General features: G+C 34.0%; 1 protein-coding gene across 1 annotated transcript; it reads right to left on the bottom strand.

Annotated features, from left to right (window-relative positions):
- Positions 1–34,458: 34,458 nt before the first annotated feature.
- Positions 34,459–35,784, bottom strand: LOC145112622 (uncharacterized). Its single transcript, XM_079048763.1, has 2 exons — positions 35,285–35,784; positions 34,459–35,185 (listed from the first exon to the last, which is right to left on the bottom strand). The coding sequence occupies exons 1-2, from the start codon at positions 35,782–35,784 to the stop codon at positions 34,459–34,461; spliced, it is 1,227 nt and encodes a 408-aa protein (XP_078904889.1).
- Positions 35,785–72,089: the final 36,305 nt, after the last annotated feature.

The raw sequence follows: 72,089 nt of genomic DNA on the forward strand, positions 1-72,089 counted from the left end.
CTTTTTCTTTATTTTACATTTATTGGCAAAATGACCAATTCGACCACATTTATAACAAGTTGGTGGATTATCTTTCTTCTTTTTATTATGTTTTTCTTTTCTAAAAGACTTTCTTTTAGATCTATATTGTTTTTGGTTTTCACTATATTTTTTAAATTTTTTAGGGATATATTCCCTTTTTGATCTCTTTTTATTTTTTAAAGTATCAATACCAAATTGTTCACAAAAATGGCCTAATTGTTGTCTCTCAGTGAGGCGTTGTTTTTTTATCTGTTGATTCAATTTTATTTCATTACACAAGGCTAGGCCTTCTTGTGTACATATTCCAATTAGTTTTCCATATGAATATTTTTCATAAGGAATCTGAGGATGATTTCCCTGTAGTTGTTTCCTAACTCTTTCAGCAAAAAGGTTTGGAAGACTATCAATGAATTTTTGTTTCCAATAACTAGAATTACAATCATCTAATTCTAATACTCTGCTCATAAAAGTATCTTTATACCATCTAAATGAAGTTAAGGTTTTACATTTCATACCATTTAGTAAAGTTCTAGTATTACCAGAATTATTTGACCATTTACCCGAAAAATGTTCAATTATACTTAAAAGGAGTGTATAAACTACATCTTGAACTATTGTTTGTGCAGAAGTTGAAGTGCCATCTTCATTTTTAATTTGATTAGTAACTATTTTGGTAGCATTATAAATTTGAATCTTATCTGATTCGTGTAAATAATTATCCCACCAGCCTTTTAATTGGCCAGTAAACCCTGCTATTATCATTTGGGCAACTGTTAAATCAGTATTTCCTAATTGTTTTGCACTAGTAGCATATAAAGTCATTCTTTGAGTTAACAAATATATTTGTCTCTCTGTAAAACCATCTAAATTCCATTCATAGACGTTCTTACCATTGTAACTGTTATCTTGAATAAACTCTTGTTCTTCAAATAAAACATCTTGAGGAGTAGGTCTATTATAATAATATTTAGATTGGACGGGTTTTCTAGCAAATTTACCATCATAACTTTCATATTTTATTTTATTAATACGTTTATCTTGTTCGGATTCAGACCCAGAATTATAATTTGATTCTTTAATTCTGTTTAAAGTGTTTACACTTAAATTTTCAGGTTTTTTTAATTTTTCTAAAATTTGATCTAGTTTTGTTTCATTTTTAAATTTAAAATCTTTTATTTCCGGAGGAGGTTGGAAAGTTGCTATTATTTTTTCTTTATTCGGCTTTGTTTTCTCCATTTGAGATTGTTCGATAATTTTATATATGCTTTCTACCTTTTCTTCTATAGAAAGAATTTTTTCTCCAAGAATTATAGAATATAAATTTGTAAAATTATTTTGTTGTATTAATTGGTTAATATGTTCTACGGTCACCTGTAAAGTATTACTTTCAACTAATTTTTTATAAGCCGAAAACTTTAAACTTATATTTTCCCTGGAAATTTGAAAACTTTGTTGTGGTGGAAAAATCGATTTTTGTATATTTCCATTTGTAAGAGTATATTCTCTTTCTATCATGTTTAAATAATTAATTATATACTTATGGAAAAACCATGGAACAAAATATATAATTTTGTTAATTTTTGATAAATAAGAATAAAACTCATCTTGTATAATTGTTAATTCTTCTTTTGAAAATTCTTGGAATAACCAAGTTTTAAAAGGCTTCCAATTTTCTGTATTAAATTCATTATAAATTATTGATCTTGCCGGTGATCCCGGACTAAAATTTATTATCTCTTCTTTATCCATTAAATTGGAAAATTCATTTCTGAGGCAGTAGGATCCTCTTCATAGACACCTTGGACTATATTTTCTTTTATATTTAATTGATTTATTTTTTTGTCTAATTGAGACGTAGAACACCGGGAAGGAGTTTCTACCTTATATTCTAAAGGTGATATATGAGAATATAGTGATCTAGTTGATCTACATCTTCTTAATAGAGGTATTTCTCCATCATCATTATCGAATTCTATTTGAATTCTTCCTTCCGATGTTTGTATAATTTCTGTAATTTTATTATTTATTTTTAGTTGAGGAGGAACCGCTCCCTCCAAGACCCAATTTTTTGGGAAATCTATTTCATCCCACTTAATAGCTTTTCTAGTGGTTATTTTAGACATATCAAAATTACTTTCTATTAAAATAGTTTCATTATTAGGTTTGTTAGTTTTTTTACACCTAGGGTTCATTGTTTTTAAAGGCCTGTAGTATATTCTATAGCATATACATATTAATTCAGATCCTGGCATATAATTGTATCCATTTGTTTTAACATTTAAAGTTAAAGCATCTAATATATTAACATCAGATAATGATAACTGTAAATTAGGATAAACATTAAAATATACTGGACCATTGGTCAGACTGGACTGTATTATACCCATTAAAGATTGTTTCCAATTCATATTACGACCATCACGTAATACAGCTAAAAAACTTTCTGGTAAACCTTGTAAAGTTAAAGGTTTAAAAGCAATTTGCACTAATCCTATATGTAAATAATTATGAGTATATTGATACCTATGAATATCTTCATATGTTAATAATTTAACCACCATATCATCTTGATTCATTGTTAAATTTTCTTCAGTAGTTTTAACTGATTGTATAAAACCTAATTCTTCAAAAGTGCCTAGCTCATATAAAACTTTTGGTTGTATTTTAGGAATTGTCCATTTGTTTAACAAATCTAATTGTTTTGGTATTTCATATTCTTCATTTATCTGATTTTTAACATTATTTCTATTATTCCTTTTGAACATGTGAAAATTCATTTGGAAAATGAGTGTTAAATAATCTTATGAAACACATGGCTCTGATACCATAAGGAACAGAGAAGGCCCAGGGGTACCATATAGTTATGCCTAAATACAGTCATAGGATTATTTACAATAACAAATAATTTGATTTGAAACGAAAAGGTATACCGAGTCAATGACAAACAGCCCTAACAACGCCAAACTTTGGCTAAAAAAGGAATATTATCCTTCTGTTGCTTTATGGTACCCCTGTTATAATAATATTTAGATTGCCAAAAAGGATATTGCCAAAAAGCCATAATTTCATGAGATTACTTTAAGGATGATCTCCAATAGTTATGTGGTACCATAACTATATGGTACCCCTGGGCCTTCTCTGATACCATAAGGAACAGAGAAGGCCCAGGGGTACCATATAGTTATGCCTAAATACAGTCATAGGATTTCCTCTTTCTTGTTCTGAATGTTTATTAACATAAAAAGCAGTGCAAGACCAAGCTGATTTAGAAGGTCTAATTAAATTTTTGCTTAGTAAAGAAGATATTTCTTTTTTACAAAGATCCAAATAGTCGTGATTCATTTGACAAGGACGAGCCTTGGTTGGAATATTTCTTTCATCAAAATTGTCTTCATATGGAAGAGGAATTATATGTTTCTTTCTTTCCCAAAAGGCATTAGGATGATCGGAACATATTTTTAAAATAAATTTATTTCTTAAACTATTAATTTTTTCTTGTAACTTTGGATTTTGTAACTTTTCATCTATGTTAATTATTAAAATTTCTTCTTTTAAAAAATTTATTTGTTTCGTTTTCAAATCTATAAGATCTATCCAACGAGTAAAAGGCTTTGTAATGAATTCAAAAAATACTTCGTAATTTTGAAAATTGCCTAGGATTCCCTTTTCATTAACTCCAAACGGCAATATTTTTTGTAAAAATGGAGTGCCTAAAATAATTTCATTGTGGGACATATTCTTAATTATTGTAAAGTTTAGTGGAATACAAACTTTATTATTACAAATCTTTGCATTAGACAATTTATAACTGATATCCAATTTTTCTCCACTGACTGTGCGAATCACATGGGTGGATTTTTCAAAATATTTGACAGGAATTAAACCTTCCTGTATACAGTTTATATCCGCCCCGCTGTCAACAAGAGCAATAAATTCTTTTCGATAGTATTCTCCAATTATTAATTTTATTTTGACATACCATTTTTGGGATGTAATTAATTCCATAGCACTTAAGAATTCATTCGACTCATTATTTGAAGTTGATGCTTTACTATTATGGGATTCTTTTTCAAGAGTAATGACTCTATTTTCTAACTTATTATGATTGTTTTTTAGAAAAATAATTTCATTTTTTAAATTATTGATTTCTTGTGTGTAATCCATGATGGTAGTATTTAATGAAATATTATTTTTCATTTTTAATCTTTGATCTATCTCTTTCATAGAATAAATTGGTTCATTAACCTGAGTATTTCTTTGATTATTTATGATTTGATCAATGATTTGTGATCTTAATTCGGAATCATCTATATTTTTTAAAATAGATAAAATATCTTTATCTAAAACGTTTATTTGTAGATTATCCTGAAATTGTGATTGAATATTATATATTTCATCATCACATGAGCAATTATTTTTATCTATACAAGAGCAATTATTTTCTTCTTCTTCATTAGAACTACTTGATGTATAAATTTCTTCGTCAGACTTTATATTATTTATTTCATCATCAGATGAGGATTCTTCCGAGTTATTTAAAAGAATTTCTTTTAATTTCTCTTTCATATTATCATCTAAATTTAAGTTATTTATCTTTTTCTTTATTTTACATTTATTGGCAAAATGACCAATTCGACCACATTTATAACAAGTTGGTGGATTATCTTTCTTCTTTTTATTATGTTTTTCTTTTCTAAAAGACTTTCTTTTAGATCTATATTGTTTTTGGTTTTCACTATATTTTTTAAATTTTTTAGGGATATATTCCCTTTTTGATCTCTTTTTATTTTTTAAAGTATCAATACCAAATTGTTCACAAAAATGGCCTAATTGTTGTCTCTCAGTGAGGCGTTGTTTTTTTATCTGTTGATTCAATTTTATTTCATTACACAAGGCTAGGCCTTCTTGTGTACATATTCCAATTAGTTTTCCATATGAATAATTTTCATAAGGAATCTGAGGATGATTTCCCTGTAGTTGTTTCCTAACTCTTTCAGCAAAAAGGTTTGGAAGACTATCAATGAATTTTTGTTTCCAATAACTAGAATTACAATCATCTAATTCTAATACTCTGCTCATAAAAGTATCTTTATACCATCTAAATGAAGTTAAGGTTTTACATTTCATACCATTTAGTAAAGTTCTAGTATTACCAGAATTATTTGACCATTTACCCGAAAAATGTTCAATTATACTTAAAAGGAGTGTATAAACTACATCTTGAACTATTGTTTGTGCAGAAGTTGAAGTGCCATCTTCATTTTTAATTTGATTAGTAACTATTTTGGTAGCATTATAAATTTGAATCTTATCTGATTCGTGTAAATAATTATCCCACCAGCCTTTTAATTGGCCAGTAAACCCTGCTATTATCATTTGGGCAACTGTTAAATCAGTATTTCCTAATTGTTTTGCACTAGTAGCATATAAAGTCATTCTTTGAGTTAACAAATATATTTGTCTCTCTGTAAAACCATCTAAATTCCATTCATAGACGTTCTTACCATTGTAACTGTTATCTTGAATAAACTCTTGTTCTTCAAATAAAACATCTTGAGGAGTAGGTCTATTATAATAATATTTAGATTGGACGGGTTTTCTAGCAAATTTACCATCATAACTTTCATATTTTATTTTATTAATACGTTTATCTTGTTCGGATTCAGACCCAGAATTATAATTTGATTCTTTAATTCTGTTTAAAGTGTTTACACTTAAATTTTCAGGTTTTTTTAATTTTTCTAAAATTTGATCTAGTTTTGTTTCATTTTTAAATTTAAAATCTTTTATTTCCGGAGGAGGTTGGAAAGTTGCTATTATTTTTTCTTTATTCGGCTTTGTTTTCTCCATTTGAGATTGTTCGATAATTTTATATATGCTTTCTACCTTTTCTTCTATAGAAAGAATTTTTTCTCCAAGAATTATAGAATATAAATTTGTAAAATTATTTTGTTGTATTAATTGGTTAATATGTTCTACGGTCACCTGTAAAGTATTACTTTCAACTAATTTTTTATAAGCCGAAAACTTTAAACTTATATTTTCCCTGGAAATTTGAAAACTTTGTTGTGGTGGAAAAATCGATTTTTGTATATTTCCATTTGTAAGAGTATATTCTCTTTCTATCATGTTTAAATAATTAATTATATACTTATGGAAAAACCATGGAACAAAATATATAATTTTGTTAATTTTTGATAAATAAGAATAAAACTCATCTTGTATAATTGTTAATTCTTCTTTTGAAAATTCTTGGAATAACCAAGTTTTAAAAGGCTTCCAATTTTCTGTATTAAATTCATTATAAATTATTGATCTTGCCGGTGATCCCGGACTAAAATTTATTATCTCTTCTTTATCCATTAAATTGGAAAATTCATTTCTAAAGCAGTAGGATCCTCTTCATAGACACCTTGGACTATATTTTCTTTTATATTTAATTGATTTATTTTTTTGTCTAATTGAGACGTAGAACACCGGGAAGGAGTTTCTACCTTATATTCTAAAGGTGATATATGAGAATATAGTGATCTAGTTGATCTACATCTTCTTAATAGAGGTATTTCTCCATCATCATTATCGAATTCTATTTGAATTCTTCCTTCCGATGTTTGTATAATTTCTGTAATTTTATTATTTATTTTTGGTTGAGGAGGAACCGCTCCCTCCAAGACCCAATTTTTTGGGAAATCTATTTCATCCCACTTAATAGCTTTTCTAGTGGTTATTTTAGACATATCAAAATTACTTTCTATTAAAATAGTTTCATTATTAGGTTTGTTAGTTTTTTTACACCTAGGGTTCATTGTTTTTAAAGGCCTGTAGTATATTCTATAGCATATACATATTAATTCAGATCCTGGCATATAATTGTATCCATTTGTTTTAACATTTAAAGTTAAAGCATCTAATATATTAACATCAGATAATGATAACTGTAAATTAGGATAAACATTAAAATATACTGGACCATTGGTCAGACTGGACTGTATTATACCCATTAAAGATTGTTTCCAATTCATATTACGACCATCACGTAATACAGCTAAAAAACTTTCTGGTAAACCTTGTAAAGTTAAAGGTTTAAAAGCAATTTGCACTAATCCTATATGTAAATAATTATGAGTATATTGATACCTATGAATATCTTCATATGTTAATAATTTAACCACCATATCATCTTGATTCATTGTTAAATTTTCTTCAGTAGTTTTAACTGATTGTATAAAACCTAATTCTTCAAAAGTGCCTAGCTCATATAAAACTTTTGGTTGTATTTTAGGAATTGTCCATTTGTTTAACAAATCTAATTGTTTTGGTATTTCATATTCTTCATTTATCTGATTTTTAACATTATTTCTATTATTCCTTTTGAACATGTGAAAATTCATTTGGAAAATAAGTGTTAAATAATCTTATGAAACACATGGCTCTGATACCATAAGGAACAGAGAAGGCCCAGGGGTACCATATAGTTATGCCTAAATACAGTCATAGGATTATTTACAATAACAAATAATTTGATTTGAAACGAAAAGGTATACCGAGTCAATGACAAATAGCCCTAACAACGCCAAACTTTGGCTAAAAAAGCGGGCAACATCACGACTAATGGTAAAACATTTCAAATTAAATTACATGTTATCAACCTAGACTTTTGTATTACAAATAACTATATGATACCCGAAGGTTTCTACTAGATTAGTAAAGCCATAATTTCATGAGATTACTTTAACACTTAAAAGGGTTTAGCCTATCATTAGGCTGGTACAAACAATAATAAAGTATGAATAATGAAAACTTACAAGAATTAGGGGAAAACACAATCAGCGTAAGATGGATGCACCAGTAGTACTTTAAAACTTATTTTATTGCTTCAGAATATTTTTACAAGAGAGAGTAAGCAAAGGATAGGAAGAACTCTTCCAAGATACCCAGTATGTAAACATAATAGCCTGTATATATAGGCCCGGACTTCAAACAAAAATTAAAAACTATAAAATGTTACAGAATAATAATTGAGTGCACTATCGAGTGCATTGTGACAACTGGCTGATAAGATGCCTCTATTATTGTTGCTTTATAAAAGCAAATAACAGGTGTAGGAGTTTTCACCGTAAACTTATTAAGTTTTTGTCTTCTTCTTTTGTAGCTTTTCCAATATTATATCTTCAATAGTGGCAAAAGCATCTTCGACCGTAAATTCATCCATGATGTCATTGTTATCATCAATTGGCTGAGATTCGCCTGCAAGACAATTATCATCATTGCCTGTAGATAACATGGAGCTGTCTGATGATTGTTTATTGATGTTTTGAAGCAGATCTTCTTTCATTTGACGGAAATATGTCTTGATAATTTCATCTTTTGATGGCGAGGAATTTCCCTGTGCTCTGATGGAGTTCAATGCTTTTTCATAAGGATTAAAACTGTTGGATTGTTCCTTATGGGATAAAAATTCTTTTTGGGATTTATATTTTGAAATTGCTTGATTGATATTATCAATCGTTTGTTTAGAATTTATCTCATTTGAGACCGGATCTTTTTGCAACATCTTTGCCCAAAATTTTGTAAGGTATGACCTTCGTAAAGATGGGAACTGATTGGGACTATAATCTACTTCTGGGATCCATTTCCAGATCCAAGGAATTGAAAACTCTACGAAAAAATGGAGAGTAGGTATTACTTCTCTTCCCCCATTGGAATGTTCAAGAGCTTCCTTATATTTAGGAGCTACATGTAACCATTCAACATATAAAGATTTGAATGGTTCAGGCAGAATTTGAACACTTGGACCATATGATGTCCACCATTGTGTAAACCAATTTGGCAACCTTTGTTTATAAACTTGGTCACATATTTTGAAAAACCAAGAATGCTTCTTTTTTGGATTTTCATAAAGAAAAGCTTTATAAAAGCTATCGATATAATCCCAGAAATTGTATTTTATTAAGATTTTTTGTTAAAAATCACTATATCCTTAAAGTAATCTCAATTTTCAAAATTACGAAGTATTTTTTGAATTCATTACAAAGCCTTTTACTCGTTGGATAGATCTTATAGATTTGAAAACGAAACAAATAAATTTTTTAAAAGAAGAAATTTTAATAATTAACATAGATGAAAAGTTACAAAATCCAAAGTTACAAGAAAAAATTAATAGTTTAAGAAATAAATTTATTTTAAAAATATGTTCCGATCATCCTAATGCCTTTTGGGAAAGAAAGAAACATATAATTCCTCTTCCATACGAAGACAATTTTGATGAAAGAAATATTCCAACCAAGGCTCGTCCTTGTCAAATGAATCACGACTATTTGGATCTTTGTAAAAAAGAAATATCTTCTTTACTAAGCAAAAATTTAATTAGACCTTCTAAATCAGCTTGGTCTTGCACTGCTTTTTATGTTAATAAACATTCAGAACAAGAAAGAGGAATTCCTAGACTAGTAATAAATTATAAGCCTTTAAATAAAGTTTTAAAATGGATTAGGTATCCAATTCCAAATAAAAAAGATTTAATAGATAGATTAAATACTGCAATCATATTTTCAAAATTTGATTTAAAATCAGGATATTGGCAAATTCAAATTGATGAAAAGGATCGATATAAGACTGCTTTTAATGTTCCTTTTGGTCAATATGAATGGAATGTTATGCCATTTGGTTTAAAAAATGCACCTTCTGAATTTCAGAATATTATGAATGATATTTTTTATCCTCATAGCAATTGCATGATAGTTTATATCGATGATATTTTAGTTTTTTCTAAAACCATTGAAGATCATTTTACACATTTAAACCTTTTTCAACAAATCATAGAAAAAAATGGTTTGGTTATATCCCAACCCAAAATGGTTTTATTTCAATCCAAAATCAGATTTCTTGGCCATAATATAGAAAAAGGACATATAATTCCAATAAATAGAAGTATAGAGTTTGCTTCTAAATTTCCTGACAAAATTATTGATAAAACTCAATTACAAAGATTTTTAGGAAGTTTAAATTATATATCTTCTTTTTATAAAGATTTAGTTAAAGATACGGCTATCTTATATGATAGACTAAAAAAGAAACCTGTCCCATGGACTGATCTTCATACTCAAGCAGTCCAAAGAATAAAAGAAAAAGTAAAATTGTTACCTTGTTTGTCTTTAGCAAATCCAAATTGGGAAAAAATTGTTGAAACCGATGCCTCCAATATAGGTTATGGAGGGGTCTTAAAACAAATTAATCCAAGTAATAAACAAGAAGTATATTTAGTTAGATTTTATTCAGGAAAATGGTCTGAATCTCAAAAGAATTATGCTACTACTGCCAAGGAAATCCTAGAAATAGTAAAATGTGTTTTAAAATTTCAAGATGATCTTTACAATCAACAATTTACTGTAATTACTGATTGTCAAGCAGCAAAATTGATGTTTAATAAAGATTTTAAACATGATGTGTCTAAACAAATGTTTGCCAGATGGCAAGCTCATTTAGCACCATTTGATTTTACAATAATATATAGAAAAGGTGAAGATAATAGTCTTCCTGATTTTCTAACTAGAGAGTTTTTAAATGAGCAATATGCATTTAACACAATTATCAAATGATGTTTCCAATACGAGAAACTCAATTCAAGAAACTGAAGTTGAATTAACCAACTTATTGGATAATATGCCAACAACAGACACAAATATCCTTCATAATATTCGCCATACTAAGCGAATTAGTTTATTAAGATTCAGACTTATAGGCCTAAGAGCTCATCTTAGGTTTTTGGAGAATAAACTTATTCTACTTTTGAATTGAATTTTGCAGGATGATCCCCAATAAGGGAAGAGGTGGCTACCCTAATAGGGGTGGCAGAGGAAGAGGATCATATCCTCTTATTCAACAGGGAAAAAATTTATTATTGGCTGAAAATATTGCTTCTCAACCTTCATCATCCAATATGCCAAAACCTGGAGATCCACTATACTCGGCTTTCCAACAATTCTTAAAGCAACAGAAGGATAATAATCCTTCTTTCTCAAAAATAGTTTCAGAGGAAGACAATGATGATTCCTCAGAATATATTTTAACCCCTCACAAAGATTTGATAATTCTTTTGGAGGAAAAGGATATCATGCTATATTTTAAGGATAATAATGATCCATGGAATTTATTTTCCAGATATCTGGATACTGCGTCATACGCAGCATGTTCTTATAAATCACGAAATTATTACGAGAATATACTAATTTCTACAGGTACATGTGAAATTTCACATTTCTCCTCTGCAGGAGATAAAAGAGTTCATAACTTTAGCAAAGTAATATTCAAGAAGATTATATCTGCAGAAGAATGGGGTTTAAGTACCCTCAGGGAAAGAGAATTTCTCCACCCTGAACAAAAAATCTTAATAAAATACAATTTCTGGGATTATATCGATAGCTTTTATAAAGCTTTTCTTTATGAAAATCCAAAAAAGAAGCATTCTTGGTTTTTCAAAATATGTGACCAAGTTTATAAACAAAGGTTGCCAAATTGGTTTACACAATGGTGGACATCATATGGTCCAAGTGTTCAAATTCTGCCTGAACCATTCAAATCTTTATATGTTGAATGGTTACATGTAGCTCCTAAATATAAGGAAGCTCTTGAACATTCCAATGGGGGAAGAGAAGTAATACCTACTCTCCATTTTTTCGTAGAGTTTTCAATTCCTTGGATCTGGAAATGGATCCCAGAAGTAGATTATAGTCCCAATCAGTTCCCATCTTTACGAAGGTCATACCTTACAAAATTTTGGGCAAAGATGTTGCAAAAAGATCCGGTCTCAAATGAGATAAATTCTAAACAAACGATTGATAATATCAATCAAGCAATTTCAAAATATAAATCCCAAAAAGAATTTTTATCCCATAAGGAACAATCCAACAGTTTTAATCCTTATGAAAAAGCATTGAACTCCATCAGAGCACAGGGAAATTCCTCGCCATCAAAAGATGAAATTATCAAGACATATTTCCGTCAAATGAAAGAAGATCTGCTTCAAAACATCAATAAACAATCATTAGACAGCTCCATGTTATCTACAGGCAATGATGATAATTGTCTTGCAGGCGAATCTCAGCCAATTGATGATAACAATGACATCATGGATGAATTTACGGTCGAAGATGCTTTTGCCACTATTGAAGATATAATATTGGAAAAGCTACAAAAGAAGAAGACAAAAACTTAATAAGTTTACGGTGAAAACTCCTACACCTGTTATTTGCTTTTATAAAGCAACAATAATAGAGGCATCTTATCAGCCAGTTGTCACAATGCACTCGATAGTGCACTCAATTATTATTCTGTAACATTTTATAGTTTTTAATTTTTGTTTGAAGTCCGGGCCTATATATACAGGCTATTATGTTTACATACTGGGTATCTTGGAAGAGTTCTTCCTATCCTTTGCTTACTCTCTCTTGTAAAAATATTCTGAAGCAATAAAATAAGTTTTAAAGTACTACTGGTGCATCCATCTTACGTTGATTGTGTTTTCCCCTAATTCTTGTAAGTTTTCATTATTCATACTTTATTATTGTTTGTACCAGCCTAATGATAGGCTAAACCCTTTTAAGTGTTAAAGTAATCTCATGAAATTATGGCTTTACTATTATGGGATTCTTTTTCAAGAGTAATGACTCTATTTTCTAACTTATTATGATTGTTTTTTAGAAAAATAATTTCATTTTTTAAATTATTGATTTCTTGTGTGGAATCCATGATGGTAGTATTTAATGAAATATTATTTTTCATTTTTAATCTTTGATCTATCTCTTTCATAGAATAAATTGGTTCATTAACCTGAGTATTTCTTTGATTATTTATGATTTGATCAATGATTTGTGATCTTAATTCGGAATCATCTATATTTTTTAAAATAGATAAAATATCTTTATCTAAAACGTTTATTTGTAGATTATCCTGAAATTGTGATTGAATATTATATATTTCATCATCACATGAGCAATTATTTTTATCTATACAAGAGCAATTATTTTCTTCTTCTTCATTAGAACTACTTGATGTATAAATTTCTTCGTCAGACTTTATATTATTTATTTCATCATCAGATGAGGATTCTTCCGAGTTATTTAAAAGAATTTCTTTTAATTTCTCTTTCATATTATCATCTAAATTTAAGTTATTTATCTTTTTCTTTATTTTACATTTATTGGCAAAATGACCAATTCGACCACATTTATAACAAGTTGGTGGATTATCTTTCTTCTTTTTATTATGTTTTTCTTTTCTAAAAGACTTTCTTTTAGATCTATATTGTTTTTGGTTTTCACTATATTTTTTAAATTTTTTAGGGATATATTCCCTTTTTGATCTCTTTTTATTTTTTAAAGTATCAATACCAAATTGTTCACAAAAATGGCCTAATTGTTGTCTCTCAGTGAGGCGTTGTTTTTTTATCTGTTGATTCAATTTTATTTCATTACACAATGCTAGGCCTTCTTGTGTACATATTCCAATTAGTTTTCCATATGAATAATTTTCATAAGGAATCTGAGGATGATTTCCCTGTAGTTGTTTCCTAACTCTTTCAGCAAAAAGGTTTGGAAGATTATCAATGAATTTTTGTTTCCAATAACTAGAATTACAATCATCTAATTCTAATACTCTGCTCATAAAAGTATCTTTATACCATCTAAATGAAGTTAAGGTTTTACATTTCATACCATTTAGTAAAGTTCTAGTATTACCAGAATTATTTGACCATTTACCCGAAAAATGTTCAATTATACTTAAAGGAGTGTATAAACTACATCTTGAACTATTGTTTGTGCAGAAGTTGAAGTGCCATCTTCATTTTTAATTTGATTAGTAACTATTTTGGTAGCATTATAAATTTGAATCTTATCTGATTCGTGTAAATAATTATCCCACCAGCCTTTTAATTGGCCAGTAAACCCTGCTATTATCATTTGGGCAACTGTTAAATCAGTATTTCCTAATTGTTTTGCACTAGTAGCATATAAAGTCATTCTTTGAGTTAACAAATATATTTGTCTCTCTGTAAAACCATCTAAATTCCATTCATAGACGTTCTTACCATTGTAACTGTTATCTTGAATAAACTCTTGTTCTTCAAATAAAACATCTTGAGGAGTAGGTCTATTATAATAATATTTAGATTGGACGGGTTTTCTAGCAAATTTACCATCATAACTTTCATATTTTATTTTATTAATACGTTTATCTTGTTCGGATTCAGACCCAGAATTATAATTTGATTCTTTAATTCTGTTTAAAGTGTTTACACTTAAATTTTCAGGTTTTTTTAATTTTTCTAAAATTTGATCTAGTTTTGTTTCATTTTTAAATTTAAAATCTTTTATTTCCGGAGGAGGTTGGAAAGTTGCTATTATTTTTTCTTTATTCGGCTTTGTTTTCTCCATTTGAGATTGTTCGATAATTTTATATATGCTTTCTACCTTTTCTTCTATAGAAAGAATTTTTTCTCCAAGAATTATAGAATATAAATTTGTAAAATTATTTTGTTGTATTAATTGGTTAATATGTTCTACGGTCACCTGTAAAGTATTACTTTCAACTAATTTTTTATAAGCCGAAAACTTTAAACTTATATTTTCCCTGGAAATTTGAAAACTTTGTTGTGGTGGAAAAATCGATTTTTGTATATTTCCATTTGTAAGAGTATATTCTCTTTCTATCATGTTTAAATAATTAATTATATACTTATGGAAAAACCATGGAACAAAATATATAATTTTGTTAATTTTTGATAAATAAGAATAAAACTCATCTTGTATAATTGTTAATTCTTCTTTTGAAAATTCTTGGAATAACCAAGTTTTAAAAGGCTTCCAATTTTCTGTATTAAATTCATTATAAATTATTGATCTTGCCGGTGATCCCGGACTAAAATTTATTATCTCTTCTTTATCCATTAAATTGGAAAATTCATTTCTGAGGCAGTAGGATCCTCTTCATAGACACCTTGGACTATATTTTCTTTTATATTTAATTGATTTATTTTTTTGTCTAATTGAGACGTAGAACACCGGGAAGGAGTTTCTACCTTATATTCTAAAGGTGATATATGAGAATATAGTGATCTAGTTGATCTACATCTTCTTAATAGAGGTATTTCTCCATCATCATTATCGAATTCTATTTGAATTCTTCCTTCCGATGTTTGTATAATTTCTGTAATTTTATTATTTATTTTTGGTTGAGGAGGAACCGCTCCCTCCAAGACCCAATTTTTTGGGAAATCTATTTCATCCCACTTAATAGCTTTTCTAGTGGTTATTTTAGACATATCAAAATTACTTTCTATTAAAATAGTTTCATTATTAGGTTTGTTAGTTTTTTTACACCTAGGGTTCATTGTTTTTAAAGGCCTGTAGTATATTCTATAGCATATACATATTAATTCAGATCCTGGCATATAATTGTATCCATTTGTTTTAACATTTAAAGTTAAAGCATCTAATATATTAACATCAGATAATGATAACTGTAAATTAGGATAAACATTAAAATATACTGGACCATTGGTCAGACTGGACTGTATTATACCCATTAAAGATTGTTTCCAATTCATATTACGACCATCACGTAATACAGCTAAAAAACTTTCTGGTAAACCTTGTAAAGTTAAAGGTTTAAAAGCAATTTGCACTAATCCTATATGTAAATAATTATGAGTATATTGATACCTATGAATATCTTCATATGTTAATAATTTAACCACCATATCATCTTGATTCATTGTTAAATTTTCTTCAGTAGTTTTAACTGATTGTATAAAACCTAATTCTTCAAAAGTGCCTAGCTCATATAAAACTTTTGGTTGTATTTTAGGAATTGTCCATTTGTTTAACAAATCTAATTGTTTTGGTATTTCATATTCTTCATTTATCTGATTTTTAACATTATTTCTATTATTCCTTTTGAACATGTGAAAATTCATTTGGAAAATGAGTGTTAAATAATCTTATGAAACACATGGCTCTGATACCATAAGGAACAGAGAAGGCCCAGGGGTACCATATAGTTATGCCTAAATACAGTCATAGGATTATTTACAATAACAAATAATTTGATTTGAAACGAAAAGGTATACCGAGTCAATGACAAACAGCCCTAACAACGCCAAACTTTGGCTAAAAAAGGAATATTATCCTTCTGTTGCTTTATGGTACCCCTGTTATAATAATATTTAGATTGCCAAAAAGGATATTGCCAAAAAGCCATAATTTCATGAGATTACTTTAAGGATGATCTCCAATAGTTATGTGGTACCATAACTATATGGTACCCCTGGGCCTTCTCTGATACCATAAGGAACAGAGAAGGCCCAGGGGTACCATATAGTTATGCCTAAATACAGTCATAGGATTTCCTCTTTCTTGTTCTGAATGTTTATTAACATAAAAAGCAGTGCAAGACCAAGCTAATTTAGAAGGTCTAATTAAATTTTTGCTTAGTAAAGAAGATATTTCTTTTTTACAAAGATCCAAATAGTCGTGATTCATTTGACAAGGACGAGCCTTGGTTGGAATATTTCTTTCATCAAAATTGTCTTCATATGGAAGAGGAATTATATGTTTCTTTCTTTCCCAAAAGGCATTAGGATGATCGGAACATATTTTTAAAATAAATTTATTTCTTAAACTATTAATTTTTTCTTGTAACTTTCGATTTTGTAACTTTTCATCTATGTTAATTATTAAAATTTCTTCTTTTAAAAAATTTATTTGTTTCGTTTTCAAATCTATAAGATCTATCCAACGAGTAAAAGGCTTTGTAATGAATTCAAAAAATACTTCGTAATTTTGAAAATTGCCTAGGATTCCCTTTTCATTAACTCCAAACGGCAATATTTTTTGTAAAAATGGAGTGCCTAAAATAATTTCATTGTGGGACATATTCTTAATTATTGTAAAGTTTAGTGGAATACAAACTTTATTATTACAAATCTTTGCATTAGACAATTTATAACTGATATCCAATTTTTCTCCACTGACTGTGCGAATCACATGGGTGGATTTTTCAAAATATTTGACAGGAATTAAACCTTCCTGTATACAGTTTATATATGCCCCGCTGTCAACAAGAGCAATAAATTCTTTTCGATAGTATTCTCCAATTATTAATTTTATTTTGACATACCATTTTTGGGATGTAATTAATTCCATAGCACTTAAGAATTCATTCGACTCATTATTTGAAGTTGATGCTTTACTATTATGGGATTCTTTTTCAAGAGTAATGACTCTATTTTCTAACTTATTATGATTGTTTTTTAGAAAAATAATTTCATTTTTTAAATTATTGATTTCTTGTGTGTAATCCATGATGGTAGTATTTAATGAAATATTATTTTTCATTTTTAATCTTTGATCTATCTCTTTCATAGAATAAATTGGTTCATTAACCTGAGTATTTCTTTGATTATTTATGATTTGATCAATGATTTGTGATCTTAATTCGGAATCCTCTATATTTTTTAAAATAGATAAAATATCTTTATCTAAAACGTTTATTTGTAGATTATCCTGAAATTGTGATTGAATATTATATATTTCATCATCACATGAGCAATTATTTTTATCTATACAAGAGCAATTATTTTCTTCTTCTTCATTAGAACTACTTGATGTATAAATTTCTTCGTCAGACTTTATATTATTTATTTCATCATCAGATGAGGATTCTTCCGAGTTATTTAAAAGAATTTCTTTTAATTTCTCTTTCATATTATCATCTAAATTTAAGTTATTTATCTTTTTCTTTATTTTACATTTATTGGCAAAATGACCAATTCGACCACATTTATAACAAGTTGGTGGATTATCTTTCTTCTTTTTATTATGTTTTTCTTTTCTAAAAGACTTTCTTTTAGATCTATATTGTTTTTGGTTTTCACTATATTTTTTAAATTTTTTAGGGATATATTCCCTTTTTGATCTCTTTTTATTTTTTAAAGTATCAATACCAAATTGTTCACAAAAATGGCCTAATTGTTGTCTCTCAGTGAGGCGTTGTTTTTTTATCTGTTGATTCAATTTTATTTCATTACACAAGGCTAGGCCTTCTTGTGTACATATTCCAATTAGTTTTCCATATGAATAATTTTCATAAGGAATCTAAGGATGATTTCCCTGTAGTTGTTTCCTAACTCTTTCAGCAAAAAGGTTTGGAAGACTATCAATGAATTTTTGTTTCCAATAACTAGAATTACAATCATCTAATTCTAATACTCTGCTCATAAAAGTATCTTTATACCATCTAAATGAAGTTAAGGTTTTACATTTCATACCATTTAGTAAAGTTCTAGTATTACCAGAATTATTTGACCATTTACCCGAAAAATGTTCAATTATACTTAAAAGGAGTGTATAAACTACATCTTGAACTATTGTTTGTGCAGAAGTTGAAGTGCCATCTTCATTTTTAATTTGATTAGTAACTATTTTGGTAGCATTATAAATTTGAATCTTATCTGATTCGTGTAAATAATTATCCCACCAGCCTTTTAATTGGCCAGTAAACCCTGCTATTATCATTTGGGCAACTGTTAAATCAGTATTTCCTAATTGTTTTGCACTAGTAGCATATAAAGTCATTCTTTGAGTTAACAAATATATTTGTCTCTCTGTAAAACCATCTAAATTCCATTCATAGACGTTCTTACCATTGTAACTGTTATCTTGAATAAACTCTTGTTCTTCAAATAAAACATCTTGAGGAGTAGGTCTATTATAATAATATTTAGATTGGACGGGTTTTCTAGCAAATTTACCATCATAACTTTCATATTTTATTTTATTAATACGTTTATCTTGTTCGGATTCAGACCCAGAATTATAATTTGATTCTTTAATTCTGTTTAAAGTGTTTACACTTAAATTTTCAGGTTTTTTTAAGTTTTCTAAAATTTGATCTAGTTTTGTTTCATTTTTAAATTTAAAATCTTTTATTTCCGGAGGAGGTTGGAAAGTTGCTATTATTTTTTCTTTATTCGGCTTTGTTTTCTCCATTTGAGATTGTTCGATAATTTTATATATGCTTTCTACCTTTTCTTCTATAGAAAGAATTTTTTCTCCAAGAATTATAGAATATAAATTTGTAAAATTATTTTGTTGTATTAATTGGTTAATATGTTCTACGGTCACCTGTAAAGTATTACTTTCAACTAATTTTTTATAAGCCGAAAACTTTAAACTTATATTTTCCCTGGAAATTTGAAAACTTTGTTGTGGTGGAAAAATCGATTTTTGTATATTTCCATTTGTAAGAGTATATTCTCTTTCTATCATGTTTAAATAATTAATTATATACTTATGGAAAAACCATGGAACAAAATATATAATTTTGTTAATTTTTGATAAATAAGAATAAAACTCATCTTGTATAATTGTTAATTCTTCTTTTGAAAATTCTTGGAATAACCAAGTTTTAAAAGGCTTCCAATTTTCTGTATTAAATTCATTATAAATTATTGATCTTGCCGGTGATCCCGGACTAAAATTTATTATCTCTTCTTTATCCATTAAATTGGAAAATTCATTTCTGAGGCAGTAGGATCCTTTTCATAGATACCTTGGACTATATTTTCTTTTATATTTAATTGATTTATTTTTTTGTCTAATTGAGACGTAGAACACCGGGAAGGAGTTTCTACCTTATATTCTAAAGGTGATATATGAGAATATAGTGATCTAGTTGATCTACATCTTCTTAATAGAGGTATTTCTCCATCATCATTATCGAATTCTATTTGAATTCTTCCTTCCGATGTTTGTATAATTTCTGTAATTTTATTATTTATTTTTGGTTGAGGAGGAACCGCTCCCTCCAAGACCCAATTTTTTGGGAAATCTATTTCATCCCACTTAATAGCTTTTCTAGTGGTTATTTTAGACATATCAAAATTACTTTCTATTAAAATAGTTTCATTATTAGGTTTGTTAGTTTTTTTACACCTAGGGTTCATTGTTTTTAAAGGCCTGTAGTATATTCTATAGCATATACATATTAATTCAGATCCTGGCATATAATTGTATCCATTTGTTTTAACATTTAAAGTTAAAGCATCTAATATATTAACATCAGATAATGATAACTGTAAATTAGGATAAACATTAAAATATACTGGACCATTGGTCAGACTGGACTGTATTATACTCATTAAAGATTGTTTCCAATTCATATTACGACCATCACGTAATACAGCTAAAAAACTTTCTGGTAAACCTTGTAAAGTTAAAGGTTTAAAAGCAATTTGCACTAATCCTATATGTAAATAATTATGAGTATATTGATACCTATGAATATCTTCATATGTTAATAATTTAACCACCATATCATCTTGATTCATTGTTAAATTTTCTTCAGTAGTTTTAACTGATTGTATAAAACCTAATTCTTCAAAAGTGCCTAGCTCATATAAAACTTTTGGTTGTATTTTAGAATTGTCCATTTGTTTAACAAATCTAATTGTTTTGGTATTTCATATTCTTCATTTATCTGATTTTTAACATTATTTCTATTATTCCTTTTGAACATGTGAAAATTCATTTGGAAAATAAGTGTTAAATAATCTTATGAAACACATGGCTCTGATACCATAAGGAACAGAGAAGGCCCAGGGGTACCATATAGTTATGCCTAAATACAGTCATAGGATTATTTACAATAACAAATAATTTGATTTGAAACGAAAAGGTATACCGAGTCAATGACAAACAGCCCTAACAACGCCAAACTTTGGCTAAAAAAGCGGGCAACATCACGACTAATGGTAAAACATTTCAAATTAAATTACATGTTATCAACCTAGACTTTTGTATTACAAATAACTATATGATACCCGAAGGTTTCTACTAGATTAGTAAAGCCATAATTTCATGAGATTACTTTTAATGTTCCTTTTGGTCAATATGAATGGAATGTTGATGAAAAGGATCGATATAAGACTGCTTTTAATGTTCCGTCAAATTCATAAAGCCATGTGGTAAATAATCCTATGACTGTATTTAGGCATAACTATATGGTACCCCTGGGCCTTCTCTGTTCCTTATGGTATCAGAGCCATGTGTTTCATAAGATTATTTAACACTTATTTTCCAAATGAATTTTCACATGTTCAAAAGGAATAATAGAAATAATGTTAAAAATCAGATAAATGAAGAATATGAAATACCAAAACAATTAGATTTGTTAAACAAATGGACAATTCCTAAAATACAACCAAAAGTTTTATATGAGCTAGACGCTTTTGAAGAATTAGGTTTTATACAATCAGTTAAAACTACTGAAGAAAATTTAACAATGAATCAAGATGATATGGTGGTTAAATTATTAACATATGAAGATATTCATAGGTATCAATATACTCATAATTATTTACATATAGGATTAGTGCAAATTGCTTTTAAACCTTTAACTTTACAAGGTTTACCAGAAAATTTTTTAGCTGTATTACGTGATGGTCGTAATATGAATTGGAAACAATCTTTAATGGGTATAATACAGTCCAGTCTGACCAATGGTCCAGTATATTTTAATGTTTATCCTAATTTACAGTTATCATTATCTGATGTTAATATATTAGATGCTTTAACTTTAAATGTTAAAACAAATGGATACAATTATATGCCAGGATCTGAATTAATATGTATATGCTATAGAATATACTACAGGCCTTTAAAAACAATGAACCCTAGGTGTAAAAAAACTAACAAACCTAATAATGAAACTATTTTAATAGAAAGTAATTTTGATATGTCTAAAATAACCACTAGAAAAGCTATTAAGTGGGATGAAATAGATTTCCCAAAAAATTGGGTCTTGGAGGGAGCGGTTCCTCCTCAACCAAAAATAAATAATAAAATTACAGAAATTATACAAACATCGGAAGGAAGAATTCAAATAGAATTCGATAATGATGATGGAGAAATACCTCTATTAAGAAGATGTAGATCAACTAGATCACTATATTCTCATATATCACCTTTAGAATATAAGGTAGAAACTCCTTCCCGGTGTTCTACGTCTCAATTAGACAAAAAAATAAATCAATTAAATATAAAAGAAAATATAGTCCAAGGTGTCTATGAAGAGGATCCTACTGCCTCAGAAATGAATTTTCCAATTTAATGGATAAAGAAGAGATAATAAATTTTAGTCCGGGATCACCGGCAAGATCAATAATTTATAATGAATTTAATACAGAAAATTGGAAGCCTTTTGAAACTTGGTTATTCCAAGAATTTTCAAAAGAAGAATTAACAATTATACAAGATGAGTTTTATTCTTATTTATCAAAAATTAACAAAATTATATATTTTGTTCCATGGTTTTTCCATAAGTATATAATTAATTATTTAAACATGATAGAAAGAGAATATACTCTTACAAATGGAAATATACAAAAATCGATTTTTCCACCACAACAAAGTTTTCAAATTTCCAGGGAAAATATAAGTTTAAAGTTTTCGGCTTATAAAAAATTAGTTGAAAGTAATACTTTACAGGTGACCGTAGAACATATTAACCAATTAATACAACAAAATAATTTTACAAATTTATATTCTATAATTCTTGGAGAAAAAATTCTTTCTATAGAAGAAAAGGTAGAAAGCATATATAAAATTATCGAACAATCTCAAATGGAGAAAACAAAGCCGAATAAAGAAAAAATAATAGCAACTTTCCAACCTCCTCCGGAAATAAAAGATTTTAAATTTAAAAATGAAACAAAACTAGATCAAATTTTAGAAAAATTAAAAAAACCTGAAAATTTAAGTGTAAACACTTTAAACAGAATTAAAGAATCAAATTATAATTCTGGGTCTGAATCCGAACAAGATAAACGTATTAATAAAATAAAATATGAAAGTTATGATGGTAAATTTGCTAGAAAACCCGTCCAATCTAAATATTATTATAATAGACCTACTCCTCAAGATGTTTTATTTGAAGAACAAGAGTTTATTCAAGATAACAGTTACAATGGTAAGAACGTCTATGAATGGAATTTAGATGGTTTTACAGAGAGACAAATATATTTGTTAACTCAAAGAATGACTTTATATGCTACTAGTGCAAAACAATTAGGAAATACTGATTTAACAGTTGCCCAAATGATAATAGCAGGGTTTACTGGCCAATTAAAAGGCTGGTGGGATAATTATTTACACGAATCAGATAAGATTCAAATTTATAATGCTACCAAAATAGTTACTAATCAAATTAAAAATGAAGATGGCACTTCAACTTCTGCACAAACAATAGTTCAAGATGTAGTTTATACACTCCTTTTAAGTATAATTGAACATTTTTCGGGTAAATGGTCAAATAATTCTGGTAATACTAGAACTTTACTAAATGGTATGAAATGTAAAACCTTAACTTCATTTAGATGGTATAAAGATACTTTTATGAGCAGAGTATTAGAATTAGATGATTGTAATTCTAGTTATTGGAAACAAAAATTCATTGATAGTCTTCCAAACCTTTTTGCTGAAAGAGTTAGGAAACAACTACAGGGAAATCATCCTCAGATTCCTTATGAAAATTATTCATATGGAAAACTAATTGGAATATGTACACAAGAAGGCCTAGCATTGTGTAATGAAATAAAATTGAATCAACAGATAAAAAAACAACGCCTCACTGAGAGACAACAATTAGGCCATTTTTGTGAACAATTTGGTATTGATACTTTAAAAAATAAAAAGAGATCAAAAAGGGAATATATCCCTAAAAAATTTAAAAAATATAGTGAAAACCAAAAACAATATAGATCTAAAAGAAAGTCTTTTAGAAAAGAAAAACATAATAAAAAGAAGAAAGATAATCCACCAACTTGTTATAAATGTGGTCGAATTGGTCATTTTGCCAATAAATGTAAAATAAAGAAAAAGATAAATAACTTAAATTTAGATGATAATATGAAAGAGAAATTAAAAGAAATTCTTTTAAATAACTCGGAAGAATCCTCATCTGATGATGAAATAAATAATATAAAGTCTGACGAAGAAATTTATACATCAAGTAGTTCTAATGAAGAAGAAGAAAATAATTGCTCTTGTATAGATAAAAATAATTGCTCATGTGATGATGAAATATATAATATTCAATCACAATTTCAGGATAATCTACAAATAAACGTTTTAGATAAAGATATTTTATCTATTTTAAAAAATATAGATGATTCCGAATTAAGATCACAAATCATTGATCAAATCATAAATAATCAAAGAAATACTCAGGTTAATGAACCAATTTATTCTATGAAAGAGATAGATCAAAGATTAAAAATGAAAAATAATATTTCATTAAATACTACCATCATGGATTACACACAAGAAATCAATAATTTAAAAAATGAAATTATTTTTCTAAAAAACAATCATAATAAGTTAGAAAATAGAGTCATTACTCTTGAAAAAGAATCCCATAATAGTAAAGCATCAACTTCAAATAATGAGTCGAATGAATTCTTAAGTGCTATGGAATTAATTACATCCCAAAAATGGTATGTCAAAATAAAATTAATAATTGGAGAATACTATCGAAAAGAATTTATTGCTCTTGTTGACAGCGGGGCAGATATAAACTGTATACAGGAAGGTTTAATTCCTGTCAAATATTTTGAAAAATCCACCCATGTGATTCGCACAGTCAGTGGAGAAAAATTGGATATCAGTTATAAATTGTCTAATGCAAAGATTTGTAATAATAAAGTTTGTATTCCACTAAACTTTACAATAATTAAGAATATGTCCCACAATGAAATTATTTTAGGCACTCCATTTTTACAAAAATATTGCCGTTTGGAGTTAATGAAAAGGGAATCCTAGGCAATTTTCAAAATTACGAAGTATTTTTTGAATTCATTACAAAGCCTTTTACTCGTTGGATAGATCTTATAGATTTGAAAACGAAACAAATAAATTTTTTAAAAGAAGAAATTTTAATAATTAACATAGATGAAAAGTTACAAAATCCAAAGTTACAAGAAAAAATTAATAGTTTAAGAAATAAATTTATTTTAAAAATATGTTCCGATCATCCTAATGCCTTTTGGGAAAGAAAGAAACATATAATTCCTCTTCCATATGAAGACAATTTTGATGAAAGAAATATTCCAACCAAGGCTCGTCCTTGTCAAATGAATCACGACTATTTGGATCTTTGTAAAAAAGAAATATCTTCTTTACTAAGCAAAAATTTAATTAGACCTTCTAAATCAGCTTGGTCTTGCACTGCTTTTTATGTTAATAAACATTCAGAACAAGAAAGAGGAATTCCTAGACTAGTAATAAATTATAAGCCTTTAAATAAAGTTTTAAAATGGATTAGGTATCCAATTCCAAATAAAAAAGATTTAATAGATAGATTAAATACTGCAATCATATTTTAAAATTTTGATTTAAAATCAGGATATTGGCAAATTCAAATTGATGAAAAGGATCGATATAAGACTGCTTTTAATGTTCCTTTTGGTCAATATGAATGGAATGTTATGCCATTTGGTTTAAAAAATGCACCTTCTGAATTTCAGAATATTATGAATGATATTTTTTATCCTCATAGCAATTGCATGATAGTTTATATCGATGATATTTTAGTTTTTTCTAAAACCATTGAAGATCATTTTACACATTTAAACCTTTTTCAACAAATCATAGAAAAAAATGGTTTGGTTATATCCCAACCCAAAATGGTTTTATTTCAATCCAAAATCAGATTTCTTGGCCATAATATAGAAAAAGGACATATAATTCCAATAAATAGAAGTATAGAGTTTGCTTCTAAATTTCCTGACAAAATTATTGATAAAACTCAATTACAAAGATTTTTAGGAAGTTTAAATTATATATCTTCTTTTTATAAAGATTTAGTTAAAGATACGGCTATCTTATATGATAGACTAAAAAAGAAACCTGTCCCATGGACTGATCTTCATACTCAAGCAGTCCAAAGAATAAAAGAAAAAGTAAAATTGTTACCTTGTTTGTCTTTAGCAAATCCAAATTGGGAAAAAATTGTTGAAACCGATGCCTCCAATATAGGTTATGGAGGGGTCTTAAAACAAATTAATCCAAGTAATAAACAAGAAGTATATTTAGTTAGATTTTATTCAGGAAAATGGTCTGAATCTCAAAAGAATTATGCTACTACTGCCAAGGAAATCCTAGCAATAGTAAAATGTGTTTTAAAATTTCAAGATGATCTTTACAATCAACAATTTACTGTAATTACTGATTGTCAAGCAGCAAAATTTATGTTTAATAAAGATTTTAAACATGATGTGTCTAAACAAATGTTTGCCAGATGGCAAGCTCATTTAGCACCATTTGATTTTACAATAATATATAGAAAAGGTGAAGATAATAGTCTTCCTGATTTTCTAACTAGAGAGTTTTTAAATGAGCAATATGCATTTAACACAATTATCAAATGATGTTTCCAATACGAGAAACTCAATTCAAGAAACTGAAGTTGAATTAACCAACTTATTGGATAATATGCCAACAACAGACACAAATATCCTTCATAATATTCGCCATACTAAGCGAATTAGTTTATTAAGATTCAGACTTATAGGCCTAAGAGCTCATCTTAGGTTTTTGGAGAATAAACTTATTCTACTTTTGAATTGAATTTTGCAGGATGATCCCCAATAAGGGAAGAGGTGGCTACCCTAATAGGGGTGGCAGAGGAAGAGGATCATATCCTCTTATTCAACAGGGAAAAAATTTATTATTGGCTGAAAATATTGCTTCTCAACCTTCATCATCCAATATGCCAAAACCTGGAGATCCACTATACTCGGCTTTCCAACAATTCTTAAAGCAACAGAAGGATAATAATCCTTCTTTCTCAAAAATAGTTTCAGAGGAAGACAATGATGATTCCTCAGAATATATTTTAACCCCTCACAAAGATTTGATAATTCTTTTGGAGGAAAAGGATATCATGCTATATTTTAAGGATAATAATGATCCATGGAATTTATTTTCCAGATATCTGGATACTGCGTCATACGCAGCATGTTCTTATAAATCACGAAATTATTACGAGAATATACTAATTTCTACAGGTACATGTGAAATTTCACATTTCTCCTCTGCAGGAGATAAAAGAGTTCATAACTTTAGCAAAGTAATATTCAAGAAGATTATATCTGCAGAAGAATGGGGTTTAAGTACCCTCAGGGAAAGAGAATTTCTCCACCCTGAACAAAAAATCTTAATAAAATACAATTTCTGGGATTATATCGATAGCTTTTATAAAGCTTTTCTTTATGAAAATCCAAAAAAGAAGCATTCTTGGTTTTTCAAAATATGTGACCAAGTTTATAAACAAAGGTTGCCAAATTGGTTTACACAATGGTGGACATCATATGGTCCAAGTGTTCAAATTCTGCCTGAACCATTCAAATCTTTATATGTTGAATGGTTACATGTAGCTCCTAAATATAAGGAAGCTCTTGAACATTCCAATGGGGGAAGAGAAGTAATACCTACTCTCCATTTTTTCGTAGAGTTTTCAATTCCTTGGATCTGGAAATGGATCCCAGAAGTAGATTATAGTCCCAATCAGTTCCCATCTTTACGAAGGTCATACCTTACAAAATTTTGGGCAAAGATGTTGCAAAAAGATCCGGTCTCAAATGAGATAAATTCTAAACAAACGATTGATAATATCAATCAAGCAATTTCAAAATATAAATCCCAAAAAGAATTTTTATCCCATAAGGAACAATCCAACAGTTTTAATCCTTATGAAAAAGCATTGAACTCCATCAGAGCACAGGGAAATTCCTCGCCATCAAAAGATGAAATTATCAAGACATATTTCCGTCAAATGAAAGAAGATCTGCTTCAAAACATCAATAAACAATCATCAGACAGCTCCATGTTATCTACAGGCAATGATGATAATTGTCTTGCAGGCGAATCTCAGCCAATTGATGATAACAATGACATCATGGATGAATTTACGGTCGAAGATGCTTTTGCCACTATTGAAGATATAATATTGGAAAAGCTACAAAAGAAGAAGACAAAAACTTAATAAGTTTACGGTGAAAACTCCTACACCTGTTATTTGCTTTTATAAAGCAACAATAATAGAGGCATCTTATCAGCCAGTTGTCACAATGCACTCGATAGTGCACTCAATTATTATTCTGTAACATTTTATAGTTTTTAATTTTTGTTTGAAGTCCGGGCCTATATATACAGGCTATTATGTTTACATACTGGGTATCTTGGAAGAGTTCTTCCTATCCTTTGCTTACTCTCTCTTGTAAAAATATTCTGAAGCAATAAAATAAGTTTTAAAGTACTACTGGTGCATCCATCTTACGCTGATTGTGTTTTCCCCTAATTCTTGTAAGTTTTCATTATTCATACTTTATTATTGTTTGTACCAGCCTAATGATAGGCTAAACCCTTTTAAGTGTTAAAGTAATCTCATGAAATTATGGCTTTACTAATCTAGTAGAAACCTTCGGGTATCATATAGTTATTTGTAATACAAAAGTCTAGGTTGATAACATGTAATTTAATTTGAAATGTTTTACCATTAGTCGTGATGTTGCCCGCTTTTTTAGCCAAAGTTTGGCGTTGTTAGGGCTGTTTGTCATTGACTCGGTATACCTTTTCGTTTCAAATCAAATTATTTGTTATTGTAAATAATCCTATGACTGTATTTAGGCATAACTATATGGTACCCCTGGGCCTTCTCTGTTCCTTATGGTATCATATATATATATATATATATATATATATATATATATATATATAATCTTATCTTATCTTATATAATTTTATAATTCATATGCGTTCCACCTTATTTTAAGACTTTTATCTTAATAATAAGGAGCTTACTTTTAGGTCATTGGATTTATTTTCAATGGTGTAGATTATAATTCATGTCAATACCAATCAACCAATTAAAAGGAATGTATCCTTTTTTTAACATAAAAACTATACTTTATGCAGAAAGAAACACAAGTTTGACCTTCAACCCCTGCTTTCTAACCTTATACATCTAATCTTCTCTTCTTTAAAAGACATAAACATTAGCCACAATTACCACTGCTTCTACGTCACATACCCCACCCCCATGATAAGAAATGTTCTAAGGTTATCCGTTATACCCACCACTAACAACTATAGTGGTGGGTGTCACATTATCACCACACTCTCTACCACTAACTATGAGATATATATCACTAAACACATCACTCCACCAAATTTTTTTAATTAAATTTAATTCAAAAATACATAAAAATCATATAATTTTTTTTTAAAAAAAAATACTAGTTTTCATTAATTTAAAATACCAAATTACATTAATTAAAATAAAAAAAATAAAAATAACATTAAAAATAAAAATTACATTGATTAAAATAAAAAAAAAAGTAAAAATAACATTAAAAAGAAAAATTAAATTAATTAAAATAAAAAAATGAAAATAACATTAAAAATAAAAAACCTAAAATTACCAAGCTTAACTAAAAAAATTGTCCCTATTCCTACATCGGACTCGAACGGACTCCTTCATCGCGAGAAATGGCTCCAAATTTTCACCTTCGAGGTCGTCCGCTTTCATTTTCAAGATTTCCATATCGGTTTTTGTTTGAATCACCGATTGTGTTTCTATAATTTTTTGTTCTACCCAACTCAACATCTTCGTCTTTGTTTTTTGAACGTGCACATAACGATCAAATTTCTCTCCGAATTGATCCATAACACTAGATCCCGAAGCCGTTGAAGCCGCTTTTTTGTGTTATTTTTTCCAACGGGTAGACGAAGAAGTTGCTCGTCTTCAAGATCGAGCGGATCATCGTTGATGTCTAAATGTGTTCCCCGTCCGATTGTTGAGAAGTTCTGTCGGGGTTTCTTGAACACTTTGAACCGGAAGATTGTGAACTTCCTTCCATTTTCTCTTTCCATTTTGGAGCATCTTTCAACTTTAGCCAATGTTTCAAATACGAAAAAGCTTTGCGGGTGGGTGTTAGTTTTTCAAATTGGTCCAAAGCCGCCTTGAACACATCAAAATTATTTGACCCGCTTTTTCGTATGCTTAGGAGGTTGTTGTAAATTCCTCCAAATTCGGGGCATCTGAGTCGAATATCGCGCCACTTGCAACTAATTTGATCGGGATTCCGACTTTCACTTCCTGTTAACTCATAAAACACCACGCAAACTTTCTCCCAAAAACACCGAATGTTTGACTATCACCTTTGATCGGGTCTTGGGAAGCCGAAATCCATGCCTCGGCTAGCTTTTCTTCTTCGTCTTTTGTCCATGGGACCCTTTCTTGGGTGGTGTTGGATCGGGCTATTTTTTTTTCTTTTTTCTTTTTAGGTGAGGTGGTGGTGAAGGTTGAGTTTCCGAAACAAAATCCGGAGAATGAGGGGGTTGTGATGGTTGTGGTTGGAATTGTTGTTGTTGGAGTTGTTGGAAAGCTTGATATTGTTGAAGTTGTTGTTGTTGGAAGGGCGCGAAAGCTTGATATTGTTGTTGGAAAAATGTTGTTTGTTGGATACGGGAACCAGTTTGAAGCAAACTGACAAAACCAGCTTGAGGTGATTTCATGGTCGGGAATTGGCGAGGGGTTGTGTCTAACGCAAAACACGACCGACCACGAGAACCCGAGGTGGTGTGCACGGACCACTATTGTGGCCATGTAGACCACAAACCGGCTCTTGGCGGGTATACCGGAAGGTCTAATACACATTCTCTTTGCGAAAAGATCACCCCATCTGTCCTCCCATGACCGTCATAAAAACTCTGTTTTGAGAAACTTGACCGTTGCTGATTTTGCAACCTAGATCTACGCAGCAGATCACTTCCCACGTGGAAGACTTGGTAAAAAGTTGTTCCTCAAGAGTAAGCTATCAGATATGGTAAAATTATTGTTGTATTAGATGTGTGTATATGTGTTCTTTTTGGTCCTAAATGTGTTGATTTTAGCTTCTACCGAGGGAATGATATGTGTTTCCAGATCTAGTAATATGTGTTAATATAGTTTATCTTCGCTTTTATCTGTTTCAGATCTGATAAAAAGGGAAGGACATAGAGAAATCAAGAAGAGGAGAGTGTAAGAGAACTGGGGTTCAAATCTGTTATAAACTTTGTTATTTTTATTATTTTCGTTGTTTTACTTTTTTTTTAATTTTTTACATCTATATGAATATTTTTGACGTTCTATATCACTTTGCAAGTTTCTTCCGTTTTTTTTTTTAAATTTTACATTTAGATTTTACTTATTTTAAATATAGTAATCATATTCTTAGATTTTACTTATTTTATAGAATATAATGTGTATTTATTATTAGACGCATTAAATTTAAAAAACGAAAATAATTGGAATCATGCAATCAAGATGGATGGACGAGGGTGGAAAGAAGCATGCTACGTTGTCTGTTAACAATAGGGAGTATTGGCAGGTCTGATCAAAATGAAAGAACTAACAATTGATATTTGCTCACAAAATGGAATACTTCATTCATGAGGCCGACTGGCTTTAAATACAAATAAGAAAATAACTAAATAACAATAAAATCGGAAAATACTAAATCTAAATAGAGATAATACTAAATCTAAACAGATAGCTAATGACCGAGTAAACCACACGTGAAGCCCATGCTTATCCAGTCAAGCTTTATTTGAATTCTTTTATTTGCAAAAGATAAATATCCCAACAAACCTTCCCCCAAACTAGACAATCATGTCTTGTTTGTCCTCCGATGAACATACTCCAAGCTTCTCTCTTAGTTTGACAAACATATCACGAGGCAGAGGTTTTGTGAAGATGTCCGCTACTTGCTCCTTCGTTCCAACATGTTTTAACTCGATTGTTCCTTTTCCAACAAGGTCTCTAAGAAAATGAAATTTTACTCCTATGTGTTTTCATCGGCCGTGAAACACTGGATTCTTCGAGAGCTTAATTTTAGATGTGTTATCACACTTGATCACTGTTCCCTTTCCTTGTCTTATTCCGAGTTCTTCAAGAATTCCTCGAATCCACACCACTTGACAGGCACAGGCTGCTGCTGCCACATATTCTGCTTCAGTTGAAGACAGTGCTACAATGCTCTGCTTCTTTCCGGTCATTCCAATCTCCGACGAAGTCACTGTCTGTAAATACTTCCATTGAACCACTTCCTCCCTTCTTGTACCAGATACCATAGTCCAAAGTACCCTGTAGGTATCGTAACACCCTCTTTGCTGCTGCGAAATGAGTAGTGGTGGGTTTAGACATGAAACGGCTGATGTAGCTTACCACAAACTGAATGTCTGGCCTTGTAGCTGTGATATACATTAAGCTTCCCACTAAGCTTTTGAATTCTGCTTCATCCACAGGCTCGCCTTCTTCTAATTTCAATTTACAGCCAGGAACAATCGGATTGATAACTGCATTGCAATCCAACATGTTGAACCGTGTGAGCATCTCTATTGCATACTTTTGCTGTGAAACATGTATTCCAGCTGTGGTTTGCAGGACTTCTATTCCTAGGAAGTATCTCATCTTCCCTAGGTCTGTCATTTCAAACTCTCTTTTCATTGAGAATTTGAGATCTTCCAGCATTTGCTCATTGTTACCTGTGTATAGGAGGCCATCAACATAAATGTTAACAAAAAGACAACTTCCATCTGGTGTCATTTTGATGAACAAAGTGTGTTCAGATCTACTTCTAGTGAAACCTTCCTTGACAAAATATGCTTTAATTCGGCTGAACCATGCCCTAGGGGCTTATTTAAGCCCGTATAGAGCCCTTTGGAGTTTGTAAACTTTGTGTTATTGATTCTTCTGTATGTAACCTTGTGGCTGCTGAACATACACTTCTTCTTCCAGGTTTCCATAGAGGAAAGCTGACTTTACATCTAGTTGGTAAATGTTCCAGCCCTTTTCAGCAACAAGAGAAATCATTAATCGAATTGTATCCATTCGAGCAATAGGGGCATAAACCTCTTCGTAGTCAACACCATACTCTTGGCCATATCCCCTCACAACTAGCCTTGCTTTGTGTTTCTCGATCTCACCCTTTTCATTGAGCTTTGTTTTGAAAACCCACTTAACACCAATGCATTTGGCTCCTTTTGGCAGGTCTACCAGCTGCCATGTTTGATTTTTCTCAATAGCAGAAATTTCAAGATCCATGGCTTTCTTCCACTTCTCATCCTTAGCTGCCTCTTCATAATGCACAGGGTCTTGGTGTATGAGATCAACGAACATCATCTCATCTTCATCGAGATCTACTTCTTCCTCATCACCTACAAAATAATCAGATAAGTAAGTGGGTGGTCTTCTTAGTCTCTGAGTTCTTCCTTCCCCGAATGGTGGAATGCTAGGACCAGCAGCAGATTCAGTAATCATGGGACTGGAGTGTTGATTTGTGTTTTCATCTTGCATCACTTCATGGTCTTGATCGAGATGATGAGTATTTACAAACTCATAGTCATCATCAATAAAGTCATAATCACCCCAGATGATTTCTTGCACATCTTCTCCATCTTTAGCTTTATTCCAGTTCCAAGACCTGTGTTCTTCAAAGATGACATCTTTGCTCACAACAACTTTAAGTGTGTGTGGATCTACCAGCCTGTATGCCTTTGATTCTTCACTGACTCCTGTCAAAATACAAATTGAACTTTTTGCATCGAGTTTAGTTCTTTTCTGTTTAGGGATATGAACATGTGCTAGGCATCCCCAAACATGAAAGTGGCTGACTGTTGGTTTGATCCCACTCCAGGCTTCTTGTGGTGTCATGTTTGTGAGGGCTTTAGTGGGACACCTGTTTAAAACATAAAAACTCCATACTGTTGTCTCTCCCCAAAATTTCTTTGGCATTTTTTTGGCTGCAATCATTGATACGACCATATTTATGACAGTTCTGTTTCTCCGTTCAACAACCCCATTCTGTTGGGGTGAATAACTTGTTGCGAGTTGCCTTTTGATGCCATGCTCTAAGCAAAATGCCTTGAAGTCATCAGATAAGTATTCACCACCTCTATCTGTTCGAAGTGCTTTGACGACCTTTCCTGTTTCAACTTCTACTTTCTTCTTGAATTGCTTGAAGCTTTCAAGAGCTTGAGACTTTTCTGGCAACAGATATACCCAACCCTTACGGCTATAGTCATCGATGAAGCTTAAAAAATACTTGTTGCCAGTGTGGGAGGCAGGTGTTATTGGCCCACAAATGTCTGAGTGAATGAGCTCTAGGATTTCTCCTGCCCTCCAGTTGCTTACCTTGGGAACTACTTCCTTTGTTTGCTTTCCCACCATGCAATCTTCACACACTGATTTGTTGATAGTAAAGTTGGGCAGATCACGAACCATTCCTTTCACCTGAAGTATCTCCATGCCTGAATTTCCCAGATGACCCATCCTTTCGTGTCATAGCTTAGCACTATCTTCATCACTAGTGTACATGCATCCTTCTGTCTTTTGTTCCGCGACTGCATCTGTTTCCTCACTTATTGGGAACATCCTATTAGTGCTCATGTATGATTTGAAAATCAAACCCTTTTCTTGGTGAAACACCTTACATACATCTTGTTGGAAGAGAAAAGACAACCCCTTTTGCTGGAGTTGTCCTATGCTGAGGAGATTGTTTTTGAGGTCCGGGACATAGTAGACATCATTTATTACAAACATTGATCCATTTAGGAACAACTTCACACTTCCTTTTCCAATCACAGTCATACGTGTGTTATTTCCCAGCTTCACAGAGTTTGAGAATCCAGAGTCTAGATCGATAAATCTTTCTTTGTTTCCACACATATGATTGGAACAACCTGAATCTAAAAACCACAACATTCCTTTGCTTCCGTTACTTTCATCTGCCATGAATGCAGTTTCCTCCACATCTATCTCGGCCATAAGCATCACTTCCTCATTCTCATCAAAACCAGCATAATTGGCTTCCTTGGTATGAGGACATTTGTATGAATAATGTCCCAACTTGTGACAATTATAGCATTCTATTGTCTCTTTGTTGAATGACAAACGTCCGTGACCTCGTCCTCTTCCTCTATTATTGGATCGACCTCTTCCTCTTCCACGACCATTTGGACTGAGACTTGCTTCTGCCTTCAGTGCTTGATCATCATCCTTCTCTACCCTTTTAAATTTCTATTCGTGAACCACCAAGGTGCTCTGCAGTTCTTCAATGGACATCTCCTCAATGTTTTTTGATTCTTCAATCGAGACCACCACGTACATGTACTTATCAGTTAGAGTTCTGAGGATTTTTTCAACTATTTTGACATCAGTCATCAACTCTCCATTGCTTCTCATTTGATTCGATATCGCCAGAACCCTACCGAAATAATCGGGTATAGATTCGTTATCCTTCATCTCAAGCACTTCAAAGTCTCTTCGGAGCTTTTGCAACATCGATCTCTTCACTCTTTCATTCCCGGCGAACCTTTGCTTCATTGAATCCCACACTGATTTGGATGTCTTCCTATCCAAGATTTGCTCAAAGGTTACTCGATCGATCGCTTGATACAAGTAGTGTTTGACTTGTAAGTCTTTCGTTCGCAATTCCTCCAATTTCTTCTTTTCTGCTTCGCTCTGAGCGATCCCGACCGCCGGCTCTCTGATTCCAAGATCTATTAGGTTCCACACCTGTTTTGCACGCAGCAAATTTTCCATCATCTCACTCCAGTGCTCATAGTGACCATCGAAGACTGGAACCTTCACCTTATCGTCATTCATGGTTGCTTCCTTTTGTGAAAGTATTTCGCTCTGATACCAATTTGAAAGAACTAACAATTGATATTTTCTCACAAAATGGAATACTTCATTCATGAGGCCGACTGGCTTTAAATAAAAATAAGAAAATAACTAAATAACAATAAAATCGGAAAATACTAAATCTAAATAGAGATAATACTAAATCTAAACAGATAGCTAATGACCGAGTAAACCACACGTGCAGCCCATGCTTATCCAGTCAAGCTTTATTTGAATTCTTTTATTTGCAAAAGATAAATATCCCAACACAAAAGAGGGTAATGGTAAGTGATCCAATATCTTCATTCTTTATCACTAATTTTCCAGAATCGGTACAATTATCAGAAATATGGCGTGTTTGTGGTCGGTTGGGTCAAATTGTGAATGTATTTAATTCAAGAAAGTTGACACGTATGGGTAAAAGGTTTGGATTCATTAGGTTTGTTGGGGTTATTAGTGAAGATCATATGATTAAAAAACTGTGTGATGTATGGTTTGGGACTCATAAACTTTATGCATTGATCCCACATCTTCCTAAAGATGGTAGTAATAAGAATATACAAAAAGGGTGTGTTAATGTCTAGAAAACTGCTAGCCATGAACATTCTTATGCAAGTGTTGTTAAAGGAGTGTCTTTGCATGAATCTGAACCACCTAAGGTTAAGCAAGATGACATTATTGAGTTGTATTCTGGTGATTTTGTTGTGGAAAAGAAGAGAAGGGCGTGCCTTGTAAAAGCTAGGGATTTTCCAACTCTTCCCAATCTTCGTATGTTGTGTTTGGAAGAAGGATTTTCGGATTTTGAGATGGGATATGTCGGTGGATTGTGGGTAATGATTGAATTTAAGTCCAAACATGCTTGCAATTTTTTTTTAAAGAGGGACTCTATGGATCATTGGCTGTTGGAGAAACGTGAATGGGATCGAAATTTTGTCTCTTTGGAACGTATTGTTTGGTTAGATATTGAAGGATTACCTTTATGTTGTTGGAGTAAAGACTCTCTCAAGAAAATTATTAATAAATGGGGGGAGGGGGGGGGGGGGTTGATTGCTCAACTTGATGATGCATTAGGGGAGGATGTGTATAAAAACAGAGTTTGCATTTTAACAACCTTTCAATCGATTATATCCTGATGTAGTGCGGGTACGGGTGGATGGTGAAGTGTTTATGGTTAGAGTAAAAGATGCCTCGGGTTGGACTCCTTCATTTATTTTTGATATTCCACAACAAAAGGAGGAAGATTGTGACTCTATTGATCATCAAGATAAAGTGGGTAGTAATTGTTCAATGGGTGATAATGGGGATAATTCTTTGGATCCATTTGGTATCTATGATACTATCACGAAAAGGAATGAGGAAGAAATTACAAAAACTAAGCTGGATGAGGTGTATGGTCGAGATTATGGGAATGAAAAAGAAAAAAGCAAAAAAGTGAGGCAGGGGAAAAATAGGAATTGTGTTAAAATTTCTTATATTTTTCCTCTAGTGAAGGTACCTGCGTCTAATGTTGTTGTACCAGATGGCCCAACGGATCTTATTTCAGAACAGGTCCCAGAAATGTATCCAACTAATTCCCCAATTGAGGATTTGTCGGCAACTGCCCATGCTCTTCATCAAACAGTCAATGATGTCGCTGTTCCATCGGTCCCTGACGTGGGGGTGACTCCTCAATATGTCGCTGCTTCACATCCTGTGGTTTTGGTTATTCCAGTTGGTTTTACAGGGGGTTTTGGTCATATGGAGGGGTTTCATATGTCTCATGATTCGGAATCCCTCACGCATCCCCCTGGTTTTTCAAATAAAATTTTTATGGGGGATGATAATTTCTCAGATGGATCTGTGAATAAGAATTATTTGAATATTGAAGCTGAAAAAACTTTGGAATTGGGGGAAAATATTAGATTGAATATGGATGGGTGTTATTCTCATGTTAAAAGTGTTATTGAAGGAGAGGTTCTTAATAAAACGTAGACCTGAATTGCCTATCTATCAATATACAAGGAGCGGGTCCGATTGATAAGCAGGGTTGGATTAAAAAGTTACATAACAAACATAAAATTAACTTTTTAGCCATTCAAGAAACAAAGATGGTGAATGTTGATTTAGTCACGGTTCGTTCTTTTTGGGGTAATGTCTCGTGTTCGTATTTTTTTCCCTTTCTCGTGGTGCTTCGGGGGGCATTCTAGTCATTTGGGATCCAGATTTTTTTCTCAAAGCCGTTGTTTTGTTTCTAATTGGTATGTAACGGTTGAGGGTGTTTGGCTTCCTTCATGGAGGAGTATGTTGTTCATTTTAGTGTATGCTCCTTAAGGAGTCGATTCTAAAAGGATTCTTTGGAATGATTTATCGGACTTGATCGGTTCAGTTTTGGGAGATTGTATAGTTATGAGAGATTTTAATGTAGTTCGTGATGATACAGAAAGATTGGGGTCTCAATATAATCCCTCGACAGCTACAAATTTTAATGATTTCATTGATGATACAGATTTGTTCGATGTTCCTATGGGGGGTCCTCAGTTTACTTGGAGTGATAAATGGGGGTCTAAGTTTAGTAAATTGGATCGTTTTCTCGTTTTGCAGGGTATTATGGAGTGTTTCCCCAATATTACAGGAATGGTTCTTGATAAATATATTCCTGATCATCGTCCGATTCTGTTGGTGGAGCATAGTGTCGATTATGGCCCGACTCCTTTTCGGGTTTTCCATTCTTGGTTCAGGTTGGATGGTTTTGATGAGATCGTTCGTCAATCTTGGCCTATCAGTATAGAAGGGGACCGGGTGGATAATCCTTGGGTTATTTTTAAGAAGAAACTTCAACTTCTTAAATATAATCTTAGGATTTGGAATTCTTCCATCCGAGATCGCTTGACTGGCAAGTTTAAAATTTTGAAGGAGGAGTTAGAGGCGATTGATGCTTCTCTTATGATCAATGAGGGAACCGCTGACCTTTACCAACGTAGGGTTTCGGTTCTCAAGGAGTTGTTGGATTTGGAGCATATTTCGAGGGTTGAGTTAGCCCAAAATCCGAAAGTTTAGTGGAGTATTGAGGGTGATGAAAATTCAGGGTTTTTTCATGGTGTTATTAATCGGAAAAGGAGGCAATTAGCTATCAAAGGTGTTTTGATAGATGACGAGTGGGTGGTTGATCCGACTAGAGTGAAAAATGAATTCAATTATTTTTATAGGAATCTTTTTGCAAAGAAAAATGTTAGTCGTCCGTCCACCAATGCGTCCCTTTTTAATACACTGTCTGGGGAGCAGGCTCAATTTCTCCAGGCTCCTTTCTCTAGCGATGAGATTAAAGGAGTTATTTGGGATTGTGGTTCAGATAAGGCTCTGGGTCCAGATGGGTTTACTTTTGGTTTCTTGAAGCGGTATTGGGATCTTATTTCAGAGGACGTCTCGGCTTTTGTTCATCATTTTCATAGCAATTGCTCCATTCCTATTGGATGCAATTCTTATTTTTTCACTGTCATCCCGAAGGTTCGTGATCCTAAGTCTATTAGGGACTTTAGGCCTATTAGTTTAATTAGTTGCCAATATAAAATTATTGGCAAGCTCTTAGCTAATAGGTTAGCAAAAGTTATTGGTTATGTGGTGAGTCTGGAGCAATTTGCCTTCGTCAAACTTAGAAAAATTTTAGATGGTCTGTTTCTTCTTAGTGAGGTGGTGGCTTGGAGCAAGTGGTCGAAAAATCCTTTGATGATTTTTAAAGTTGATTTTAAAAAGGCTTACGATTCGGTGTCTTGGGATTATATTTTAGAGATGATTCCAATTATGGGTTTTGGTTCTATTTGGTGTTCTTGGATTTTAGAGCTTCTTTGTTCAGCTAGGGTTTCGGTGTTGGTAAAAGGATCGCCTACTAGAGAATTTCAGATGCAGAGAGGTTTGAGACAAGGAGATCCCTTATCTCCTTTTCTCTTTATCTTGGCTATGCAGGGATTACATGTTGCTTTACAAAAAGCACATCTTCAAAATGTTTTTAGGGGTGTGTCTATTCGTGGGATTCATATCTCACATCTATTTTATGCGGATGATGTTGTTTTGGTGTCTCCTTGGGATCCCAACATTGCTAATTCAGTTCTTCGTATTCTGCAATGTTTTAATCTTTCTTCGGGTCTTAAAATTAATTTGCTGAAAAGCAAGTTGATTGGGGTTGGTGTCTCTAAGCCTCAGGTCGATTTGGTGGCTCGAAAGTTAGGGTGTGCTCCGGACTATCTTCCTTTTGTTCATCTGGGTGTGCCAGTAGGTCAATGTATGTCCAGAGTTACAACTTGGTCTCCTATTGTTGATCGTTTTCGTTCCAAGTTGTCGGGGGTGGAAGGTGAAAACTCTCTCCTTTGGTGGCCGCCTGACGTTGATCAAGTCTGTCCTGGGGAGTTTGGGAAGTTATTTGATGTCAATTTTTTTGGTTTCCATTTTGGTCCTTAAGTCCTTGGAGGCGTTACGTTCTAGATTTTTTTGGGGTGCGGAGTTGGATGACAGGTGTATGCATTGGATCCAGTGGGATAGGTGCTGGTTGGTAGGAAAGAAGGTGGTCTGGGAGTTGGTAGTCTTTTCTCTTTTAATAGGGCTATGCTTTTAAGATGGAGAATGGGTTTTTTTTCATAATCCTGATCTCATATGGGTTCGGTTAGTAAAGGCTATCTATGGTTCTGATGGAGGTTGTGGTTCTTTAATTCTAAAAAAAGGTTGGATGGGTCCTTGGAATGGTGTCATTCGTATGCTGTCTCATATGCGTGATCGTGGTTTGGATTTGCTTTCTTTATGTCCAATTCGGATTGGAGATGGTAATCGGACTTTGTTTTGGCAGGATATTTGGAAAGGAGATAAGCCTCTTGCATAGATTTTTCATAGAATTTTTGCTTTGGATCAGCATAAATTCGCCTTAGTTCGTGACAGGGTGATGATGGGCTGGGATACTACTTCTCTTAGGAGAGTGCCTCGGGGTGGTATTGAGCAGTCCCAGTGGGATGCTTTTTTGTCTTTGATGCAGGGCTTACAGCTTAATTCTAGTTCAGATCGGTTGGGTTGGCTCTTGGATACGTCTGATCACAGTCTCTTCAGCTATTGATAATGGGATGTTGTCTACAGGTGGTGGCGAAACTTATTGGAAAAATTGGGTTCCAATTAAGTTGAATATTTTTATTTGGAGATTAAGATTAAATGGGCTTCCTACTCGACCGAATCTTTCTTATAGGGGAATTTTATTGGACTCGATCTTGTGTCCAATTTGCTCTGTTACGGTTGAGTCTATTGATCACCTGTTCGTTGGGTGTAGTGAGTTGATTGATCTTTGGACTAGAGTTGCCATCTGGTGGGGTGTTCATGTTCCTCAACATCTTTCTATAGATTCGTTATTATTTTGGTCTAATTCGTTCTCTTGGAGAAGTGGTCAACAGAAAGTTTTTGACACGGTGGTTATGACAACCTTATGGTGCATTTGGAATTTTCGTAATTCCATTCTTTTTGGAACGGTGTTGCCTATGAAATCAGTAATTTTTGATGACGTGGTCAAGAACTTTTTTTTTTTTGGTTTTCAATAGGTGTAGCAAAGCTAATATAGGATGGAGTAATTGGCTTCATAATCCTGTCTTTGTTTGTAAGTTGTTGTAATTTTTTTTCTAGCTTCTTGCTAGTTTTTTAATAAAATTCCTGCCGTTCCAAAAAAATATATATATGATAAAGATACAAAACACAATTCAAAGAAATGATCTGAAAATAAATTTACTGTTCTTTTGAGTATTGGTTTCTGAGTTAGGTTGATATAAAATTTTCTAAAGATAAAGAATATGAATTGTTATATATTATATATATTTTGTCTTATTAAAACCAGCTTAAGAGTAATTTTATGTTACAAGGTTGAATTATTTTTTCACCTTTTAATGTAATTTTATAACTATTTGTGTTGAATAAGGATTCAGTTATATATGATTTTTTGTGTCATATTCACCTATTATTAGACTTTATAATAATTAAATAGAACATAAAGTAATCAATTTACTTATTTGAAAGAGATATGAAAAAAGACATTAAAGCAATTTTGTGTAAAAATTAAAGAATTTGTACCGATGGTTGTGTTTTGGCATTTCTTACTTGAAACTTTTAAAGAGACGATTTCCCGCTATTTCTTTCTCGATGTTAGTGATTATGTGATTGGATGTATGGGTGAATCTTTTGGCAAGAAACATAATCAATATACAAGACTAGAGATATAACCTAAGATCTCTTTAATATTTCTTATTTTTTGATAATGATAATAAATAATTCTTGGAAAATTGTATATATAACAAGTAAACTATGTAGACATAGATGAAATAATTTAGGAGTAGTTTAGTATATATATTTGTATTACCGTTCAAAAAAATAAATAAATAAATAAACACAATGTATACACTATATTGAATCTGGTTTTTCTTAATTTGAATCACAATTTTAATTGTTATCATAATTGTAGAATGTTTATTATTTCTTAATATTATATTAAATAGATATAACTTATTGTATTATTTTAACAATATCCATGTTTTAAGGAATACATATTTTTACAGTCATTCCGGTATGAACATTTTCTTTCACAATAAATAAGCGACATAATTTTTAGAAGACAAAAATTAAAAATGGTTCATGTGGTTTCCGAAAATCTAAAGTTTAGTCCCTAATCTTTAAAACCTTATAGATGGTCCCTGTGGTTTCAAAACTTTTGACAAATGATCTTTTTCGTTAACTCCGTTAGCTTTTGGCCGTTAACTGAAAGGTATTTCTGTCATTTCACTGCCATAGGGACCATTTATATAGATTCGTCTTATTTTAAAAAAAACTAATTATTTAATATTAAAGGGTCCTCTCTCTCTCTCTCTCTCTCTCTCTCTCTCTCTCTCTCTCTCTCTCCTTGAAAGTCAACACCCTAAATGCAGAAAAGTGATAACTCTTCCTTCTTCCTCATCAAATGAGATATTGCATAATTAATTAGAGCATTTGTTTGGTTGCTCTTAAACTAAACCCAGGACCAACCATGAAATACCACCTCCCCACCATTGATTCGATAAAACATCACCACCTCACTTCCTTTTTCTCTCCTTCTCATGAACCTACTACCAAGAAACGACACCACCACGAAGGGTGGCCAAAAGACATCGCTGCCTCCATTAAAGAACCAACACCGGTGGCTTTAACTACCGTGAATCACCACCATCTGCCACTATTATTGACCAGTAACCCCCTCCGTCCCTCTCCTGTTCAGATAATCAACCACCACCACCATTTCTGTTGCAAGAAAGGCCGGAAACCGCCATCCACCGCCTTCATCGGAGAGAAAACCACCCACAACCATCGCCACTACTGATTCCGACCACTACCGAGTTCCCCCTCCTCCCCCACTCATGTCTCCGTCCAATTAAAACAGAAGAGAAGCAGCAGAAGGCCGCCAGAGTAGCCCCCTGCCGCACGCCACCAAGTTCCCCCTCCTCCCCACTCTTGGTAAGCTCTTTGAACTCATCTTAACCCCATCCTTGTACTTTGAATCGATTCCAGGAGAATGAGTAGACTGATTTGTTTCTTGTTGATGTACAAACCCCTCTTTTGTCACTTTATTCCCAACGCCGATCACCTTCTTGGTTCTCTTAGCCACCATCTTCATGCTTCTCACGGGCGGCTTCATGCACTATTTGCCAAATTATATCTTCAATTTTTTCTGGGCTTCGATGCTTACCTTGTGGGATTCCGGTTTTGCAATTCTGGATCGTCCCTAGTAGTGCTTCTTCATGGGCCGAGACCGGTTTCTTAGGATGTGATTCGGTGGAAAAATATGGAGTTTTCGATTTTGGGTTTTTCTTATTTGTGGGTGTGTACGGGGAAGACGATGAGTAGAAAAAGTTGAACCTAGATGTTGTGAATTGAAAATTTCATTAAGAACCATAGGTGGTAGAGTTGGGTGTGAGATATATGGAGTGATTCGAGGGATTTCGGGGATTTGAATGAGTGAGATTTGGTAACATGACTGTTGCAGCTTCCATTGTTGTAGCTTCTTTTTTAGGAGAGAGAGATAGAGAGTGAGAGAGTGAGAGAGAGAGAGAGAGAGGTGAGACCCTTTAATATTAAATAATTATTATTATTATTTTTTTAAAATAAGTCAAATCTTCATAAATGGTCCCTGTGTCAGTGAAATGACAGAAATACCCTTCACTTAACGGCCAAAAGCTAACAGAGTTAACGAAAAAGACCATTTGTTAAAAGTTTTGAAACCACGGGACCATCTGTGAGGTTTTTAAAGATTAGGAACTAAACTTCAGATTTTCGGAAACCACAGGACTATTTTTGAAGTTTTGTTTTTTTAGAAATACAATACCTAATATAAACGTTATTTGGATTGTAACCGTACAGGCTCTAGACTTTTTAGTAACACTAATATTAAATAACTATATATTTTTTTTTTTATATATTTTAATAAACAGAAAAAAATAATAAGATAGTAAGAAAATTTGTTCGATCTTTTATATTAAATAGTGTTGTAAGAACTATATTTATTTATATATATTTGGAATAGATAGTAATGTTAACAAGATAGAAAAGATAATAAAAATGTTATTATCGAAAAATTATTATGCGGCGAGTATGTAACGTCCTAGGTAGGGGTGTTCATAACCGGATATCCGAATTTCGGGTATCTGATTCCGTATCCGAAATTTCGGATATCCGAAATTCCGGATACGGATTTGGATACTAAAACGGATATCCGAAAATTTGAAATTTTGTTCAAATTTGAAAATTTTTATATTAGAAAGACATATTTTTAAATTAAAAATTCATATGAAGTAATATATGTATTTAATTAAGGGTATTATGAATATGTTTTAGTTACTAACATTCATATTATAAGACATATGTGATTAAAGTAACAAATAATGTATAAATTAAAATCAAAATTTTCGGATATCAGATATCCGAATTATCCGAAAAATTTAAAAAACACTATCCAATTCCGATTCCGAAAAATCGGATATCCGAAATTTCGGATTCGAAATTTCGGAATTTCGGATCGGAATTTCGAATACGAATATTTTTGAACACCCATAGTCCTTGGCATGATAAAAAACTCTACAAATTGATTTTTTTTTACATTTTGTACTTTAGGCCCCAATACTTGTAAATTATTTTTTAAAATGGCACAACATTATTTTATGTTAGATTTCAACGGACCTCCGATACAACTGGTCTGTACTTAAAGAAAATGATGTAACCTCCTAGGCATGATAAACAAACTCTACAAATTGATTTTTTTTACACTTTGTACTTTAGGCCCAAATACTTGTAAGTTATTTTCTAAAATGGCACAATATTATTTTATTTTATATTTCAACCGGACCAATCCAATACAACTGGTCTGTACTTCAAGAAAATGGGGTTTTTTTTCATAAACTTGGCCGAAAATAGTGGAATTTTATGGTGATAACCGGCTAAAAATAGTTACCGGTAAAAAATATTGAACTTAATACGTTAACTGGTATTTTATGCTTTTGTGTAAATAAAATTAAATTTGAGACTTTTTCAAAGAATATACCAAAGTATTGGTAGTTTATTAGAGGGTTTTTTTATTTAAATTACTTGGGTTTTTATTTCCTAAGGAGTTTAAAATTTTCTGTTAGTAAGGAAAATTAATATGTACACAAGTCCTCTTTCCTATCTTTATGTCTTTCTCTTATCTAGTATGACTTTCATCTTTTTCTATAGTTGGAGTGCCCTATCATTCGATTCTAATCGCCGCTAAAAGAGTGTGATTAAAAGCATTAGGTATGAGTCATGTTATAACACCCAATTCATATACCACCTCATCCATAACACCACCATAACACCAAGGGGGAAATGGTGTTCCTATGTTATAACATGCTAAGAGGTAGAGAAAGAAAGAGAGAGATAATAAGAAAATGAAATTTGACTGGTTTGTTCTCACGTTGCAAGATGTCATAACGGCCACAAGATGCAACATAACACCAAGAAAGGGTGGTGTTCATTTGAACTACAACCTCCCATATTCACCGTTCACCGACACCACCACCAAAAACCTTATAAAAGACCATGTTTGACTCTACACGTGCCATTTGATAAAAATTAAATTAATGTTTGTGTTTTTTTGGAGTATTATATTTTTTCAAAAGGAAACTAATCATCAAAATAAAAACTATTCGTTAGTAAAAAGTTATTCACTGAAGACGTGGCCGCAACATTGCGCTGCCGCTTACCGTAAATAAACTAATTGCTAAAAAAAGCATATTCCTGAAACGAATCTAATCGCTATCTAGTGGTATAAATCATATATCTGTCACCAGAGCTCATAGATCTATGTCACCGGAGGTCATAGATCTATAGGTGTAAATTGTAGACCTCGAGGAAGACATTATAGATCTGTTAACGGATATCCTAGATATGTCATCGGAGATTGTAGATCTATAGATCGTTATATGAGACACCAAGGTTAGCATTTGTTTTCTCTACAAGAAGTTGGTAGAAGAGGAGAGGGAGGCGGGCAAATATGGAGGTAGGAATATATCAGATCTGGAGGCTATGATTGTGGATCTGGTGCATCCAAAGACTGCGAATCTGGTGTGACAAACGGAGGCGGGCAATTATAAATCTAAGTGACGAGAAGCAGTGGAAAGTGGCGACGAACAGGTTGTGTGACACGGATGAAGCCAACGGTGCAGACGGAGATGGCTATGACGTATGTGGTGGGTTTTTTTTTGAAAAAACCTAAATTTTAGAAACAGCTGACTTTTAGTCAACTATCGACCAAAATGATAAAATGCTCATTTATGAGAAAGAGATGAGATTATGAAGTTGTAACTTCATGAAAATGGCCAACACAAGTTTAAGTCGCTTAGAAGAGGTTAGATGAGTAAGTTCAAGAGAAAGAATGCATGAAAATACGCATTTTGGCGAAAAGGGTGAAATAGATATTTTTATGCTTTTTGAGCCAACTTTATGGCTTAATAGATTAAGACCTGTACTAAATTAATGAGAAATGACATAATGGATGTGTAGAATATGTTTCCACCTTCGTGTGAATATAAAGATCATAAAAATGAGTTAAAATGAAGACGATATAAAGGTTTGAAAATTGAAGAAAAATGTCCCAATTTTGGAATGGAATCTGTGACAACCCGAAATTTTTATTTGTATAAACTCCGCAGTCAAGCACATCAAATAATAGTCAAATTCATCCAAGCATATTTTTGGCCGGTTTTAAGTCCGTTTGAGTGTTTTTATTTTTAATTCGTAAAGCGAACAAATAAAAGGAAGTATACTTTAGAGGTTGTTGTGCATCACGTAAATCTCAAAACTCCAAGAGTTTGGAGTTTACGGCCCCAAACATGGAGTTTACGGCCGTAAACTCTAAAGAGTATAAATATGACACTTAGTCATTTTTGACTCATTTTTCACTTCCTAGTTCAAGAACACCCAAGTTTTTCTCTCAAGTATCATATCACTTTCCGTCAAATCCGCCAAAAATGTAAGTGTTTCCTTCCTTGGTTCGTTCATATAACACTTTATCTAGTGTTTTTACTCGATTTCATCCACGAAAATCTCCTCTTTTCTTAGATCTTCAAGTGTTCATCAAAACACCAAGAACACTAAGAACACACACTAGTGTTTTTGGCCCTTAAACACTCATTCGAGCTTCCTTTAAGTAAGTATACTCCTCCTAGCTAGTTATTTGCATAGTATACATGTTAAACCCTTGAAGAACATCAAAATCCCCAAGATTATATGTGTTTACAGTTCAAGGAGATCTCCCAGAACCGTAAACACCTTCAAATGGTGTTTAAGTGCCCCTAACACCTTCCATGGCTTGTATAAAGGACTAGAACCTTGCATGCATAAGCTAGAAACACCAAAACACGAGATGGTTGGATAAACATGAGTTTACGGATGTAAACTCATGGGTTTATGACCGTAAACACATGTGTTTACGACCGTAAACTCCCAAGGAGTGGTCCAAGGACCGTAAACTCCAACGAAGGGGCATTTCGAGCCCTAGTCACTTCCTAAGCCTTGGATTCGAGTCTAGCTTACTTCCTTGTGTGGTTTAGGACCTTAAAACACCCAATGGCACCATTACCATGAGTTTACGGCCGTAAACTCATGGAGGAAATGGTCCCAGAACCGTAAACCCATATGGTGCTACCATATGGGGAGTAAACTCCAATGTGAGGCCATACTCTCTTAAGATGCAACCCTTAGCACTCCTAGCACTTGAAACAAAGTGTTTTCATGTAATTGAGTGTCTTTACTTGCTTAATTAGTTATTAAATGACTAATTAGATACATAAATGTATCATTGCATGCTCAATAGGATCCGCGTGTGTGTTCAAGTCCTCACTTGACACTTAGCATCCTATATCACCCGTTCATCCGAATCACCCACTTCAGGTGAGTTCATACCCCTTAATCAACCTTTTTAAATGATTTTAAATGCTTTTATGGGGGGAGGGGGAATACAAGTTGAACTATAAAGTTATTATATCGACCACATGTGATTAATAACTGTATAGCAAAAAGATTTATGCATGTTAAACTATTTTATCCAGCTAAAGGTTCCCAAATTTTGTTTTCAAATCTCTTTTAATGTACCAAAATCTCTTTTAAATTACCAAGCTTTTATCAAAGTCTTTTAAACTTATATTCTTGATAGATTCATGTCTATATAGATATAGTTATATAAGTAGGGTTTGAAGGACTTAGGATTGATAACCCGCTTTATTTCATGTTCCTTGTTTGGTTGTGGACTTAGAGCATCCGGTTATTTGTCCGAGTGTCGTTGAAGTCCTAGTTATATATTATGTATATCTGGTTAGATGTTAATACTCTTATTCCAGTCCAACACCTTTGGGTAGCAAAGGCATCTAGATAACCTCACGAGTAAACTATAATAGGTATAGTTTAGAAACCAACCATAACTTTCATGAAGGAGAACTTAGTTATATCTATATTCTAAACACTTGTACTTTTAGTAAAAAGAAAGGTATATAGAAATCAAAACACGAGATACATCCTCATGACGCGGATTTCACCGTTGTCGAGTGGTAACCAGAGTCTCCTGGAGAGAGAGCGGGCATTGTGTGTATATATCTATATGGGACATACCATCCTACATCCTGACTGCTAGCTACAGTCCCGGCCGACCAAGCCAAGGGGTGACAAATGTGTTGGATATAATGTCTAAGTCCATAACTTTATTTGGTATGAACTTGACCCGACCCGACATGGTCCATTTGGGTTGCATGGCATTGCAATACTTGGATAGACTAAATGAGAGAATAAGGCACTTATGATTATTAATATATTATAAGTTCTAATATATTAATAATAGTATTATTTAATTAGTATTGATCAAGTATTAATCTAGTATTAATTTGGTGATCAAAATGAGACTAATTAAATATATAGGGTTGATTATGACAATCATCAATTCTTTTATGGTGGATTAATGATCCATGGTTTATGGGTTTGGTTGTAACCATATGGAGCTCCATGGATAGTTTATGGGAGTTACAAACCCATGGGTCATGAGAAATGAAGAGTCATGACAATTAGGGTTTACATTTGTAACTCCTAATTATGATACACTATAAAAGAAACCCTATAGCATGCAAAATGGGCACTAAAGTGTTTCTAAGAGAGGGCATAACCGATTTTGAGGCTAAGTGACATTCTCTCAAGTTATTCCAAGTTTTGTGGTGTTGTGTGAAGCATTTGAGGCACAACATTTGGGGTGCTAGGCTCACAAAGTCTTAAAGGAATCCAAGCAACAACAAGGTATGTATTTCTACTAGTCTTTATGTTTTATGTAATCCCCATGCCATGCTAGTTAGGAAATAACCTTGAAAAAGAAATTTGCATGTATATAGAGAAAACATAGATTCAAGGTTATTAGGGTTGCATGTACACTTAGGAAGTGTTAGAATGCTCAAAACCATCAGTGGTATCAGAGCCTAGGATTGTTTTCTGTATACTTGATGCAAAACTGCTTGAAAATCGAAAATTCTGCACTCTGACGACTGGACTCGCCGAGTTCATGGGGAGGACTCGCCGAGTCCATGAACAAATTCATCCTACTCGTCGAGTAGGATAATGCACTCGACGAGTAGGAGCATGCTGGGCAGTTTTTTCGAGTTTTGTTGCTGGAAATGGATTAAAATCATTATCCCAATCTGTTTTGGACTTGTAAAATCTGTTTTTCAAAATGATAATGATTATGTTAACCCACTTTACATGACTTTTATCAATTTTCAAGTATTGTATATGTTTATATGATTTCTTGAAATTGCTTGACATGAATTTGTGTTCTTATGAGTTTTAGAAGATCATAGGAATTATGTGTAACCTCCATGTGTGTTTAATTCATGATCTTAATGGCAATGATGGTGTCCATAACTTGTCCTCAAGTTATGGATAACCAAAAGTCACTTCTTTAAATTGTGATTAAAGAACTAAAGAGGTTTCATAAAATGAAGAGTCTTCATTTTTATGAACCAATAAAACTCATAAGTTACAAATTGAAGAGACTTGGAATAGTTTCAAATCTTGCCCTCAAGTTTTGGAATTTGAAAAGTCTTACACTTTAATACTTTAATTCCAAATTAAACCTTAGATTTTTAAAAAGTTTAAAAATCAACACTTATACTATTATTATAATTTTATTATATAGATATGTATAAGAATATGTCATTCTTACCGCAAGTAGGCCTCATTCACGAAGTCGGTCTATAAGGGGGGTATAAGGTTGTTGCCTATAAAATGGTGACTTAATGGGTGTCCACTCTCACCCACCGCTTCCTTGATCGGTGGAGGGTCGTTAGCCGAACTCGTAGGATACGACTTTAAATACTCATTAAAAGTATAATGAATTATAAAGTAACTATACATTATAAATTCCCAATATTAGTTACTTTAGGAAAATGTGAAATTGGTGCTAGCCCATAAAATTACACTTTGTACCTTACCAAGTCGTTAGTGGAGCGTGTATGGTTAACCGGCACACTAACATGGACTAGTAAGTGTGGCAAAGGGTAACTTGACTTTATTATAGATCGGTGGAGCGTGTGTGGTTAACCGGCACATCGATTAAGTAATATTGTTGAGGGTACCAAGTCAATTTGTATGGTTATTCACACCTTGTTTGTGATCCTCGGCATCCCAGTCACAAACTTGAGAGGGCACAATCGAGATTCAAACATGCCATTGAAAAGTTTAATGTATCTCAAAAGATCTAGGAGTTTCAAAACCAATAAAACCTAATAATAAAATATTTCGTTCTTATGGTGGAAATTGGTAAATCGTCATTTACCTACCTTCAAATATTTTATAGTGTGGATTACGGCATCCCTCTTCCAACTATAAATAGTTTGTTGGATCCTAGCCTTAATATTTCATTTGGGTGAATTATTAAGGATTCCTAATCTAATGAAACTTGTCTTTCTTTCCTTTCAGATGTCTTCCAACAATGCTTCTGGCTCAAACCCAACAGGCTCCTTTTCCCTTATGAACTTGTGTGGTAAGGTCATCTTTGATGGATCCAATTTCAATGAGTGGATCAGAAACATCAGAATGATTACCCGCTATGAGGACAAAGAAATGTCCTTGATAGGGAGCTTAAGGTTGTGGATGAAGCCACTGCTACTCCTGAAGAGTTTGCAGAGTTTGTTGCACATGAAAAGGATGCTACTAAAGTAGCATGCATCATGATGGCCACCATGACTCCCGAACTTCAAAAATCCTATGAAGATTTCTACCCATATGAGATGCAACTGGATCTGATGGAAAGGTACCATCAGAGCGCGCGTCAGGAGAGGTATGAAATCATCTCCTCCATGATAACCGCAAGGATGAAGGATGGTGAACCCATCACCGGTCACTTGCAGAAGATGCAAAGGTTCGTTGACCGGTTGCTGAAGCTAAATGTTGACTTCCCTGAGGAAATGGCAATTGACATCATTCTCCATTCCTTACCTCCAAGTTATGATCAGTTTCGTATGACTTATCACATGAACAAGGAGGAAGTTACACTTAGCAAACTTCAAGGACTCTTAAGGACAGTTGAAAATGGCCTTAAGGGTAAAGCGGTTGCTACTTCTACTCCTTCAACAGCCCCTGTTCTGACTATTGGGCAGGGAAAGGGTAAGAAGAGGAAAAGCCCTTCAAAGGGTACCAAGGGTAAGACTCTTGATGGTTCCTCTTCAAGTGGGACAAAGAAAGGTCCCATTACTCCTTCTTCAAACCCAAAGGAAGCACATTGCTTCTATTTCCAGGATAAGGGACACTTCTAGCGAAGCTACCCCAAATATCTGCAAGATGTAAAGGATGGGAAGGTTAAACCCACCCATGCAGGTATTTACACAATATTGTCTAACAACTCATATAATGCTAATTCTTGGGTGCTTGATACAGGTTGTGGTATTCACATTTGTACTGATTTGCAGGCACTAAGAAGAAGTGAGCAAGTGGAGCACGGGAAGATAAACGTAGTCATGGGCAACAGGAAAGCATCACCTGTTACCAAGATAGGAGTTTATTCTTTATTGCTTAATAATGGGTTAATGTTAGATTTGAATAAGTGTTGTTACTCGCCCGAAATGGCGAGAAATATTATTTCTTTTCATGGCTTGTACAAACAAGGTTTTTCATTTTCATTTGATAATAAAAATGGTGCTATTAATGTTTATTAGAATGATGTATTTTACTTTAAAGCATTACCTTGTGATGGTGTATATGAAGATGTGAATGTTGTAGACAATCTAGGAAATAATGTGTTGTGTATTGATTCTTCAGATAGCTTGGATAAAGCATCCTTGTGGCATTGTCGTCTTGGACATGTTAACAAGAAGCGCATAGGCCAACTCCAAAAGGCTGGAGTCTTGGAATCATTTGACCTCAAGTCAGATGATAGTTGCGAATCTTGTTTACTTGGAAAAATGACAAAGTCACCCTTCACAGGTACTTGTGATAGGGGTGAAGGTTTGTTGGACCTTGTACACACGGATGTGTGTGGGCCCTTCAGAGTTGCTACAAAGGATGCTAATCGCTATTATGTGACTTTTACTGATGATTACAGTAGATATGGATATATTTACTTAATCAAGCATAAGTCAGAAACCTTTGAAAAGTTCAAAGAGTTTAAGAAGGAAGTTGAGAATCAATTGGGCAGGAATATCAAGATGCTCCGATCCGATCGGGGAGGAGAGTATCTTAGCATTGAGTTCCTTAACTATCTTAAGGAATGTGGGATTGTCTCACAATTGACACCTCCCAGGACACCACAGTTGAATTGTGTGGCTGAGAGGCGCAATCGAACCTTGTTGGATATGGTTCGTTCCATGATGAGTCGAGCTTCGTTACCAATCTCTTTCTGGGGGTATGCTTTAGAGACTGCCGCCCATATCCTTAATCTAGTCCCTACTAAAAAGGTTGCCAAAACACCTCACGAGATGTGGACTGGGAAAGTTCCCAATTTGGACCACATCAAGATTTGGGGTTGTGAAGCTTTCGTGAGGCGTGAAACTCATGATAAGCTTGAACCTCGAAGTGAGAGGTGTATTTTCATCGGCTACCCACAGACATCCTTTGGTTACCTCTTCTACAGACCCAGTGATAATGTGGTCGTTGTAGCAAGAAGAGGAGTCTTTTGTGAGAGAGAATTTATAAGCCAAGGGGACAGTGGGAGGCAAATTGACCTTGAAGAGTTTCAAGAGTCAAGCGGTGAAGGAACCTCAAATACTATCGACCAACCTGAGGAGGAAACTCTTGTTGAGCCGATAGATGAGTCTGTACCTCCAGGACGTTCCACTAGGGTGAGGAACACACCTGATTTTTATTATGGTTATCACATCACCACTGAAGGTGATACATTTATTAGTGATAGTACACTAATAGATTTGGATGAACCTAATAATTACAGGGAAGCCATGGCAGGCCCTGAGTTTGCTAAATGGAAGGAGGCTATGGACAGCGAGATTCAGTCCATGTATGACAATCAAGTGTGGAACTTGGTTGACAATGTACCAGGTCGTAAGACAGTTAGGTGCAAATGGATCTTCAAGAAGAAGACCGACATGGATGGGAAAGTACACACTTATAAAGCACGACTGGTTGTGAAGGGCTTTACTCAAACTCCGGGAGTTGACTATGATGAGACCTTCTCACCAGTAGCTAAGATTAAGTCTATTAGAGTGTTGTTAGGCATAGCCGCATTTCATGATTATGAAATATGGCAAATGGATGTCAAAACCGCTTTCCTTAATGGGAAGTTGGTTGAGGATGTTTACATGGCTCAGCCAGAGGGTTTTGTCGATCCAAAATACCCTAATAGAGTGTGTAAGCTTGAGAAATCCATTTATGGATTGAAACAAGCGTCTCGCAGATGGAATCTTTGCTTTGATGAGAAGGTCAGAGAGTTTGGCTTCTCTAGGAGTGAGGATGAGTCCTGTATGTATGTTAGAGCCAGTGGGAGTATAGTCAGCTTTTTGGTGTTGTATGTGGATGACATACTTCTCATAGGAAATGACATCCCAACTTTAGAAGAGGTTAAGTCTTGGCTTGGGAAGTGTTTCGCTATGAAGGACCTTGGGGAAGCTGCCTATATCCTAGGGATAAGGATATTAAGAGACAGGAGTAAGAGACTAATTGGACTTAGTCAGAGTACTTATGTGGATAAGGTACTGAAGAGGTTCAGTATGCAAGATTCCAAGAAAGGAGAATTACCAATCCAGAGTAATGCTAAGCTGAGTAAGACTCAGAGTCCGAGTACAGAGGCTGAGATAGCTGAAATGAGTAATATACCATATGCTTCCGCTGTGGGCTCGATCATGTATGCTATGACTTGTACTCGCCCTGATGTGGCCTTTGCTTTGAGCATGGTCAGTAGATATCAAGGGAACCCTGACAAGGCACACTGGACAGCAGTAAAGAACATTCTCAAGTATCTGCGGAGGACTAAGGACTGGGTCCTTACCCTCGGAGGCAGTGATGACTTGAGAGTGGAAGGATATAGTGATGCTAGCTTTCAGACTGATAGGGATAATTTCCGCTCTCAGTCAGGCTGGGTCTTTATCCTAAATGGAGGGACAATTACTTGGAAAAGTTCCAAGAAGGAGACAGTAGCTGATTCAACTTGTGAATCAGAGTACATAGCAGCAAGCGAGGCAGCAAAAGAGGCGATATGGCTAAAGAACTTCATCGGAGACCTTGGAGTTGTACCAGCTATAAAGGAGCCAATGGAAATTTTCTGTGATAGCGAAAGTGCGGTTGCTTTGGCTAAAGAACCAAGAGATCACGGGAGATATAGGCACATTGACAGAAAATACCATTTCATCAGACATAGAATAGAAGAAGGACTCCTCGTGGCAAAGAGGGTATCATCAGATGAGAACCCGGCAGATCCCCTCACGAAGGGACTGAGCAGGGTTAAGCATTTACAACATGCGAGGCGCATTGGGCTGAAGGATGATATTAGTTTCAATAATTAGATTCCTGAAACTTGTTAAATGTAATTGACATTTGATGATAAATAAAAGTTGTTATTTATTTATGAGTAAGGTGTTACTATCTTGTGTTGATTGTTTACTATGTTTCAATTTTGCATGTTTTTACTTCCAAAATAATTATGTTATTATTCAAACCATCCACAGTCAGTCAAACTTTGGAAGTAAGTATTGATTTAAGACTGTCATGAATTTGGCTTGTATGATTTGTCTAAAGTGCTTTAGACAATGCAATGGTTGCTACAACATTCATGAGTACTCATAAGGGCTGAGTACTGGATCCAACCCACGCTCACTTGCATCACTTCATGGAATTTATCTCGAGTGATCGTGAGACGGTAATATCATATGAATCTTCAAACCTAGAGATATGAGTTGTTGACTATGAGTTGGTTATTCATTGATTGTACGAAAACGCATTGGTAACTCGATGTTATAAAACGTGCCTTTGTGAATAATTCAACAAGTAGTTAGTACAAGCATATCAGTCGAAGTTTATCTGTTCCTTCTTGAAATAGAAGCGATATCTAGGCCCCTCGATGATTTGGTTTTGACTTATGTACCGGGCCCGGTCAGAACCTAATTGATGTGTTCAATTTAGTTCTATGTCGAAACAAATCAGAGATCGAGAAACAAATGTTGGACAATAAGTAAGACCATGTTCCATGTGTTTGTCCGGCTGATATCATGAGAACAGAGGATTATATGATCACTTATCTTAAATGGCGTATCATCATCATCTCAGTTCCGAGAGACTTTGAAAGAGCTACGATTGCTAGTCGGGTTTTGAAGTCATATTTGCAAATATAGTTATTAGACTTATCCAAGTGGGAGACTGTTGGATATAGTGTCTAAGTCCATAACTTTATTTGGTATGAACTTGACCCGACCCGGCATGGTCCATTTGGGTTGCATGGCATTGCAATACTTGGATAGACTAAATGAGAGAATAAGGCACTTATGATTATTAATATATTATAAGTTCTAATATATTAATAATAGTATTATTTAATTAGTATTGATCAAGTATTAATCTAGTATTAATTTGGTGATCAAAATGAGACTAATTAAATATATAGGGTTGATTATGACAATCATCAATTCTTTTATGGTGGATTAATGATCCATGGTTTATGGGTTTGGTTGTAACCATATAGAGCTCCATGGATAGTCTATGGGAGTTACAAACCCATGGGTCATGAGAAATGAAGAGTCATGACAATTAGGGTTTACATTTGTAACTCCTAATTATGACACACTATAAAAGAAACCCTATAGCATGCAAAATGGGCACTAAAGTGTTTCTAAGAGAGGGCATAACCGATTTTGAGGCTAAGTGACATTCTCTCAAGTTATTCCAAGTTTTGTGGTGTTGTGTGAAGCATTTGAGGCACAACATTTGGGGTGCTAGGCTCACAAAGTCTTGAAGGAATCCAAGCAACAACAAGGTATGTATTTCTACTAGTCTTTATGTTTTATGTAATCCCCATGCCATGCTAGTTAGGAAATAACCTTGAAAAAGAAATTTGCATGTATATAGAGAAAACATAGATTCAAGGTTATTAGGGTTGCATGTACACTTAGGAAGTGTTAGAATGCTCAAAACCATCAAAATGTCACATTCATTTCGACGCCAGCAGGTCGTCGTGTTTACATTCGTCAATCAGTATGGTTACGAGTATCTTTACATTTACCTTATAATTCATGGCTTTAAGGTAATAAGTATTATCACGCTATTTTCTACTTATGAAACCATCATAATATATTTTCCTAGTTATACACTAGGCCTCATATTAAACCTTTAAACTGACCTACTTAGGATTAAAGGTTAACCTAGACTCTCCGAGGCGTATTGTTCACTTAATACTGCCTGGAGTCTGTATTTCATTCACTTAGACTCTCCGAGGCGTATTGTTCACTTAATACCGCCTGGAGTCTGTATTTCATTCACTTAGACTCTCCGAGGCGTATTGTTCACTTAATACCGCCTGGAGTCTATACTTCATTCCTTTAGACTCTCCGAGGCGTATGGTTCATTCAATACCACCTGGAGTCTATGTTTTATTCACTTTTAGTCAGCAGCGTTACTGCTGAGGTAAAATAGTATTTTCCCTATTACTTTTGCTTATGATCTTCTCACATATTCTTTAAAGTATAAACTATATTTTGATAATAATAGTTACCTTTGGGGGAAATTACTCCTTAAACATAAAACAATTGGGTCTTGGTAGAAGACTACTTTTATTAGAAAATATAGGATTTTCTGGAAAGAATTCTAATACTCTGTAAATTCAAATCTCCATTATCTAGTGAGATTATTTTGAAGTAAAACATGTATTTATACCAATGTCATTAAATACTTATGAACTCACCAGCATTAAAATGCTGATACTCGCTTTCAAAATAACTTGTATTCTCAGGTCATCAGTAGACAGGTACACTCCGAGAGCTCTTGCGAAGTCAGCCTAGTACCAAGCTGCAGCTTATGTTATTTCCTACATCTACTTTTGATGTTGTTGTTAAATGTAACCTATGTAAAATTATTACTATTAATGCAATGGTTGTTGTACTTTGATTACTATACTGCACATGTTGTGATACTTGACATGACGTCCTCCACCCCAGAACGTTTCCGCCGTTCCGGTTTTGGGGTGTGACAGAATCTGCCTTGAGGGTTGCTGTCATACAACAACCGCAGTATGGTGAGGACTTCACCACAGTGTGGGGAGGGAAGATAGAGGTTCATATGGAGCTCTTATTCGTTAGAAAAATGGATATCTACTTTGCACCACGACGCGGTGTATGTGCACCACAACACTATGGCCAAAGTATGTTGTACATGAAAAAGAATTCCGTTGTTTGGCAAGTATATCTCCACAGTGCGTTGCAGAAGTGGTTGCCATTGACCATAAGTGTAATCTATTACTTTAATCAATATTCATTCTCACCAAAAACACTCATATTTCTTAGAGAGGGGAGCGCTAGCGATCAAATGTGCTAGAGGTAAAGAATAAACATCAAAAGCCACTAAGGTAAGATAATGATGAGTTTTTCAAACAATTATTTTCAAGGTAATGTAATTTTCAGTTTTATATATTTTTAGTCAAAGTTAGATTTTGAATAATATTTTCTTTAAGTATTCGTGCTACAAGTTAAATTTTCATGGCCATGTCGTTGAACCCGCTGTGACAACTCGAAATTTTTATCTTGTACAACCATTCACTTCAATCGAAGTCAGACTTCTTTCTGCTAACTTTTAGCACTGTTTAGAGTCTGTTTGAGTGTTCTAAAGCCTAGTACCTTCAAGAGGTAATTATAGGAAGTATACTCTAGAGTTCAATGTGCAACATTTAAGTCTCAAAACTCCAAGAATTGGAGTTTACGACCATAAAATGGAGTTTACGGCCGTAAACTCTATGGTATATAAATGACACTTAGTCATTTTTAGTCATTTTTACCATTAAAAGCCAAGAACTCATTCTCTCTCAAGTATCATCCGATTTTTCACTAAGATCTTCAAGATTGTAAGTGTTTCTTTCCTTGATTAGTTGATATCCTTCAATATCTAGAGATTGTACATGATTTCATCCATGAAATCTCTTCTTTTTGATAAATCTTCAAGTGTTCTTCATTTCACCAAGAACACCAAGAACACACACTAGTGTTCTTGAACCTTAAACACCCTATTAAGCTTCTATTTTGTAAGTACACTTGCTTTAGCTTGTTTTAATGCTTGAATCACTTAGTTTACACCTTGAAATCATCAAGAACTCAAGAACAAATGGTGTTTACGGCTAGAACACTTCCAAGATGAGTATAGGACCTTAAACATCAAAATGGTACAAGTTACCATGAGTTCACGGTCGTAAACTCATTGGGCCATAAACCCATGGGCCGTAAACACAAGTGGTTAATACCATTTGGGCCGTAAACACATTGGGTGATGCCATTTGGGCCGTAACTCCTATGTGAGGCCCTACATCCCTTATATGCAACCCTATGTGGTTTAACACTTCATTACAAGTGTTTACTAGTCCCTAAGGTTGTTCCATTTCATTATTAGTTGTTCTAAATAGCTAATTAGATACATATATGTGTCATTATATGTTAAATAGGATCCGTGTGTATGCTCAATTCTTCACTTGACACTTAGCATCCTATACAACACTTTCATCCAAACCACTCACTACAGGTGAGTTCATACCCCTTAACTTATCTTTTAAATGATTTTAAATGCTTTTATGGGGGGGGGGGAGGGTGGGGGGGAATACAAGTTGAACTATTATAGTTATTATATCAATCACATGTGATTAATAACTACCAAACAAGTGGATTTCTTACTTTTCAAACTGTGTTATCAAACAAACTACTTCAAATCGTTTTATAAACTCTTTTACATGTTAAATACTTTCTATTAAACTCTTTTAAACTTATATTTTGTCAAATGCATATCTATATAGATATAGTTATATAAGTAGGATTGAAAGGACTTAGGACTGATAGCTCGCCTTACTTCCTGTTCCTTGTTTGGTTGTGGACTTAGGGTATCGGTTGTTTGTCCGAAGGTCGTTTGAATCCTAATTATATATTATGTATATGTGTATAGATATAAAAGTCCCTTCATTCAGTTCAATATCTTTGGGTAGCAAAGGTATACAAACATGTTCATTCATTCAAACAACATTGCTAGTAAACTATAATAGGTATAGTTTAGGAAGTTACTACTACTATTACTAGATCAATGAAACATACAAAGAGTCAGTTCATACATGAGTCAATACATACTATTATGAGAAACTAAGAGAACATACTATTATCAGAAACAAAGAGAACATACTACATACTAGACAGAGAGATCATACATTACACTAGTACATACAATACATATACAAGAATACTATAACATAAATGTGAGCCACGTTTCGGGGCATGGCATCACCTGTCATGGCCCGTTTTGTATCCAAAATCTCCTAGAGGGAGAGCGTGAATTTGTGTATAGATCTATACTGGATTGACTATCCTACACCTTGCTGTTCGCTACAGTGGGACTTGCAAGTCTACGGGTGCCAAATGTCATTTCTTCCGACATCTTTCATCGTCGTGTTATTAGTCGATAGTATGGTACAACCAGGTCACATCATACCTTAAATATCAATTGGTTTAAGGTAGTAAGTACAACAGTAATTACTATAATACAACACTACAATACTTTATTATTTCCCCATTGCATTCACATTGTGATATTCTCACATAAAAGGTAATGTAAAACTATATTTTTGGTTAATGATAGTCATACTTGGGAAAATACACACTTTTAGAAGAAACAAACATACAGGACATTTGATGCCTTGGTAGAAGGCTACGTTTAGTAGAAAATATAGGATTTTCGAGGAGATACAAACATTTACTACAAAACATTTGCAAACTTATACATAAAGCACTTACAAACATTTTCATACAAACAAAGACACTAAAATGCTTATGATCTCACCAGCTTTAAAGCTGATAAACTCTTTCAAAATAACTTGTATTCTCAGGTCATCAGTAGACAGGTACCGATGCCATGTTTTTGAGAAGATGGACCTCGTTCAAGACTCATCTCTTATTTTGATTTACATTTTGGTGTCTTATAAACTTCACAGAACACACTTGTATTAAATTATATTATTAATGCAATGGATGATGTTGTTGCTTGTTTACTACTATGCTTTGTCGTGATACTGTATATGACGTCCTCCACCCCCGAACATTTCCGCCGTTCCGGTTTTGGGGGGTGACAGATTGGTATCAGAGCATTGTTTATAGTGAGTCGAGTATATCAACCCATAAAAGATATACAAACTATAAACACAGCGGGATTAAAATACTCTGATCAAGAGTTTATACTTTTAAATACTAAAATATTTAACCAAGTATACATACCTGCATTCATACTAAAATCAGTGTCACTAGGACAGAACAAAAGTATTACGATTGTTGGGCAACACAATTAGACTTAGAGACATATAGTCAACCCTGGGAATGATATAGCCTGATCAACTATATTTTCCGAGGAGTGAATAGCATGTGCCTAAGAGTGGTTGTGAGGTTGCAACAAATCTAAAAACTTACCAACATAACTACAATGAAAACATTAGAACGGAACATAAACCTAAAATACTATAGGAGTATTTTGTGTTACTATAATTACTTATCTGAGAATTAAAGGTCTTTATTAGTAGGTCAATAATTGCTAAGTGGATACGCTAAGGTTATATGTGACTAGGATGACATAGACTTAGAATCTGTGATCTTTGCTTTACTCCCTGTTCCTTGTTTGGTTGTGGGTTTGGAGTTAGGGTCACTTATTCGAAGGTCTATCCTGTTTTGATTACATATAACTGGTATGCACTATACAAGTATTGAAGCAACTGATAAAGATCACCTTATAATTATCTAATTAGTACGTCTATTAATTTTTCTTTACCCCTTTTCTCGCGTAGATAACATGGCTGGATTCCATCCTCACGGCGACCCATACTTCCCAAACGAAGGCAATGCAGGATGGCTTGAAGAAGAGCTAGAAGATGATTATCCAATCCCTTTGGATGATCACCATGCTGAATGCTTTTTTGATGATTCTGACTCCGAGCCAGAAGTCAACAACCAACCACAAGAGGCTCAAATCCCAAACCTTAACCCCCGACCAGCATTTCAAGGTCCCACACCCTTGTGGGCGACAAACTTGAACCGTTGGAGTGATGAGCAGGGTCAGCCCTTACCCTTCAATGGAGACTGAAGCTTTTACAATCTAAGCGAGGGAGGCTCAGCTGACAGAGTCCTGCCCATCATGGTCCGTAGGATTGCTTGAAATGTAGAACAAGGTCGGGCAGCCATCGACCGAGTCATGGAAATTGACACCAACTCTGGCGTTAACACGGTCCACATTCGCCGTATAGAAGAGGCTCTGGATGGGACTAGGAGAACCAATGAGGCTCTGCAGAGGGATCTTGCTGCATCCCAAGCTGAAGTCAGGGAACTTCGAACTCGGCAGGCAATGTCCGAAAGGCGCATGAGAGACATGGAGCGCCGTCTGTCATAGTCAAGGACTCATTCTAGTGGTTCTCGTCGTAGATAGAGCCTACTCATCCTTCTCTTTTGGATATAACATAGATATGTAAAACTCTAGTTTAATTTTCTGTCTTTGCGAAGACTCTAGAACTCTTAAGTGTTGATTAGGTCATAATTCTGTCAAAATTTTCCCATCTTGGTTTGATGTAAGACCTACTTCCAGGTCATTTTCTCGAACTTGTTACATCTGTAATACCAGTATTATTGACAGATATCTAATCTCATGGAAATTATTATCCAAATGCTGTCATCTTTTAGTACTATTCAATTGTGTTGTTGGGCTATGGGGAGTTAGTCCATGAGTCACTCTCATCATCTCTCTCTATTAAATTCTTACCAGTATCTTCATCTTTGTAAACTTTTAGTTTAAAAGATGCCTCCGCTCCGATCAGCGAGACGCGAGCCTCGAGTAACTCCAACACCACCTTCTCCACAAATTGATACGACAGCTCTAAATGATGCAGTAGCTGCAGCTGTGGCAACAGCCATGGCTCAATATCATTCTTCCAGTACCACCGGAGGTGGAACACCTGTTCAATCTATTCAAGGTGAGGTCCCCGTGCGCTCGAGAGAGTGATCCTACAAGGACTTCACCAATTGCAAGCCTATGTCCTTTAAAGGGACTGGCGGAGTCATTGCCCTCTCGCAATGGTTTGAAAAGACAGAGTCGATCTTCGAGATTTGCTCATGCCCAGAACGGAGCAAAGTCAAATTTGCTGCGTGCACCTTCGAGACAAAAGCCCTGACATGGTGGAATAGCCATGTCAAGTCAATATCTCTAGTAGTGGAAAATTCTATGCGCTGGGAAGCTCTAAGAGAGCTCATGGTTGAAGAATACTGCCCGAGGGGCGAAATCCAGAAACTGGAACAAGAACTATGGAGCCTAACCATGAAGGGATCCGACATAGTTACCTATACAACTAGATTCTGCGAGCTGGTGGCCCTGTGTCCCAACATGGTTCACACGGAGGGAAAGAAAATAGAGAGGTACATCTGGGGGCTGGTGCCTCCATTTCAAGGGAATGTCTTGGCTTCAAACCCCACTACATTCGATAGTGCCAAGCGGTTGGCACAACGGCTTATTGACCATGGGGTCCGTACCCCGTCGTCAACAACAACCCTTGCCATCTCAGAACCCTCCAAAACCGCTGATACCAAACGGAAATTCTGGGATGACAAGAAGAAGCAGAAAGCTGCCAAGAAACAACAGGTCGTGGCAGTTCATGCTGCGATAGCACCTGCCGCTGCTGCTCCGGTAAAGCAGTACGCTGGAAGTTTGCCCAAGTGCAACAAATGCAACTTTCACCACACAGGAGCCTGCCGGGAAATGCAGTGTTCTAACTGCAACAGGAAGGGGCACACTGCCCGTTTCTGCAAAGCTCCAGCGAGGCCAATCAACCAAGTCCCCGACGCTGGTGTGGGCAAAGCTTGCTACGGTTGTGGCGAGGTGGGCTATTTCAAAAGGAACTGCCCGAAGGCAGGGAATACCGATGGAGTGGGAAGAGTTTTGGCTATAGGCCACGAGGAAGCAGTTGCCGACCCCATAGTGGTCACTGGTACGTTTCTCCTCGATAACTCTTATGCATGCATTCTGTTTGATAATGGAGCGGAGAGGAGTTTCGTGAACCAAAAATTTGCTCATTTACTTAAGCAACAATCACGAGCACTTAAAGAACCGTTCACTGTAGAAATGGCTAATGGAAAGACTAAGAGCACTAGCAGTATATACATAGGATGTACTCCAACTCTAGATAGCTATTCATTTTCAATCGACCTCATGCCGGTCTCAATTAAAAGTTTCGACGTCATTATCGGCATGGATTGGTTGAGTCTACATCGTGCCGACATCATGTGTTATGAAAAGGCTGTTCGCCTTAATCTACCGTCTGGCGAAACTCTAGTAGTCTATGGCGACAAACCCGGCACTAACCTTCGTATCATCTCGAGTATTCAAGCTCAGAAATACTTGCAGAAGGAATGTCGCACATTCCTTTCCCATGTTGTCGATATGAGCTAGGAGATAAAGGACATTAAGAACATCCAAGTAGTACGCGATTTTCCCGACATCTTTCAAGAAGAACTCCCAGGATTACCTCCACAACGTCAAGTTGAGTTTAGAATCGACTTAGTTCCAGGGGCTACCCCAGTAGCCAAATCGCCCTATCGTCTAGCACCTGCAGAGATGCAAGAACTGTCCGGTCAACTTAACGAACTGCTCAGCAAGGGCTTTATTAGACCAAGCTTCTCACCCTGGGGAGCTCCAGTCTTGTCCGTCAAGAAGAAAGACGGATCGTTTCGTATGTGCATCGACTACAGGGAGCTCAACAAGCTTACCGTTAAGAATCGTTACCCTCTGCCTCGTATAGACGATTTGTTCGACCAACTGCAAGGGGCGAATTACTTTTCAAAGATAGATATGAGATCCGGGTATCACCAGTTGCGAATGCTAGAGGAGAATGTCCCGAAGACAGCCTTCCGAACTCGTTACGGGCATTACGAGTTTGTAGTGATGCCATTCGGATTGACTAATGCGCCCGCAGTATTCATGGACTTAATGAACATGGTATGTCGTCCTTACTTGGATCAGTTCGTCATCGTCTTCATAAATGACATACTTATCTACTCTCGTAGTAAGGAAGAGCATAGTAAGCATCTACGTCAGATCTTGGAAACATAACGATCAGAGAAGCTCTACGCGAAGTTCTCTAAATGCGAGTTTTGGATTCGAAGAGTCGAATTCCCGGGCCACGTTGTTAGTGAAGAGGGAATTCATGTGGACCCTTCCAAAATCAAAGCCATTGAGAACTGGTCAGCACCGAAGACGCCTACAGAAATTCGTCAATTTCTAGGCCTCGCTGGCTACTATCGTAGGTTCATTCAGAACTTCTCTCGAATTGCGAAACCTCTTACGACTTTGACCCAGAAGGGCGTGGCCTTTGACTGGGAAGAGAAGCAAGAGAAAGCGTTCCAAACGCTGAAACGAGCATTATGCACCGCACCGATACTATCCTTCCCAGAAGGAATAGAAGACTTTGTGGTCTATTGCGATGCATCAAATCAAGGGCTCGGTTGTGTTCTGATGCAATGAGGTAAGGTCATCGCCTACACCTCGAGATAGCTGATGACGCATGAGGCCAACTACACCACGCATGATCTTGAGTTAGGAGCAGTTGTGTTTGATCTGAAGATCTGGAGACACTATCTATACGGTACGAAGAGCACAATCTTTACAGACCACAAAAGCCTACAACATATATTCGACCAGAAGGAGCTCAACATGAGACAGCGACGGTGGGTCGAACTACTCAGTGATTACGAATGCGAAATTCGTTATCATCCCGGCAAGGCCAACGTAGTAGCTGACGCCCTAAGTCGGAACGAATACTCTGGTCGTAGAGTCAAATCGTTGACTATGACGATCCATTCGCACTTGTCCACACAAATTAAGGAGGCTCAGCTCGATGCTTTGAAACCTGAAAATGTGGCGAGTGAATCCCTTAGAGGGATGGATAAGAACTTGGAAGTCAAGGGTGGCGGAGCCTTATATTTCATGGATCGGATATGGACACCGAAACGCGGTGGCTTCAGAGACTTGGTCATGACCGAAGCGCACAACACTCGATATTCAGTCCACCCAGGTTCAGATAAGATGTATCTGGATCTCAAAAAGTTATACTGGTGGCCTAACATGAAAGCAGAGATTGCTACCTTCGTGAGTAAATGCCTTACTTGCGCCAAGGTCAAGGTCGAATACCAGAAACCCTCAGGTTTACTACAACAACCTGAGATACCTGAATGGAAGTGGGAGCGAATCACAATGGACTTCATAACCAAGTTGCCCAAGACAACGGGTGGTCTCGATACCATATGGGTTATCGTTGACAGGTTAATCAAGTCCGCACACTTCCTACCTATCAGAGAAACTGACAAGATGGAGAAGCTCACAAGAACATACATTCGGGAGATTGTACGACTGCACGGTGTTCCCATATCCATTATCTCTGATAGAGATAGTAGATTCACTTCGAGGTTCTCGCAGTCGCTACAAAGTTCCCTAGGAACTAGGCTGGACATGAGTACAGCCTACCATCCACAGACCGACGGACAAAGTGAGAGGACTATCCAAACCTTAGAGGATATGTTGCGAGCCTGTGTGATCGACTTTGGGAAGGCATGGGATACTCATTTGCTCCTTGTCGAGTTTTCCTACAACAACAGTTATCACACGAGCATAAAGGCTGCTGCATTTGAAGCCCTCTATGGCCGTAAGTGCAGATCCCCTCTGTGCTGGGCTGAGATGGGCGACACGCAGTTAGCTAAAGGACGCGTCCCTGAAAGCACTCTCACAGGTCCGAAGATCATACGGGAAACGACAGAGAAGATCGTTCAGATTCGTGAACGATTGAAAGCCTCTAGAGACCGACAGAAAAGCTACGCAGATAAACGAAGGAAACCTTTGGAATTCCAGGTGGGAGACCACGTTCTTTTGAAAGTCTCACCCTGGAAGGGCTTGATACGCTTCGGAAAGCGTGGAAAGCTAAATTCAAGATATGTAGGGCCTTTTGAGATTCTCGCTAGAATCGGCCCCGTAGCTTACAAACTCAACTTACCCTGCGAGCTTAGTTACATACATTCTACTTTCCACGTCTCGAACTTGAAAAAGTGTCTGTCCGACGAGACTCTTGTAATCCCACTCGACGAGATCGAGATCAACGAGAGCCTCAACTTCATGGAAGAACCTGTAGAGATCATGGACCGAGAGGCCAAGCAAACGAAGCAAAGCCGTATCCCGATAGTGAAGGTTCGCTGGAACGCCTAGCGAGGACCTGAATTCACTTGGGAGCGCGAGGATCAAATGAAATTGAAATATCCTCATCTTTTTACATAGTTATTTGTAGCTACTTATTTGCTTAAACTCTAATTTTGGGACGAAATTCTCTCTAACGGGGGGATGATGTGACAACTCGAAATTTCTATCTTGTACAACCATTCACTTCAATCGAAGTCAGACTTCTTTCTGCTAACTTTTAGCACTGTTTAGAGTCTGTTTGAGTGTTCTAAAGCCTAGTACCTTCAAGAGGTAATTATAGGAAGTATACTATAGAGTTCAGTGTGCAACATTTAAGTCTCAAAACTCCAATAATTTGAGTTTATGGCCATAAAATGGAGTTTACGGCCGTAAACTCTATGGTATATAAATGACACTTAGTCATTTTTAGTCATTTTTACCATTAAAAGCCAAGAACTCATTCTCTCTCAAGTATCATCCGATTTTTCACTAAGATCTTCAAGATTGTAAGTGTTTCTTTCCTTGATTAGTTGATATCCTTCAATATCTAGTGATTGCACATGATTTCATCCATGAAATCTCTTCATTTTGATAAATCTTCAAGTGTTCTTCATTTCACCAAGAACACCAAGAACACACACTAGTGTTCTTGAACCTTAAACACCCTATCAAGCTTCTATCTTGTAAGTACACTTGCTTTAGCTTGTTTTAATGCTTGAATCACTTAGTTTACACCTTGAAATCATCAAGAACTCAAGAACAAATGGTGTTTACGGCCAAGGCAATCTCCTTGGGCCGTAAACACTCATTAGTGGTGCATTTGTGCCACCACTCCTTCCTAAGGCTTAGACTTGAACCTAGAACACTTCCTATTGAATTGTAAGACCTTAAAACACAAAGAAATCATGGAAAAAAGGGTGTTTATGGCCAAGGCAATCTCCCTTGTCCGTAAACTCTACTTATTGGTGCAAAGTTGCCACAAACACATTCCTAAGCCTTGGATCTAGGTCTAGAACACTTCCAAGATGAGTATAGGACCTTAAACATCAAAATGGTACAAGTTACCATGAGTTTACGGCCGTAAACTCATTGGGCCATAAACCCATGGGCCGTACACACAAGTGGTTAATACCATTTGGGCCGTAAACACATTGGGTGATGCCATTTGGGCCGTAACTCCTATGTGAGGCCCTACATCCCTTATATGCAACCTTATGTGGTTTAACACTTCATTACAAGTGTTTACTAGTCCCTAAGGTTGTTCCATTTCATTATTAGTTGTTTTAAATATAGATACATATATGTGTCATTATATGTTAAATAGGATCTGTGTGTGTGCTCAAGTCTTCACTTGACACTTAGCATCCTATACAACACTTTCATCCAAACCACTCACTATAGGTGAGTTCATACCCCTTAACTTATCTTTTAAATGATTTTAAATGCTTTTATGGGGGGGGGAATACAAGTTGAACTATTATAGTTATTATATCAATCACATGTGATTAATAACTACCAAACAAGTGGATTTCTTACTTTTCAAACTGTGTTATCAAACAAACTACTTCAAATCGTTTTATAAACTCTTTTACATGTTAAATACTTTCTATTAAACTCTTTTAAACTTATATTTTGTCAAATGCATATCTATATAGATATAGTTATATAAGTAGGATTGAAAGGACTTAGGACTGATAGCTCGCCTTACTTCCTGTTCCTTGTTTGGTTGTGGACTTAGGGTATCGGTCATTTGTCCGAAGGTCATTTGAATCCTAATTATATATTATGTATATGTGTATAGATATAAAAGTCCCTTCATTCAGTTCAATATATTTGGGTAGCAAAGGTATACAAACATGTTCATTCATTCAAACAACATTGCTAGTAAACTATAATAGGTATAGTTTAGGAAGTTACTACTACTATTACTAGATCAATGAAACATACAAAGAGTCAGTTCATACATGAGTCAATACATACTATTATGAGAAACTAAGAGAACATACTATTATCAGAAACAAAGAGAACATACTACATACTAGACAGAGAGATCATACATTACACTAGTACATACAATACATATACAAGAATACTATAACATAAATGTGAGCCACGTTTCGGGGCATGGCATCACCTGTCATGGCCCGTTTTGTATCCAGAATCTCCTAGAGGGAGAGCGTGAATTTGTGTATAGATCTATACTGGATTGACAATCCTACACCTTGCTGTTCGCTACAGTGGGACTTACAAGTCTACGGGTGCCAAATGTCATTTCTTCTGACGTCTTTCATCGTCGTGTTATTAGTCGATAGTATGGTACAATTAGATCACATCATACCTTAAATATCAATTGGTTTAAGGTAGTAAGTACAGCAGTAGTTACTATAATACAACACTACAGTACTTTTTGTTATTTCCCCATTGCATTCACATTGTGATATTCTCACATAAAAGGTAATGTAAAACTATATTTTTGGTTAATGATAGTCATACTTGGGAAAATACACACTTTTAGAAGAAACAAAAATACAAGACATTTGAAGCCTTGGTAGAAGGCTACGTTTAGTAGAAAATATAGGATTTTCTAGGAGATACAAACATTTACTACAAAACATTTACAAACTTATACATCAAGCACTTACAAACATTTTCATACAAACAAAGACACTAAAATGCTTATGATCTCACCAGCTTTAAAGCTGATAAACTCTTTCAAAATAACTTGTATTCTCAGGTCATCAGTAGACAGGTACCGATGCCAGGTTTTTGAGTCGTTCAAGACTCATCTCTTATTTTGATTTACATTTTGGTGTCTTATAAACATCACAGAACACACTTGTATTAAATTATATTATTAATACAATGGATGATGTTGTTGCTTGTTTACTACTGTGCTTTGTTGTGATAATGTACATGATGTCCTCCACCCCCGAACATTTCCGCCGTTCCGGTTTTGGGGTGTGACACCCGCAGGTACTAATGTGGTGGTGTAATGACCCAAATTTTCTATACATATGATCTAAGGAAATGTATCGAAGTTTTATCTACAAACTGGATGTCTACTCTGATTAAAACCTTTACTTCCCATGAATAATCATGGGTTTACAGTAAAATTTTTACATACAAAATGAATGACAAGAAAAATTACATAAATAAGAACCTACTATATAAATCTTCCTTGTGCTCTTGTCTTCTCTTTTGGTACCATATAAAACATAAATCTCTGCAATATCAGACATAATGTGTTTGGTGAGTTATTCTTCTATCTTTTCATATCTATCATTCCTTCTCTTTCTCAAACTTTATCATCTAACTCTTTCTCTAATAGAAAACACTACTACTCTTTTCTCTTCTTTCATTTTTCTCTTCTATTCTTTTCTAATATTTCTTTCTCCTCTTTCTCATCTCATCTATCGCTTTCTCTATCATCTACTCTGTTTCCCATACTTTTCTCCTAACCTCTTCTCTGGCTCTTCACATACTCTATCTTTGTCTGTAACTCTATCTCTTCTATACACTTCTTTATCTCTATTATGCTCTATATGTAACACCTACAGATTCGGGCTAGTCAATTTAAAGATAATAAGCGTTAAAAATGATTTTTTGATAGAAGATTTTCTAGGATAAATAATGTTAACCAAAGTAATTGTTAGGGTCAATAATTGTAACATATTTTACGTAATAAAGAAGAATTATATGAATATTATGTGTTTCGTGATTATTATAATATAATAAAATAGGGAAAATAAGTTGAACCGACCGTAAATCGTAAAAATAAGTGCGCCAACACACACACACACATACACACACACACACACATATATATATATATATATATATATATATATATATATATATATATATATATATATATATATATATATTATATTTAGAAAGCACACGTCTTCCCGATCCCGAAAATATAAATTTCGTAGAAATCCGACTCCGTATAAATTAGATATGATTTTTATAAGATATAAAAGTCAACCGCGCACAATGAATATATGACGTAAAAAGCTACAAAAAGAATTGTTGACTTTTAGCTAAAGCCACCAAAAAGAAAATCGTAGTACTCTTTAAAATAAGAATTTTGAGAAAAAGAATGCCAAAAACGGTGTCCGTACGAGAGAGTTATGATTTTAGCAAAATCATTTAATTTTACAAAAATATAGACGAAAAATAAAGTCAAAATTAGCCGACAGAGTCTAAACGAAAGTTGTAGATCTCGTCAATAGCTACACATGGAAATAAAGAACTTCAAAAATGGAGTTCGTATGAACGAGTTATAATTTATAATAACATATTTACGTATTAAAATAAAGTATAAATTATATATACGTATATATATATATATATATATATATATATATATATATATATATATATATATATATATATATATATATATATATATATATATATATATATATATATATATATATCATTAGAAAGATATCAACGATGCGGTCGTTATAAGACTAGTATTGAGTACTTTCGACATTACTTTAGAACAAATATCATTAAATCTATTTAAAATAGCATTATAAAGGGGTGTTTAGTCATTTAAGTAACTATAGAGGGTGGTTTTTGAAAATTCAATTACTATAAATAAGAGGCTCTAGGCTCTCATATTTCTTGAACCATTCTCTTGATTCAAGCATCTTTCTCTTCTTATCCCCCGAGGATGTCGGTCCCTCGTTATGTGACTTATCTTTCAGTAGTTTTAGTATAAGTATAGTACAGTGAGTGCTGAAGCGCTACAAGAATCTTTTTAGAAAGATTCAGCGACAAAGTTCTATCCCGCATATCCCGGCTCCTAGCTAACACCCCCTTGTAAGTGAGTTATGTTTACCCTA

This window comes from Lactuca virosa, chromosome 5 (genome assembly GCF_052849685.1).
Source record: "Lactuca virosa cultivar CGN04683 chromosome 5, Lactuca_virosa_CGN04683_v6, whole genome shotgun sequence".
NCBI lineage: Eukaryota > Viridiplantae > Streptophyta > Magnoliopsida > Asterales > Asteraceae > Lactuca > Lactuca virosa.

Excerpts from the sequence above, each read along its gene's own strand:
- LOC145112622 (XM_079048763.1), bottom strand. The coding sequence starts at position 35,784 with ATGAATGACGATAAGGTGAAGGTTCCAGTCTTCGATGGTCACTATGAG. Across the intron at positions 35,186-35,284 it reads ACTCTAACTGATAAGTACAT|GGTAGAGAAGGATGATGATC; the intron begins GTACGTGGTGGT and ends GAAATTTAAAAG.